The following is a 72089-nucleotide window of genomic DNA, read 5'->3' on the forward strand; positions in this document are numbered from 1 at the left end:
TCTTGTTCGTCTTTGGCTCTACCAAAGCAGAACAACTCGCTTTTATGAAAATTAATCTTCAATCCAGTCAATTGTTCAAATAAGCATAACACCAACTTCATATTTCTCGCTTTTGCCAAATCGTGTTCCATAAAGATGATTGTATCATCAGCGTATTGCAGGATGGACACACCACCATCAACTAGATGAGGCACCAAGCCACCCACCTGACCGGCCTCCTTTGCCCTCCCTATCAGGATTGCCAACATATCAACCACAATATTGAACAAGATGGGAGACATAGGATCACCTTGTCTCAGGCCCTTGTGTGTCTGGAAATAATGACCTATATCGTCATTCACTTTAATTCCAACACTCCCTTTTTGCATGAACGATTCCACCTAGCGTCTCCAAGCTTCATCAAAGCCCTTCAAGCGTAAGGCCTGTTGAAGGAACGACCATTTGACTTTATCATACGTCTTCTCGAAATCCACCTTGAAAATAACTCCATCAAGTTTTTTCGTGTGAATCTCATGGAGCGTTTCATGAAGGACCACAACCCCTTCCAGGATGTTCCTGTTCGGCATGAAAGCAGTTTGAGTAGGCTGCACCACAGCATGCGTAATCTGTGTGAGCCTAATCGTCCCGACCTTGGTAAAAATTTTGAAACTGACATTCAGAAGACAGATAGGCCTGAATTGCTCGATTCTCACGGCCTCTGTTTTCTTAGGAAGCAGGGTTATTGTTCCAAAATTTAGCTGAAAAAGCTGCAATTGTCCCGAGAACAAATCATGGAACATCGGCAATAGGTCCCCTTTAATAATATGCCAGCACTTCTTATAAAACTCAGCCGGGAAACCATCCGGGCAGGGGGCCTTATTATTTTTCATCTGTGAGATAGCCTCGAACACCTCCTTTTCCGAAAAAGGAGCGGTTAAAATATCGTTCTCGACAGTAGTAAGTTGTGGTACATCTTCAACCCTAGACTCATCCAGAGACACATAGTTCTCCTCTGGTGGTCCAAACAATTGTTTATAGTACTCAGTAATGTATAGCTTTAGGTTCTCCTGGCCGATAATCGTGCCCTCATCTTGTTCAAGCTGAAAGATTCTCTTCTTCCTGTGTTTGCCATTGGCTAGCATGTGGAAGAATTGAGTGTTCGCGTCCCCCTAGACCACTCTTCGTACCTTGGCCCGCAGTGCCCACTTTAATTCTTCTTCACGAAGGAGTTCTTTCAGCCTCATCTCAGCGTCAAGCTGGGTATGAAGCTCGGCGGCTGGCAGAACCGTGGTTTCTACTTTTACATCTAAGGACTGAATAAGGGCAAGGAGCCGTTCCTTTTCAACCTTATAAATCCCACTAAGATGTTTAGCCCACCCACGTAGGAAAATTCTCAGGTGCCTAATCTTATTCTGCCAGCGCTCAAGCGCATTCCTATCGCCTGCATCCTTAGCCCACTCTCTGGCTACGAGATCCAAGAAGCCTTCTCTTTCGAACCACGCAAGCTCGAACGAGAACAAATTCTTGTTGCCCGGGTATGTAGCCCCACCAGAGTCAAGAAATAGAGGCGTGTGATCAGAAATACCACGAGAGAGAGCCTGAACTGTTACAAAGGGAAACTGCTGTTCCCATTCGACACTTGCGAGTACACGATCCAACTTTTCAAACTTTGGATTTGGCATGGCGTTAGCCCATGTGAACTTCCTGCCTGAAAGCTCAATCTCTCTCAGATCCAAGCTTTCGATAATAGTGTTGAACATGAACGACCATCTCCCGTCAAAGTTATCATTATTCTTCTCATCATGCCTCCTAATAATGTTAAAGTCTCCCCCAACCAGGATTGGGAGCTGCTCAGACCCGCAAACTCTAACAAGGTCAGCCAAGAAATCCGGTTTGAATTCTGACTGTGCGGCACCATACACCGCCACCAGAGCCCAGTCAAATCCATCAACCTTGGACTGCACCCAGAACTTAACAGCAAAATCTCCCATGACCACACTTCGAACTTCGAGTTACTCGCATCTAACACCGAGTAAGATCCCACCCGATCTTCCTCGCGGCGGTAGATAGTGCCAGTCAAACTCAATACCACCTGATAAAGTATTGAGAAATTGTGGTGAGAAATTTTCTCTGCCAGTTTCAGACAACGCAATAAAGTCCAATCTATGCTCGATGGATGCTTCTGCAAGAAACCTTCTTTTAGCCAAGTCCTTAAGACCTCTGCTATTCCAAAAGATTCCTCTCATAGCTCGTCATGGATTTTTTTAGCCATGCGAATACTAGCACTCCTACGAACTGCGGACATCGGGTAAATCTTGCGCTTCCATTTGCGCTTAGGGCTGGTCCTCCTGTCCACCCGGTCCTCACTCCCAGGTTCTGGAGGTCTTACTACATCAATCTCGACACTCTCATCCTTCTCTTCCGGCTCTGGGAGGGGATTAGAGAGATCGGCACAAAAATTATCCAACACCCGGACCCCCAAAGCATCAATCTCGGAGTCATTCATGGGTTTGACGGCAGCTAAGTTACGAATCATATCTAAAGCCCCGTCGGCCTCTAAATCCAGTAAATCATTAATGGAATTAGAAATTTCACCATTATTACTACCTAGTGAAATCCCTGATTGGTTTGCATTATCAACAATCTCATCTTTTGAAAAATGCAAGATGGATTTTGAAGTATTAACCGACATACCAGTAGTGACCTGGACGTCATGAAGCTTGGCCGCCCTCATGGCGCACCACTGCTGCATGTCATCCACCTCCGGCCGGTCCTGAAGACGGCAGCTCAACCATCGGCCCTCAGACGCCTGGTCCGGAATCCCGCCGAACGCTATCACCTCCTCCCGAGTGAAGTTTCCCGGGGAGTAACCTCCTGTCACCCCCCGAACACTCAACCGGTCTCCACGGCCGGGAGAAGGCGCCGAGTCAGTTGATAGGGTACCATGGGCCGCCTGCCCACGCTCCCCATCCACCCCAGCCCGCTGGCCAAAGGTGCTTGCCGGCACCAACGGTGGGGGGCCACCCTAGGCGCAGAAGGTGAAGAGGGCTCCGAGGCCACCCGCCTCGAGCCCCCTCCATAGACCGGACCTGCCACCTGCAGTCCCGGCCTAGCGAGAGGTGAAGAGGGCGCCGAGGCCACCTGCCCCGGACCCCCTCCCGAAGGTAAAGCCTCCATCACGGTAACCCCGACCGGTGCGAAAGGAGAAGGGGGCACCGAGGCCACCTGCCTCGAACCCCCTTCAGAGCTCGGAACCACCACCTGCAGTTCCGTCGTCGCAACAGAATCAGAGGGAGGTGAGGGAGTCCTGGATTAGGGGGTGTCCGGATAGACGGACTATAACCTTTGGCCGGACTCTTGGACTATGAGGATACAATATTGAAGACTTCGTCCCGTGTCCAGATGGGACTTTCCTTGGCGTGGAAGGCAAGCTTGGCAATACGGATATTAGATCTCCTCCCATTGTAACCGACTCTGTGTAACCCTAGCCCTCTCCGGTGTCTATATAAACCAGAGGGTTTTAGTCCATAGGACGAAGATACAATCATACCATAGGCTAGCTTCTAGGGTTTAGCCTCTCCGATCTCGTGGTAGATCTACTCTTGTACTACCCATATCATCAATATTAATCAAGCAGGACATAGGTTTTTACCTCCATCAAGAGGGCCCGAACCTGGGTAAAACATTGTGTCCCCTGCCTCCTGTTACCATCCGGCCTAGACGCATAGTTCGGGACCCCCTACCCGAGATCCGCCGGTTTTGACACCGACATTGGTGCTTTCATTGAGAGTTCCTCTGTGTCGTCGCCATTAGGCTTGATGGCTCCTACTATCATCGATAGCGATGCAGTCCAGGGTGAGACCTTTCTCCCCGAACAAATCTTCGTATTCGGCGACTTTGCACTGCGGGCTAATTCACTTGGCCATCTGGAGCAGATCGAAAGCTACGCCCCTGGCCATTAGGTCAGATTTGGAAGTTTGAATTACACGGCTGACATCCGCGGAGACTTGATCTTTGACGGATTCAAGCCACAGCCGAGCGCGCCGCACTGTCACGATGGGTATGACCTAGCTCTGCCGCCAAACATTGCCCTGGAAGCCACGCCCAGATCGGCTCCGACCCTTAGCTCAGAGCCAACTGCATCGATCGAGGACGGGTGGCTAGACCCCGCCTCGGGGGCTGCAGTCTCAACGGCGATCGAGCCGAACACCAACCTTACCCTCTGCGAAGCCCGTGATTCCAGGGTGCCAGACTCTTCTCCGGACTCTAAACCCTCCACGCCCCCGCCCATCGAGTCCGATGGGGCGCCGATCATGGAATTCACCGCCGCGGATATCTTTCAGCACTCGCCCTTCGGCGACGTTCTGAACTCACTAAGGTCTCTCTCTTTATCAGAAGAGTCCTGGCCGGATTATGACCGGCAGGATTGGGATGCGGATGACGAAGAAATTCGACACCCACCCACCACCCACTTCGTAGCAACTGTCGATGATCTAACCAACACACTAGACTTCGGCTCCGAAGACATCGACGGTATGGACGATGATGTAGGAGACGAACAGAAACCAGTGCCCATAGGGCACTGGACATCCACCCCATCCTATGACGTATACATGGTGGACACACCAAAAGAAGACGGCGACGAGGAACGGAAGAACGCAGCGAAGGCTTGTCCCCTCGAGAAGCAGTCAAAGCGGCGGCGTAAGCGCCACCCCAAATCCCGCCTCGGTAGAAATAACGATCATACAGACCCAGCGTTGGAGCAGGGCGAACCACTGCCGGACCACGGCAATACGGAGAATCAAACCGAACAAACCGATTCTGTCAAAGATAATAGTCCGGATGACATAACGTCGGACAGGCACCCGGAGCAACAGAATGCCCATCAAAGGCTTGTTGCCACCGCGAGGAGTCTGAAAAAGCAGAAGCAAAGGCTCAAGGCTGCGCAGGACACACTCCAAATCAGATGGAGTAAAGTACTCAACACAGCAGTGAAGTACGGTGGTAATCGCCCCACCAAGAGCTACATGAAGCGGAAGTTGCTACCCAAATTCGATGAGGAGGCCCTAGATCCCCCACAACCAAAAATCAAAACGGCCACCTGGCCGGATAGACGACCTCACGACCAACATAGAGCAGCAAACAACGCCACTCACAAGCCAATACGGGATCCACGTGAGGGCTCGCACCAAAAGGACGACGCAACCAGATCCATCTATGGACCAGCAAGCGCGCCCCAGCATACGATGTAACACAACAAACATCCGAACAATGCGGTACACCCAGATACAGGGGTGCCGCACACCCCCTATGTTTCACCGATGAGGTGCTGGACCATGAATTTCCAGAGGGATTCAAACTCGTAAACATAGAGGCATACGACGGAACAACAGACCCTGGGGTCTGGATTGAGGACTATATCCTCCATATCCATATGGCTCGAGGAGATGATCTCCACGCCATCAAGTACTTACCCCTCAAGCTCAAAGGGCCAGCTCGGCAGTGGCTTAAAAGCCTCCCTGAAAACTCCATTGGATGCTGGGAAGAGCTCGAAGACGCTTTTCGGGCAAATTTTCAAGGGACTTATGTCCGACCCCCGGATGCGGACGCTTTGAGTCATATAACTCAATAGCCCGGAGAGTCAGCCCGAAAGCTTTGGAACAGGTTTCTTACTAAGAAGAACCAAATAGTTGACTGTCCAGACGCTGAAGCCTTGGTAGCTTTTAAGCATAGCGTCCGCGACGAATGGCTTGCCAAACACCTCGGCCAAGAAAAGCCGAGAACAATGGCATCATTAACAAGCCTCATGACCCGCTTTTGCGTAGGTGAGGACAGCTGGCTAGCCAAATGCAGCACCAGTGACCCAAGCACATCCGAAGTTAGAGATGAAAACGGGAAATCACGACGTAGCAAAAATAATAAGCGTCGGAATAAAGAAGACAGCCCGAAGAGCATGGCGGTAAACGCTGGATTCCGAAGCTCTCGGCCAGGTCAGCAAAAGCCGCCCTCTAAAGGCGCCAGAGATGAACTGTCCAGCCTGAACAAAATTCTGGACCAAGTATGTCAGATCCATAGCATCCCTGGTAAACCCGCTAATCATACCCACCGAGAATGTTGGGTTTTCAAGCAGTCCGGCAAGCTCAACGCCGTACACAAGGGGGAGGATACACCAAGCGAAGATGAGGATGAGCCTCTCAAGCAAGACACTGGGGAACAAAAGAAGTTTCCATCATAAGTCGAAACAGTCAACGTATTACACGTGATCAAGGGAAGCAAAGCGGCCCTCCCAGATAAATATGCCCAAGGGCCTATCACCGTGAAATCCTGCCACTGGTCGTCTCAACCGATCACTTTCGACCATCGTGATTACCCAGCAAGTATCCGGCGGGCGGGATGGGCTGCCCTGGTATTAGACCCAATAATTGACGGATACCACTTTACACGAGTCCTGATGGACGGTGGCAGCAGTTTAAACCTGATATACTAGGATACAATCCGCGAAATGGGGATAGACCCAACGAAAGCCATAGCAACACTACCTTTAAAGGAGTAACGCCAGGCCCAGGGGCTCACTGCACAGGCTCCCTGCTACAAAAGGTTATATTCGGCTTCCCCGATAACTCCCGTAGCGAACATTTAACCTTCCACATTGCTCCGTTCCAAAGCGGTTATCAAGCACTACTTGGACGCGAAGCTTTTGCTCGCTTTAATGCAATACCGCATTACGCTTCCCTCATGCTCAAGATGCCCAGTCCACGTGGCATCATTACAGTGAACGGAAATATTAAGCGATCTTTGCGCGCCGAAGAGAATGCGACTGCCTTGGCAGCCGCACACTAAAAACGGCCTCACCAACTAAAGCATTTGATAGGTCGTTAAGACCACGGACGCGGTTAGACAAGTCCGGCGCTGCTATATGTAATTTGTACCGGATTGATGACCACACCCCTATTACAAATACAAGGGGCTCAACGCGCGCAGACAAGTGGCATTTTCTACTCATTTTTAGTTATACATGGTTTCTTTAAAAACTATCTTTTTGCACGACAAATTTTTCACCTAAGTTCCTCTCTTTTACAGATGATCATCGTGCTACACCGTCCAGAATACGGCACAACGGAGACACAGGCGCAGACGTGCAGCAGGGACCCGCTCCAAGGATTCTTTTTAGATTAAGACCCTACGTAAACCTTTTTTACTGTCTCTTGTTGATACACATCCCTCGAATTCTCAGTACAATTGAGAAGGATGCTGACGTCTTGGCATGTGGCCACGTCAGAATAATGCACGTACCTAGACACAAGGGGCTTCTTACAAAGGGCACTATTTAGGCCTGGTTTATAGCATAAAGACCGAATACCTTAGGGAGTGTTCGGCGTCGCGAGTTTGGCTTTATATGCATCAGCTCCGAATCATTGTCTTTGGTCAAATGTTGGGTTTGCCTGGCTCCTGTGTTTTGGTGCCTTACGTTCCGCTTTATCGGCTAAGGCAGCACCAGGAGAACTACTGCGATTGTGCCCTGGTTCATCCGGACAAGCACCTCAGTAGAGAAAGCGGAAAACTGACTGTCATGATATAGCGTGAGACTGGTCAACCACTCGATGACCTATCGGAATGGTAGAATTCCTCCGCCTTAACGAAGGGCCGTTTTCCGGCCAGGCATGTACGCACCCCGAGATCGGGAGAGTGCGGAGCCACCAGGGGCTATCTAGTAGCCCCATTGTCAAACTCCTATGGCTAAGTGAAAGTGTTAAAGCATTATAGTCCGGTTGCCTCGTTCGCTGCGCTATCACCTCCTTAATAGGACCAAGACGTTGGGTTAAGTGTGAACACGCGTTTTTTGCGAGCACCTCCGCATTATATGCGTGGGGGTTGAAGCCGACGACTGCAATCTTTCAGGTTATATACATACATACACAAACGGCTGCACATGAGGCATCACATTACTTTCCGGCAAAAGTATAAATACAGCCTTACTATATTTCATAAAAACATTGTGTTTACAATAGGAATACATGTCATTCAAACATAATATTCTTCGAGCACTGGGACTCTATCAAACGAGCACCCTCAAGAACCTCTTCAAAATAGTGCTCGACAGCTACTCGGCCTATGGCCGAACCTTGCGCCACAATAGTGGTAGCATCCATCTCCGTGCAGTATGCCTTCACATGGGCAAAGGCCATCCGCGAGCCTTCTATACACGCCGACCTCTTCATCGCGTTGATGCACGGCACCACACCAAGGAACTGCTGCACTAAGCTGAAATAGCTGTTCGGCTTCGGCTTCTCCAGCCACAAATGATCTACAACAGACCTCATGGCGAGTCCGGACAACCTATTAAGTTCGGCCCATTCGGCTAGCTGATCAGTCAAGGGAAGCGGACGCTCTGGAACGTTGAATTGCAACCAGAATAGCTTGTCCACTTCACGATCTGATTGATCTTGGAAGTATTCGACCGCATCAACAGCGCTCGCCGCCAAGTCCATATATGCGTCTACCGAACTCCACAGCCGATCCAGAGGGGCATACCGCGGATCTCCGAACTTCATCCGCAGCAGAAAGGGCTTCCCAGCCGCAATATCCTCGGCTTCGCGCAGCTCCTCCTTCTTCGCCCTCATAGCAGAGCGACTGTCTTTGGTTGCCATAGTGGCCCTCTCAAGGTCCGCTGCCTTCACTCGGTTCTCTTCTTCAAGGAACTGGCAACGGTCGGCAGTGCCTTTTAATTCTACGACCATCTTGGCCATCTTTTCTTTGCTTTCTCAATGGGCGGCCTTCTCGGCTCTTAACTCTTCGGCCGCCTTCAAAGCAGCCGCATTACTAACCCTCGCTTGTTCCTTGGCTCGGGCGAGTTCTGCCTGAAGGATCTCCACGGTGGCAGCTCCGTCTGCAGTCACAACATATTAAAGATACTGGCATCATGCTGCTCTTATTGTGTGACATTCACTAGAAAACATTACTTACCCTATGATTCATCAAGCCGCTTGTTAACAAGCTCGATGTCGGCGTCTGCCGCATCCAGTTGCCATTTTAATTCGGCAAACTCACTAGTCCGGCTAGCCACCGGAGCTTCCACCACCTGCACATAAAGGCAGTCTGGTTATTGCCTGGGACTATGATCCTCTGTTCACCGCCGTTCTCGATGACAACCAGAGTCTCAGGGGCTACTATCTACACAGGGCACACCTAACATGTGCGGTACTATCACATATTATTTCACGTACCTCAAAGCCTGTCAGTAGACTCATAAAGGTTTCGTGTGATCCGCTTTCGGCGGACGAAATTCTTTCCATCACCATACCCATCAGCTTACGGTGTTCTTCTGAGATGGCCGCTTGCCCCAACAGCTCCCTCAGAACGTCCGACCGCATACCAGACGGTGCTGGACTCTTTTGTTTTCTCTCTTCGAGAGCAGGATGCTGGGGACTTCGGGGGTCTACGGGATTATCTTCTGGCCTCACCGGATCCGGAGAGGCCCTCCGTGACGACGCTTCGGGGTCGCCCGCTTCTTGAGCGGAGGAGTACGGGGGAGGCGTTTCGCTCTCCATCATCTCCGGAAGAAGATCCCTCGAAGACGAGCTCAGCTGAGAAGGGCTAAGACCCGAACTGCAAGATATACGCGGCGGTTATTTTCTCAGAAGAAAGATAGTATACCTTCACTATTAAAGTATTTTTGGATCACTTACGACTCATTGGAGGGCTGATCCCCCCACGGACTTTGTGCGGCAAGAGCACCCCCCGAGGCAGGACCCTCTGTTGGAGACTTCTTCTCTCGTTTGGAGGCCTTGGCTTCCGAATCCTCGGAAGCAGTCCTCTTCCTCCCCCAGTTATCCTCCTTTATGGAGGCGCTCATTCCCTCGGTTGGAACTGGCAGCAATGGGGGCCCGCTTCTGCCCATATTATTCCCCCTGTATCTTCCTTCGAGGGCTCAAGGAGGAACTGGCAAGGTGTGAGCTCGAGCATCTTTTCTAATACCGGATTTTCCAAACCCTCAAGGAGGGGGGCCGAACACCGAATCATCTTCGCCTTTGTTAGCCAGTCCTGGTCAAAGAGCGATCTCTCAGAAATAACTTCATGATGAATAAAAGACGGTGTGTTTGGCTAGAGGATTTCTTACTTGTTCGGCGGCGCGGTTACTGCTCAGGCCCACGTCCTCGATAGTATCCGGACACTCTATTTGAGTTCCGAAGAATGACTTGTACATCTCCTCGTGCGTCAGACCGAGGAAACTTTGAATGGCACGCGGTCCTTCTAGGTTGAACTCCCACAAGCGAAGGGGCCGGTGTTTGCAAGGCTGGACTCGATGAACCAGCATAACTTGCATTACCACAACCAAATTAAAATCTCCCTCGAAGAGATCTTGAATGCGGCTTTGCAGTATAGGCACGTCCTTGGCTGGACCCCAGCTCAGACCTCTGCTAATCCATGACATCAGTTGTGGTGGGGGGCCCTAGTGGAAAGCGGGGGCAGCCGCCCACTTGGCACTTCTGGGAGCCGTGATGTAAAACCACTCCCGTTGCCATAATCCGGACACCTCTGGAAAGGAACCTTTCGGCCACGGAGCTCCTGCCATCTTGCCTATTGACGCGCCTCCGCACGCAGCATGTTGCCCCTCGACCATCTTCGGCTTCACTTCAAAGGTCTTGAGTCACAGGCCGAAGTGAGGGGTAATGCGGAGGAAGGCCTCACACACGACAATAAATGTCGATATGTGGAGAAAGGAGTCCGGAGCTAGATCGTGGAAATCTAGCCCGTAATAGAACATCAAACCCCTGACGAAGGGATCTAGAGTGAAGCCTAGGCCTCGGAGGAAGTGGGAGACAAACACGACGTTCTCGTTGGGTTCGGGAGTGGGGACGACCTGCCCTCGAGCAGGCAGCCGATGTGAAACCTCGGCGGTCAGGTATCTGGCCTCCCTCAACTTCTTGATATCCTCTTCGTGACGGAGGAGGGCATCCACCGGCCTTGAAGGCTGGATCCAGACATGATTGAAGATCCGGAGCACCTGACCTGGGCTTTGGGTGTTAGAACTCGAGGCGGGGGAGGGGTTCGATTGAGCACGAGAGGGAAAAAGCGAAAACCTTGTCCCTTTATAAAGAGGGTGAATATCAAGCGTCCTCTCCGTAGCCGTTTGGGACTTGCCTATAATCTAGGAGTCCTAGACACGGTTGGGTTACCCATGACCGTATTAATGAGAATCCGGTAATTGGGGGAACACGATCTCTGCTTTGACAAGACGTGTCAAGAAACCGCCTCGCGTTATGTGTGGAGCTGGTTGAAGAAAAACGGTTCGAATAAGCACTGGGCCATGGCATAATGTCATGTTGCCAAAACGTGTCAGCAGATTAAGATCTGTGTAAATGTTATTCTCTCTACGACAGTATGTGGAACTTATTTTGCAGAACCGGACACTATCCTTGTGTTCAAAATCTTCTATGAAGTATTCGGAGGAGGAACCCGCCTTGCAATGCCGAAGACAATCTGCGCGCCGGACTCGTCGTCATTGAAGCCTGGTTCAGGGGCTACTGAGGGAGTCCTGGATTAGGGGGTGTCCCGATAGCCGGACTATAACCTTTGGCCGGACTCTTGGACTATGAAGATACAAGATTGAAGACTTCGTCCCGTGTCCGGATGGGACTTTCCTTGGCATGGAAGGCAAGCTTGGCAATACGGATATTAGATCTCCTCCCATTGTAACCGACTCTGTGTAACCCTAGCCCTCTCCGGTGTCTATATAAACCAGAGGGTTTTAGTCCATAGGACGAAGATACAATCATACCATAGGCTAGCTTCTAGGGTTTAGCCTCTCCGATCTCGTGGTAGATCTACTCTTGTACTACCCATATCATCAATATTAATCAAGCAGGATGTAGGGTTTTACCTCCATCAAGAGGGCCCGAACCTGGGTAAAACATTGTGTCCCCTGCCTCCTGTTACCATCCGGCCTAGACGCATAGTTCGGGACCCCCTACCCGAGATCCGCCGGTTTTGACACCGACAGGAGGCGAGAACACCAGCTCCGGACCCCCCCCTCCGCGCACAAACCCTCCATGCCCGAACCCTCAAAGTCCAACGCTGGTAAAGAGTGCTCAAAAGCCTCAGAAGACTCCACCCGCTCACTCCACAGTCTCGGAGGTGCAGTAGCAGGCTCGATAGACCCAAATCTCAGAGTGGTCGAAGGCACCGAAGAAGGTGGAGCCGTCCCATCCCCGGTCGTTTGAGCAACAGACCCCGGTCCCTCGGACATCTCTCGTCCAGGATCAGCGACCGGATTCTCCTTAATTCCCGCACCGTCATCACCCTCGTGCATATCAACGTCAGTCATGGTAGCTGCCTCAGCAAACAGTCTCTCATCCTCAAACTCAATCTCAAGGTTGTAGATCTGACCTCGATATGCCCACTTGACCACATCAGGCACAAACTCAATGTCCAAAATACTAACCAGTAAACGAGCAACCCCATGAGCTCTAGTAAAGGCCATATCCACTCGCTCAGGCTTTCCCACCATGATGCCCAAGCTACCAATGACCCTAGCATCCTGCATAGGCTTCGAAGGATCTCCCGAAAAACGTAACCATGCCTGGGTAAGAGGTTTACCCTGAGGCTCCACCAACTTCCACTCTTGGAACTCAAGGATGCCCTCAGTGCCTAGCACTTTGCACATCTCAAAACTCAGCAGCCTCTACAAATCCTCCACTGACAGGAACTCAACCCGAAACAAATTTGCCTCAAGACTGACAAGCTCCCAGTGGAAGTCCCTGGAGCAAGCTCCCGGAGCCGCTGCACAATCTGGGTCTCAGAGACTTCTCCTCTGGTCACTTTGACAACCCCAGTGGTCACACTCTGAGCCTCATCAGGAACCTCCCTCTCGGTCGGAGACTCAAAAAATGTGAGCTCAGCACAATACACTCCATACATCATAAGAGTCGGTGCCTGATCCCTCAAAAGCGGACAAGCCCCTGAGTCATGGGCTGGTTTGCCACACGTATCGCATAAAACTGCCACACACTCAGCAGTGAAATGGTCCTTTTCGCCACTTGAAGCTTGTGCAATGTTTGTTAGTTCATATACATACAACTTTGCTATCTCTCCTCATTTATTACATGCCACATCATCAAAAAGTCATGTCACAAATTTACCAACAATCATCTTACAACAATTGGAGATACCTTCATGACCATAATACAACTTGGGCAGAAAAAAAATTTTACCACGTGTGCACAACACTGTGGCGTGACGGCAAAGATGTTTACTTTTATTTTGAAAGAAAAGGCAAATAATTTGTTGCAATTATTAATAAGAAGTAGTTGAAAAAGTGAACATGTCCCAGGGCAAAACAAAGCGAACAAAAGCAGGATATTACACGGACTAGATGGAAAGGTACACTCCGCTGTGCCGGACTACAACTACACGCGTACATGCTATTTTTGGTGGGCTTGGACCAAGTGGCGCTGGCGAAAAATACCAATGCGCAAGCCCATGCACAACAAATACCTGCATTACCGTCAGGACGTACTACAATACCGAGCGGCCTGCTTGCTAAGCTACCAACAAAAATTTACAATACGATACTACAATAGAAACAAAAACATAGCAGGATCAACTAGCCAAGATGGAAGAAACTCACGAGCACAGCCGCTTCACAACCACCAAGAAACTCACGTGACGTCCAAAGGTAGCGGGAGGCCCTCTTCATGTTGGAGGATGCCTCCCATTCGTTTGATTAGCACAACTCCATCAGACCCCGCAAAACGCTGGTCAGCAAAACGCGTTTACAGTTCGCGCAAAATCGTTTTTACGGACTGGCGCGGGCTAGCACAGATGCAGACTCCATAAACGGATCTGTAAAAAAGTATATTCGTGGAATATGTTTTTTTATGGATCGGCTATGCGGGTTTTGCTCGGGCAACAGTGCAACGACCTGTAAACAAAAAAACTGTAAATCTGAAATTTGTCATAGGGTTTCACAAACAAGTTCAAATTCAAATAACATAAACAGTTTGCGCGCAAATAAAAGTGAAGTTCATTACGCAAAAGAGGGCATGCAAAGGTATGCGCCCATGTCCGGCATTATCTTGGGGGTCGATCTTCACTCCGCGCCATGGAGTCCATCTTGAAGTTCATCGGCGCCACCGTAGCCACCTCCGTCGCTTGTTTCAACTCCCGCATCGAAATCATCCACATTGTCATCATATGGAGCAGAGAAAACATCACCGGAACTGGCAGACGGACCGGCGAGGCGACCATTCTCCTCTTCAAGATCTCTCTCCTTACCATATCATGCCATGTTTTGGTGACGTCGTCCATGTCATTGCGGTTCATTGACATGATCTTGTTCTCTTCGGCGAGCAACAATGACAGCGATTTGTTTTCAGAGGCGCGTGCTTTTCTCTCCTCAATGGCAGCTTTGCGCAGCCCCTCTTCCTTAAGCATTTGCCATTTTTCATGCTTCTCTTTTGCCTTCTTATCGACCAACTCTTTCTTGATCTCCAACGACTTCAACAACATCAACTCGTTTGATTGCACCATGGCATCAATCTTCTTCCTCAAGCTCGATGCTTCTTGCTCTCTCTTTATCTTCTCTCTAGTCTTCTTGTCGCCATCGGGCTTGTTCAAATTTCTTGGACCATCATCATCCTCATCTTCATCCATGTTTGTAAGTGAGCCTCTCTTTGATGGGGATTCTTTGTCGATCAACTTTCACTTGTCGCACTTTTGGAGCAACTCCCAACAATGCTCTAATTTGAAGAATGTGCCTTCCGAAGCTTCCATGTCCTTGTATCTATGTTGAGCAATCTTGTCCTACACAATGTGAACAAAGTGATGCAATCATTTCTCATGATATATTATGATGATGCACAACTTGAACAAAGGCAAAGCAAACTCACATAGTCGGACTCCACGGTGCCACTTGAAGGTGCATTGCATACTTGCTCCAAGCAAGCTGCCCAACGGCTGCACATAGGCTTGATGTTCTCCCAACAACCTTGAAGCGACCGAAATGTGCGTGGAGTTTTATTGGGGTAGTTTTTCATAATGCAGAAGTATTGATCTTCAATCCTTTGCCAATATCTCTTGGAGGTTTGATTAGTACCCGTGCATGCATCAAGAGACACCGCACTCCATGCTTTGATCAAAACTTGATCTTCCAAGATCGTATAGTTCTTCGATCTTTGGCTTTTCCCAGTTTTTGCTTGTGAATGCTAAAACACTTCCGCTTCGATCTCCTCCAACTCGTCCGCACAACCATGATCGTTCACGCCGCCCTCCGTTTCATTGTAGTTGAATGGTTCGAAAGGGGCTTGATCAATGTCAACTGCGTTCGTGTCCAAGAAGTTCACGAATTCGGTTGTTGCATTGTCCGAACCACCACTATAGCGAACGATAACAAGTCACGAGCTATCGAGAACAATGGCGAAAAATGAAAGAGAATAGCCAAAGACCGAAGAGATATACCTTCCGGCCATTTTGTCGAACACCTCGCTCGCGATGGGAGCGGAACCGTTGAACGCCATTGCCGGAGCACCTCCTTGCGGGGGGAGCCCCCCCGGGGGGGGGGGGGGGGGGGCGTGAGAGGTTGAAGAAGATGGCTTCCTTGAAGCCGGAACCTTCCTCCGCTTTGCGCCCGCGGCCTTGCCGACCTTCTCCGCCGCCGGCCGGGATCGCACTGCGGCGTTGGCGCCCGGAGCGCGGGCCATCGCGGCGGGGGCAGTTGGATTCCCGCCTTGCACAACCACGTTGCCCTGCCGCTTGCAGGCAGGCGCGACATGTGCTTGGGCGACGGCGGCGGGGCCAACATGGCTGGCGACGAGATCCGCCCGAGGAGGAGGGGCGTGCGCGACCTCGATGGTGACAGGGGACAGCATGGGGTCATCCATGGCGGCGAGGGAAGGCTGGCGAGGAGCTGTCGGAGCTTGCGGAGGGGGGCAATGGTGGTGGAGGCTGCGGGGAGCGGGAAAGGGCGCGCGGAAATGTCACTCCCGCCAAATCTCGCGCCGGATAGGGGTCGAGCTCGGGTCGGCCTCCCAGCCCGTAAAAATAGAGGTTGGGGGAGAAGATTTGCTGCGCCCCGCAAAAATTTTTGCGGGCTGGCGCGAGATGCGGGGTCTGAAAGGATCGATATGGTTGACTAGAGGGGGGTGAATAGGCAACTAACAATTTTTAGCTTTTCTTTAACAATTTAAACTTTGCATAAAAGTAGGTTGTCTAGATATGCAACTAGGTGAGCAACCTATATGATGCAACAAGGATAGGAACACAAGCAAGCAAGAGATATGAAACAACTAAGCTTGCTCAAATAAAGGCACGAGATAAACAAGAGTGGAGACGGTGGAGACGAGGATGTGTTGCCGAAATTCCTTCCCTTTGAGAGGAAGTACGTCTCCGTTGGAGCGGTGTGGAGGCACAATGCTCCCCAAGAAGCCACTAGGGCCACCGTATTCTCCTCACGCCCTCACACAATGTGAGATGCCGTGATTCCACTATTGGTGCCCTTGAAGGCGACGACCAAACCTTTACAAACAAGGTTGAGGCTCTCTCCACAACTTAATTGGAGGCTCCCAACAAAACCACGAAGCTTTACCACAATGGAATATGGCTCCGAGGTGACCTCAACCGTCTAGGGTTCTCAAACACCCAAGAGTAACAAAATCCACACAAGAAAGTATGGGGGAAGCAAATATCCTTTGGTGGAAGTGTAGATTTAGGTCTCCTCCTTCAATCCCTAGCAAATCAATAAGTTTGAGTGGCTAGAGAGAGAGATCGGGCAAGAGAGCTTGAAGTGCATTAATGGTGGAGTGAGAGAGGTCAAAGGTGAGAGTGGTAGGTGGGAGAAGCTCTCTTAAATACCAACCCTAAAAATCCAGCCGTTGCTGCGTTTTCAGCCCCGCAGCGGTACAACCGGTCCTTGTCCCGGTACAACCGGGACTCACGGTGTAGCTGTAGAACCCTATCAGGCGGTACAACCGGACCACTAGGCGGTGGCACCGGTTAAGAGAACGACCGGACCAACCGCCCAGCCACCGCACAACTACCGCTTCGAAACAGAGACGAGACCGGTACTTGAGCGGTGCAAGACCGGAACAACCGCATGGCCCTAAGCTCTTGGACGGCGAAGTTCTGAGTGGAAGAACCGCTCAGACCACCGGTGGTACCGGTCAACGAGGATCGACCGGATCAACCGGGCCACCACCGCCCGAGAACCGCATCAAAACATAATCTTGAGCGGTACTTGAGCGGTGCATGGTCGGAACCACCGTCCTAGCCTTTGTTGAGCAAGGTGGCGGTACCACCGCCCGGAGGCAGCGGTACAACCGCTCGGTCAAAACTGGAGAGCGTCAAGGTTCAGCGGCACAACCGCTCCAGGGAGCGGTACAACCGCTGGGAAGAGCAGAAACAAGAAGGAAGGACAGGGGGAACTCTCTCTCTCTCATAACCGAGGAAGACAAAGAGGGGGTGAGGAAAGTGTACGTGAACTGATTCCGCCAAAGCTTCCTAATGAGGATTCCCTCTTGATAATACGGGTACCCTACGTCCAAAGATAAAAAAACGTAAAGGACATGTTTTCGATCTTTTCCTACGAGAGGCAATAGCAATCCGATGTAAGCCTAAACATCGAGAACCTGAAACATATAGGACACGATTAGATCATAAAGGGTTATCATCATCATCCAAAACATAAAGTAGGGAAATGTTCTTTCAGGGTCTAACCGTGCAGATTTTCTGACCCCGGCCCGCAATTTAACGGTTATTTTATGAGTCGGGGTGTTTTGCGGGGTCTGCTAGAGTTGTTCTTAGGAATCCATTCAAAGCGTGGCGGAGGCAGCGATGTCGGGCATAAGCAGCACATGCGCGACGGCCATAACTCATATCACGTTCATTACAGTGGCAATGACCAGGAAGAGTGGCGATGGCACAATGTCGAGTACCTAGAGAAGGACGAAGCAATGTGTTGTAGCTGGAGGAGAATGGCAAGCTACTAACGCAAGGCACCAAGACAACTCAATGTGGCCAGCGATGCCCGTAGGGCAGCGGAAGTCCAGATGAAATAGAGAAAGTGAGAGTGTGGATTTCTTGCTCATAGGCTAGTTTTTTAAAATATCACGAATGGTTTTTTTGAAGTTTAATTTTTTTTTCTGAAAAATAAGCATGTTCATAGTGATGTGTACTACGTTCCTGCAAATTGTAATGATGAAATACATTTTGGTGATAGGTACACAGAAAACACATTTCATCATGTAAATTTACAGAAATCTAGCAAACATCCCTGAGGTATGTGGGTATTTTTAAGAATTTTTTTGATACTTCACAATATGGTTTCTGAATTTTTAAAAAATCTGGATCCAAAAGGTATTTCAGGTTTAATCAAGTAGAAATAGTAGTGAAATCTTGAATGTGTTGCATCATAAGTCAATTCGTGATGTTGATTAGGTATACCCAAGCATGATTCTGAGAGCATTTTTGTACGGACCAATTCTTCCGCTTTGTAATGGCAAAAAATTGAAGGCGCAAGTCCTTCAACCTATGCCCATTTGCCAAGCTGGTTTGCAAAAGCTTGCCTTGTTGCCGTCGCCCGGGGTAAATGCTGGTAAGGGCGTAAAAAAGGGGACGCGAATTTGGTGCTCCCGGTGTACGTGCACCCTATATATATGCAAAAAAGTTAGAAATTCAAAAAAAGGTCAAAACATTCCGAAATTATTTGGGAATCAACTGATCAAGTATTGCACTCGTATAAAAAGATCCATCGGGGTACAACTCTCATTGTATCCTGGATCAAATGATTCGAAAAAATGATTTTTTTTATTTTTGCCACTCTAGATTTTGCCAATTTTTCTTATGCCATTCTAGATTTTGACATTTCACTTTTGCCACTCTTAGCTTTTGACAATTATCACAATTGCCATTCCGTGGCAAAAGAAGAAGGATTTTATTTTATTTTTGCCACTCTTAGCTTTTGAAATGTATCATAATTGCCATTCTGAAAATTTTGCTTTTGCTATGGGAATGTCAATTGTGATAATTCTCAAAAACTAAGAGTGGCAAAAGTGAAATGTCAAAATCTAGAATGACATAAGGAAAATTGGCAAAATTTAGAGTGACAAAAACAAAAAATTTCCTCGAAAAACCCCGCTATATACAAGTACTATTCATTCTATATTGTCGTCATAGATTTTTTTGCCGTGATGTCAATGGGAATCATTCCGTGGCCAAACTTTTATTGCGGGTACAATACTTGATCGCATTTTTATTTCAAAAAAGTTTCGGACTTTTTGATTTCTTTTGAATTTACTAAATTATTTGGCGCAGCGCGAGTACCCAGGAGCACCAAGGTATTTCTTGGTAAAAAAAAAAGGCCCATATCCTACCTTATTTTCGTCGTCTAAAAAATATCCTACAACTTCGTACAAGGTGGTCACGACGAAGCTGTTTAACATGTCAACTCCCTACAAGAGGTAGGTTTTTCTAAGACCATTAACTTTCTTAATTATTCCCACACATAAAAAACGTAATGATGAAAGGTCGCCACAGAAATTTTCCCCTTCGTAGTGACATATAGGCTTGCACGAACGGAACCACGTCAACCAGCGCCACCACACATACATGCCGAGCTCTCTCTATATAAACAAGGGTGCACGTCAACCGGCTACAACTCGAAAGAGGTCGAGATTGGATCGAGAGCAGCGGCCATGAAAATGGATCGGCGGATGATCATCGTGTCGTCGATCATCGGTTCTCTCGGGGTGCTGAGCGCCATCCTCGGGTTCTCAGCCGAGGGCACGAAGCTCACTGTAAGCTAGTACCCACTACTTCCATCTCCTTGCTTAGTGCTGTACATGTCTCTGTGTGCTTTGTTCAACCGTGGTTTAGAACTACAGATTTTGGATTCTTGGATTGTTGGCGTGTGTCTGTATGTGCGCGCGTTTGTACATGCCGATGTGTGTGTTCTTCTTGCTCTCTGTTGATATACATCTCGCAGGCTTGGACCGTGTACCAGTATCGAGGTGTGTGCCTGTACCCGCATAACCCCGCGCTGGGGCTCGGGGTCTGCGCGGCCATCTTCCTCATCATAGGCCAGATCATCTTCGCGGTCGTCGGCGGCTGCTGCGGCTGCTGCAAGTCCCGCGCCATCCCCTCCGAGACCAACCGGGTCATTGGCATCGTCTGCGCCGTCTTCTCATGGTGAGTGATCGATCCATCGTCAACCAACAAGCGCGAGCTCGCCGGAGCAGAGCACGCCCGCGCGTGGGTGACGAACCGCTGTCTGCTGACTAAAACGTGCATGCAGGATCGCGGCGGTGGTCGCCTTCGGGCTGCTGGTGGAAGGCGCCAAGTGGAACGACACTGGGACGCGGTACTCGTCAGGGTACGGTGGGTGCTACGTCCTCAAGGACGGCATCTTCGCCGGCGGCGCCGTGCTCACGCTCGTCGCCACTGCCCTCGGCCTCACCTCCTACATCATGCTCAGCACGCAGCCAGCCGCTCCCGCTACTGCCAACGCCACCGCCGCGCCCCCAAAGGAAGGCGAGCAGATGCCGGCCGCCGCCGAGATCCCGACGGCACAGCCACAGTTCCCGCAGCAGGCTTCTCCCCAGGGGCAGGGGTACGGCCAAGCGCCGAACGCGAAGCTCCCCCATGTTCCTGTTCCTGTGGCTTCTCCGGCACAAGGCTATGGAACGCCGAACGGGCAGTTGCCCCCTCTTCCTGCACAAGGCTACCGTGCGCACGCGCCGGACACGCAGATGCCCGCCGCTTCTCCTCCTCCGGCTCAGGGCCATGGACCGCACACGCCGAACGAGCAGGCCCTGCCTGAGCTGCCTCCCAAAGGACATGAAATGCTCGCGCGCCCCGTCTGATCAACCGTGCATGACCGCGCATGCATTCGTGCTATACTTCGTGATTTCGACCGGTTCTGTATTCATATCTCTCTACCGGCCTCAACGGGATCATCAATGCTTGTTTACTGCTTTAATTTTGTTTGCACTTGAGATTTCTTGTGTAATATTGAAAGAGTCACCATTCACCAATGTGGCAATTAATGTTTTTCTTAGGACATTTAATTATTATTGTGGCTGATCCATCGAAAAATGAAAATTGTATGGTGGTTGATAAGGAGCTTTTTTTTTGAAACGCGGCAAAAGATTTGCCATTTTCATTGATTAAGAGAGAAGTTTAAGAGGTTAAGACCCATGACCGAATTACAACAATCACTCTCGCGACATTATGTTACTCAAGTGCCTCGTCCCTGCCATGCTCCAAAGCGACGCCTCCTCTTTAATCCTAGCAACAATGACTTCAACCAGGACAACAGTATTACGAAAGATCCGCGCATTCCTCTCATTCCACAACTCCCAAGAGACAAGAAGCATCAAGGAAGCAAGTGGTCTTCGCGATTGTGTCTTCTTGGTAGCATTTTGGCTCCAATCACTAGAATGCACATCATGGAGACCCAACCAATATTTGATCATGCGCCAAACTCTCATAGTGTATCTGCATTGGAATAGAAGGTGGGCCGCTGACTCCTGAGCCTGCTTACATAGGGGACAAAGGTTACAGTTTGGCCACCCCACCCAAGGGGTGAGCTGATCCGCATCTTGTCCTCGAGGGGCTGGTAGTGAATTCTCTTCAACCTCTTGACAGATAAAGGCAACCCAAGGTATTTCATCGGAAAGGATGAAAGCTTGGCCGGGAAGGATTGGAGGATGTCTGGAAGATCAACATTTTTCCAACGGATTGGGGCGACAAAACTTTTGGAACAATTTGTGACAAGGCCAGTGACATCCCCAAAGTGCTTGAGAGTGTCAGTGAAAAACTGGACGTCCTCCATAATAGGCGCAAGAAAAACCGCAGCGTCATGCGCGTAAAGCGAAGCTCGGATATGCATAGCATTTCCTCCAAGGGGATGTATATTTCCTTGAGCCGTGCTCTTTGCCAGTATGTCGTGCAACGGGTCGATGGCAAGCACAAATAACAGGGGGGATAGAGGGTCCCCCTGCCTCAACCCCGACCTAGTTTGATGGGATCGCCAGGCACGCCATTGAGCAGAACACGAGAGTAAGCCGAGGACAGCAGGGCCGAAACCCAACCTCTGAAGCGAGGCGGGAAACCAAGGTGTCGAAGTAGATCGAGGAGGAAGTCCCAACGCACCGAGTCAAAGGATTTTTTGATTTCAAGTTTGAAGAGCAACGCCGGGGTTTTCCTACTATGGAAGGGTCTCGCGAGATTGCGCACTTACATGAAGATGTCATGGATGCATATTTTTTTAATAAATGCACTTTGAGCATGTGAGAGCCTTTTTCTTATGCATTTCATGTGATCTAGGAAAGGCAATAGAAAATGTTCCACAATCTTAGCATTACATGCATTAACATCTTTTTTGGAATCTGATAAGGCCGAATGTAAGGCACGAGCAAATGGCAAATCGAACGTTTTTTATGGCAAGTTTAGTGACGCGAGGACGGCAACTTCGTGCTTTCAGTTTATTTTTTGACAGAAAAATGCCGTATGTGTCGACTAACTTGCCATCTTCGCGTCACTAGATTTTCCATTGAAAATGTTCGATTTGCCATGTACTCTTACCTGACGTCAGGTACTTATCATTTTCAGTTTTTTTACTTATTACATGTAGCATTTCATGCCATGAGATCCTTAAATTATGGGACTATTAAACTACAATACGTGTGAATAAGAAAAGGCACTGCATACAATGCAGGCAAATGTCATATCTTTCCCCCTAAGAGACCATCTCTTAGCCAAGAGAAGGCAATGCTCTTTCTTTTATTTTGTTTCTCTCTTTTGCAAGAAAACAAATTACACCCCTTTCCATTCCACCAGTTATCCTATGTCGCACTGTTAATAGAGAACCATGACACACGCCCTTATCCATTTCGCGTTTTCAGTTTATATGCCGAGTCAAGTTGTTTTTTTAGAATTGCTGCCATCGCTTTATTCAAGAAACAAAGCTCGGAATGCCATCCGATATTACATCTAAGATACAGCCTGTGGGAGCACCAAACTAGATATTACACAACTTAAACCCCAACTTTTGCTAATCTATGTGCAGCAACATTTTCAAATCTACTAACCCACGAAACTTTACAGCCCATTCTGGAGGCAAGCATCTGCTTAATCTCCCTGATCCATGGACCCGCCACAGACAGATCTTGATGCGTTTGGTTAATCCTCTATATGCCGAGTCAAGTTGAAAGGGCGATATGTGCTGCGGTTTCACGACCGGGTACTAGTGCATTATTTTTCTCGTGGCTTGAACTTCTTAAAAAGAGTCTTGATGACAATGCACTACTTGGTCCTCAGAAGGTGCACCAGGTGCCCCCCTCGGGTCCCTGGCTTGGTTATGTGTGCACATGGGTGCCCTTCTTCGTTCGGCACGACGGCCTTGGTGTTCTAAAAGCATTACTAGTAGAACTGTCAAACCTTCAAATCCTTAAAGCAGTTTTAAGGGTTGAGAAGTGTCATTTTTTAACACTTTTAAGGATTGAAAAACAGGGGCAAATAGTAGAACTCTCAAACCCCACCCTTAAACTGCTTTAAGGATTAGATTTAAGGGTTCTAGTTTTTGCCTCAACCCCAACCTTTAAATCTATCATTTGACATCTCACAATTTATGACAACAAGAACACAATCAACTTTCAAACAAACTACCAAATGACAATCATTGATGCATGGTTTAATAGTTTACATCACAAAATCATCATCTTCCTCCTCTCATCGGCACCATCATCAAAAAGTTGCACCTCGGCGCTATCTCCTAGACCACAAGCGGGCTCCATCAAGCATCTCCATCGGCACCGGTGGAGTCGTACACACCATCATCACCACAACTACTCATCGGAGTGTCACCTCGAAAAGTAGAGGACGCAACACGGAACATCCTCTTCCTCTCCGCGATGTCCTCCTTGTAGTCCTTCCACCATTGCAACTAGATCGGGATCGCGCCGTGGCGCGAGGGTGCCGGTCCAAACGTTTGCATGCACATAAGAAGAAGCTACTTAACAATGCATGAACATAGAAAGCATGTTTCACGATAGGTTAGCACCAAATATCTTAGGCACAGAAGATACGACAACACGTCGCTTAAAGACAATTTATAACTATGCATAGATAACTTTAAGTTTTAGGCATAACGTAGACGTTTAGGCATAGAAGATACGACAACACGTCGCTTACAGACGTTTTAGGCATAGAAGATACGGCAACACGTCGCTTACAGACAATTTACAACATGGGCCTTGCCGTCCTCATGAACAACGCGTTCATACTGAGCCAGTGATAGTCCAAGGTGTTTCAGGAGCATGCCAAGAACTGCCGTGTGTGGGATCCTAAACACTCGTTGGGTGTCCTGCAGTTCCCAATAACATAAAACATAAGGCCTTGGGGAATTGCCCAAAACAATTGCATTACAACATGGAGGAATCAGAGAAATCAGTTGCGGACAAAAGCAACCATAGTGATAAAAAAGATATGCCAAGCCTATCGTTTAATCAGGATTTTGTTTAGGATGTGCCAAGCATTTAAAAAAACAGACTGAATGAGGATTTTGTTACAAACAGACTGAATGATGGAATGAGAAGAGGAATATATTCATGAAATGAAGCAAGAGAGATAAAGCTGAAAGGAAAGAAGTGCAGAGCTTGCAGGTGAAAAACATCATATAAAATGTATAATCACCAATCAGGCAATTTCAAGATATCATGACTTATTGCTGTGATTAAAACAAAGCTAGTTGATGAGTGATTGGAATCAGCTATTTCACTGAATAAATATATTCATGGCGTAGTTTCAGTTTTGTGCCATGAAGAGAGGTCGTCGAGTGTGATATCCAGAACAGAGATGGTCATATATATGAAGAAAACAAACTCTCTAGGGAACACATGCAGGTAGGTATTTTTTTCCTGGATTCTATTGCTTCTACCTGAATCTCAAGGTATACAGTGACAACCACGATTAACAGAATTAAGAAACAATGACATGCTCTCTGATTTCAATGTAACATGTTTCAATTCCTCTATAACCCCTGTGTTTTATCAAAACAAGCGCACAAACAAGATAATCATCGAAACAATATTATGTTCTCAGCAAGGCTATGTGCATTCTTCTCAAGTCTGAGATATGCACGTACAGTGGTCTTAGATCAATTGATAATCACCAGAACTAACTACAATACATAGTCTGTGAATCAAAAGTGAGAAAATACCAGGAAGATGATTTGTGTAGTTGCAGGAGCTCACGGGAAAGGAGAGTAGGCGGACCTGCTTGCTGGAGCTCCTTGACTGGCGAGTTTAATGTGCAGCCACAGCCGAGAGAGTGCTATACTACCCTACATGAGAGCATGTTAAATGAAAAAAACTCAAATCCCTAACAAGAACTTTTTTTGAAAGATCCATAAAATCCAGATCGGGATAGGGGGACTAACACGAACTCATCCTTCACGCGAGTACCGCCACTCGATGGAGATGGTTGGTACCCCACGCCACTCCATGCATCATCATATTCCTCCTTCACGCGAGCACCGCCGCTCGGCAGCCTCCACATCCGCCGGCTCAGCTCCCTCGGCGGCCGCTGTGCCCCATGCCGACATGAGCGCCCATCCAAAGGGAGATAAAGAAGTAGACAACAAAACAAAGAGCGATGTTAATATAACCACATCATTCAATTCACATGTCAAGATACAATAGGAAGTCTTTCCACCAAGCGGCTTGATATATACAATTAAACTCAGGAAAATAATTTTCACCACTTATAGATAATAAGAAGCTGTAAGGGGGCACGTAGACAACCGGATGCCAGTATACATGCAAATAACTTCCAAAATAAACGTATGCCACAGGAAAAGTAAACTCTAACATATTACCAAAGAGACAATAAAAGCTTTGAACCAAAAAATCTAAGAAATGCTCAATTCAGTTTACTTAATAGTTACAAAATTAATTATTCTCGGCCAGGTGGTTCTGGTATACTTAAGAAAACACTTGTAGAGTTCAAGTACAGATAAATACTCAAGCTACATGGAACTATAGTCAACAACATAGTTCTATAATAACAAGTGATTCCAATTAAACACAAGTGCTCAGAACCATGGAACTGGAGCTTTATAAAATCATGCTACTAATTATCTTAGACACCAATTAAACTCATATGCGGACCATGGTCAACTGTGGGTTTATACACTCGTCAGAAATATTGGCCACTAAAAACATAACAGCATTAATACAGTCAGCACATACCTCAAGTACTGAAGGACTGAGGCACTGATCATCTGTTTGACTCGTTTACACTTCTGCATACGCTATTTTTATTAAGTGATCGAGTAGGGGTGCAGCATCGTCGAGCAGGGGTGGCGGCGACAGCCAGACCACCTTGAGCACCATGGTCCGGAAGCCAAGAGTATGAGCAGACCAAAATCAGAATGGACTAACCAGGAAATCCTAGACAAATCCCTAAAAAACAACAAAGCCCTTGATGAGCACGTACACATCACAAAGGAAAAGACAAACAAGGGAGCAAATAATCACCTCAGCCATCTTAGAAGCCCACTCGGTGTGCTCCCTCTCCAGCCGGCCCGAAAGACAGCCCCAACGCCACGCCACTGTCCCAACCGTGAAACAGCCAGAGAAGCAAGGAAGATGGTAAGAAACAAGCGAAATAAAAGGTAGTGGGCTCCAATACAAACATTAACCAGCCTAAAGATGTTGTTATTAGAAACATGACACTGTGGTTTCTGCTGGTTTATCAACAAATTAAAACAAGCCATTGAACTGACAACTTTCTTACTCTTAACCAGATGAAATCAAGGACCAACAACAAACAATAAAAGTCAAGAACAACTTATATGCAATAAAGGTATGAGAGAGAAGAAATATTCACATAAGACGGCTATAAACACTGGAGCATAAATAAGCAACACCTTTAAATACAAATAAAAAGGGTTCAGGGTTCAATGCATAGTGGGATCAGATTTGCCTTTCCTCGATCATATAATCTACCCCTGCCATCTCTTGTCACCAGATTAATCTGTTTATACAGTGGAGCTGCCCTGGTTATCACTCAACAAGAATGACCATCCAAGGACAGAACAATAAGTATCACATGATCAAAAAGGATTCTAGAGACAAGAGGGAGGACCCAACTTGATACCCACGGCTAATCATCATCGCCCTAGCAAGAATGGCTTCCGACCGATGTGGCACGTGATTCAAACGCGGTGGCACGAGATATCTCATTTTGGGAGTAACTATTCATTCCAGCAATAACTTTTTTTTATCCGACGGACGAGGTCGTTACAGGGGTTGATCTGACGGCCCAAGATCCATCAAGCAACCAGATCCGACGGCCAGGAATCCCAAATCGCCAAGGAGCGGCCTGAGGAGCTTATATTCTTATTTCTGGATGGACTTATTTCTGGATTTCTGGATGGATCACCGGATCAATATGTTCTTACGAGGGTTTAACTGCCCTGGTTATCACTCATTAGAAATGACCATCCAAGGACAGAGCCACTAAAATAAGAACGTGATCAAAATAGCTCAAAGAAACGAGGGAGGATCCAAATTAATACCCATAAGTGCCTCGACTGCTTGAGAGCATGCCTATATCAGCCATAACTGATCATCATAGCCTTGGCTATGTCCCATATAGTAGCCGAAGCAGAGCAGGGGAAGATGGAGCTCACAGAGGGAGGTTGTAGCTGAGGCAGCACTCAGAGGGCACCGGGGTTGCGCCTGAACGCCATCCAACCAGTGAGGAACCACGTCGGAGTTGCGCCTTGCACCGTCCCGTCGACGAGCACGAAAGCCATGGGCACCGAAGTGGCCAAGGAGGTGAGGAGGTGATGTATAGCACATCTAGGAGCACCATCAGAGACGACCGGGGCAACGAGCAGGCAGGGAGAGAGGCGAGGCGGCAGGGAGAGGAAAAGGCGTGACGCGAGTGCAGGCCTGTAGGGAGCGGAACATCAGCTATTTTTTTTGGAGTATATAGGAACTATCAAACATATCATATAAGTGCAATCATCTTTGATAATATAAGAGAGCATACAAATCACAGAGCTTGTTTAAGATATTTTGTCACATCAAGTAGTTTAGATAAGAAAAGCCTAACCCAGAATTACAAATAATTAGAGCGAGTGATAGATTTATTATTCTGATAATCTGGCAGTAACTATACATAAATAATTCATTTGCCAACAGTAAAAAATATGCGATGCAGCTGTCCTATAATATAAGACGTTTTATAGTTCACAATATTTTACATAGAAAAATTATATTTCAAAGAGCAACTGCTTAAACCGTTGAGTACAAAAGTCATTCATGCCAACCACAAAAAGGAAATAATCTGCAATGCAAGGCTAATATGATTTATCTATTGCCAATCACTGTATCCATTTAAATTATAATTTGAACATATATACTTTCCAGTCACATGGCATCATCTTTTTAACTAAACTAAACCTCCAAAGTTATGTCAATGATTAAATATGGCATTAGTGTAAAATATGGTAATGGGGTGGTTTATTTGGGTCAAAAAAAGGAAAACAACACAACACAGAGTATCCAATTAAGCATAGCAATTAACAATGAGGGATACTAATGAGGGAACTCTGAAAATGGATAGATCACCTCACATAATGATTATCTCAGCATACCTAGGCTAGGCAAGTGAAACCGACAATAAGGGTAAATAGAGCAGCCGTTCCCTTGGCAGTGGCCGCTCCATGTCCTCCTCCCCCTGCGTATCCTGCCATGGAACAACCGATAGAGCGACCCCAGATCAAAAGCCCACGCGCGACGAAACGAACTTGCGAGACAGGGGTGACGTGGGCCCACCATGTTACCTGGGTGAAGAGGAGGGAGCCAAAGAAGCCCGCGAGGAAGAAGAGGCGACATGAGAGGAGCACCACAGCGAGCCACAGCCGCGTCTGCACGAACCAAACGCAGTCGCTCCTGATGGCTGGCTAGCACAAGGGAGGGCCGGCATGATCCCGCAACAACAACATGACTTTGCAGCAAACCATCCATGCTCTTATCATGTTTTCTGCAAAACACACACAAAAATCTGATCATGTTAATAGAGCAACCAGAACCTTCTATGTCATATGGAGATTAAAAGGAAAAAGAATTAAGGATATATGAAACGAGTAGTTCAAGTCTACACACATGATCAAGAAAATGGTAGTGTGGGCAGCATATATATGCAGCAATCCATCTCCATGCTCTTATCATGTTTTCTGCAATCCAGAGTGACACCTACCATCAGCAACATAACCTGCATAAAAACACACCTATGATTAGTAATACTGGACTAAATCTCGCTATAAATTAGAGCACGTTGATACTCTTTATGGGAATAAATTAGAACAAAAACTGAAAACAAATTATGGATACATACTATCGGATCTAGCGCGAGCATTTGAAAATATGTGCCAAAAACATACAAGGTTGTGTTCTGTGAGAAAAGGAGAAGTGTCTGACACACAAATAGATGCATTACAGACAAACATTTTCAGGTTCTCAACTTCTCAAGTAATCAATTTTCAACCACAAATGTTATTCTTTAAAAGGCGTGAGTTCAAATGTGTAAACTGAACCAAGGCATATTACTTTTTTATGGTACAAATAACCCCCTATGCACTATTGGCCTTCTTCTGGCCATATAAACTCTCAAGCTCTTCCAGATCTCTCAAACCCTGCCTTTCTCCGACAACATGTCCATTATCCAACTGATTCAAGCGATTAAGTCTGTGTTGGAAATATGCCCTAGAGGCAATAATAAAAGCATTATTATTATATTTCCTTATTCATGATAACTGTCTTTATTCATGCTATAATTGTGTTATCCGGAAATCGTAATACATGTGTGAATAATAGACACCAACATGTCCCTAGTAAGCCTCTAGTTGACTAGCTCATTGATCAACAGATAGTCATGGTTTCCTGACTATGGACATTGGATGTCATTGATAACGAGATCACATCATTAGGAGAATGATGTGATGGACAAGACCCAATCCTAAACATAGCACAAGATCGTATAGTTCATTTGCTAGAGTTTTCCAATGTCAAAGTATCTTTTCCTTAGACCATGAGATCCTGTAACTCCCGGATACCGTAGGAGTGCTTTGGGAATGCCAAACGTCACAACGTAACTGGGTGACTATAAAGGTAGACTACGGGTATCTCCGAAAGTGTCTGTTGGGTGACATGGATCAAGACTGGGATTTGTCACTCCGTATGACGGAGAGGTATCACTGGGCCCACTCGGTAATGCATCATCATAATGAGCTCAAAGTGACCAAGTGTCTGGTCACGGGATCATGCATTACGGCACGAGTAAAGTGACTTGCCGTAACGAGATTGAACGAGGTATTGGGATACCGACGATCGAATCTCGGGCAAGTAACATATCGATTGACAAAGGGAATTGCATACGGGGTTAATTGAATCCTCGACATCGTGGTTCATCCGATGAGATCATTGTGGAGCATGTGGGAGCCAACATGGGTATCCAGATCCCGCTGTTGGTTATTGACCGGAGAGTCGTCTCGGTCATGTCTGCTTGTCTCCCGAACCCGTAGGGTCTACACACTTAAGGTTCGGTGACGCTAGGGTTGTGAAGATATGTATATGCAGTAACCCGAATATTATTCGGGGTCCCGGATGAGATCCCGGATGTCACGAGGAGTTCCGGAATGGTCCGGAGGTAAAGAATTATATATAGGAAGTGCTGTTTCGGCCATCGGGACAAGTTTCGGGGTCACCGGTATTGTACCGGGACCACCGGAAGGGTCCCGGGGGTCCACCGGGTGGGGCCACCTATCCCGGGGGGGCCCATGGGCTGAAGTGGGAGGGAACCCAGCCCAAAGTGGGCTGGGGCGCCACCCCCCCAAGGGCCCATGCGGCTAGGGTTGGGGGAAACCCTAGAGGGGGCGCCCCCTTGCTTGGGGGGCAAGCCCCCCACCCTAGGCCGCCGCCCCCCCCTAGTAGATCTCATCTACTAGGGCCGGCGCCCCCCCCCCCCATGGCACCCCTATATATAGTGGGGGAGAGGAGGGACTTCATACCCAGCCCCTGGCGCCTCCCTCTCTCCCCGTTACGTCTCCTTTTCGTAGTATAGGCGAAGCCCTGCTACTGTGACGCCCTGCATCCACCACCACGCCGTCGTGCTGCTGGATCTTCATCAACCTCTCCTTCTCCCTTGATGGATCAAGAAGGAGGAGACGTCTCCCGTCCCGTACGTGTGTTGAACGCGGAGGTGCCGTCCGTTCGGCGCTGGTCATCGGTGATTTGGATCACGTCGAGTACGACTACATCATCACCGTTCTTTTGAACGCTTCCGTGCGCGATCTACAAAGGTATGTAGATGCATCCGATAGCTCGTTGCTAGTTGAACTCCTAGATGATCTTGGTGAAACGAGTAGGAAAATTTTTGTTTTCTGCAACGTTCCCCAACAGTGGCATCATGAGCTAGGTCTATGCGTAGTTCTTCTTGCGCGAGTAGAACACAATTAGTTGTGGGCGTAGATTTGTCAACTTTCTTGCCGTTACTAGTCTTTTCTTGCTTCAGCGGCATTGTGGGATGAAGCGGCCCGGACCAACCTTACACGTACGCTTACGTGAGACCGGTTCCACCGACTAACATGCACTAGTTGCATAAGGTGGCTGGCGGGTGTCTGTCTCTCCCACTTTAGTTGGAGTGGAATTGATGAACAGGGTCCTTATGAAGGGTAAATAGAAGTTGAAAAATCACGTTGTGGCTTAAACGTAGGTAAGAAGACGTTCTTGCTAGAACCCTAATTCAGCCACGTAAAACTTGCAACAACAATTAGAGGACGTCTAACTTGTTTTTGCAGCAAGTGGTTTGTGATATGATATGGCCAAAGTTGTGATGAATGATGAATGATCTATATGTGATGTATGAGATGTTCATGCTATTGTAATAGGAATCACGACTTGCATGTCGATGAGTATGACAACCGGAAGGAGCCATAGGAGTTGTCTTTATTCTTTTATATGACCTGCGTGTCATTGAGAAACGCCATGTAAATTACTTTACTTTATTGCTAAACGCGTTAGCCATAGTAGTAGAAGTAATAGTTGGCGAGCAACTTCATGGAGACACGATGATGGAGATCATGATGATGGAGATCATGGTGTCAAGCCGGTGACAAGATGATCATGGAGCCCCAAGATGGAGATCAAAGGAGCTATGTGATATTGGCCATATCATGTCACATTTATTAGTTGATTGCATGTGATGTTTATCATGTTTTGCATCTTGTTTACTTAGAACGACGGTAGTAAATAAGATGATCCCTCATACAATTTCAAGAAGTGTTCTCCCCTAACTGTGCACCGTTGCTACAGTTCGTCGTTTCTAAGCACGCCGTGATGATCGGGTGTGATGGATCCTTACGTTCACATACAACGGGTGTTGACGAGCATAGCATGTACAGACATGGCCTCGGAACACATGCAAAATACTTAGGGTTAACTTGACGAGCCTAGCATGTACAGACATGGCCTCGGAACACAGAAGACCGAAAGGTCGAGCATGAGTCGTATAGAAGATACGATCAACATGAAGATGTTCACCGACGTTGACTAGTCCGTCTCACGTGATGATCGGACACGGTCTAGTTAACTCGGATCATGTAATACTTAGATGACTAGAGGGATGTCTAATCTAAGTGGGAGTTCATTAATAATTTGATTAGATGAACTTAATTATCATGAACTTAGTCTAAAATATTTTACAATATGTCTTGTAGATCAAATGGCCAACGTAGTCCTCAACTTCAACGCGTTCCTAGAGAAAACCAAGCTAAAAGACGATGGCAGCAACTATATGGACTGGGTCCGGAACCTGAGGATCATCCTCATAGCTGCCAAGAAAGATTATGTCCTACAAGCACCGCTAGGTGAAGCACCCGTCCCACAGAACCAAGACGTTATGAATGCTTGGCAGACACGTGTTGACGACTACTCCCTCGTTCAGTGCGGCATGCTTTACAGCTTAGAGCCGGGGCTCCAAAATCGTTTTGAGAGACATGGAGCATATGAGATGTTCGAAGAGCTGAAAATGGTTTTTCAAGATCATGCCCGGATCGAGAGATATGAAGTCTCCGATAAGTTCTTTAGCTGTAAGATGGAGGAAAATAGTTCTGTCAGTGAGCACATACTCACTATGTCTGGGTTACATAACCGCTTGTCTCAGCTGGGAGTTAATCTCCCGGATGATGCGGTCATTGACAGAATCTTCCAGTCGCTTCCACCAAGCTACAAGAGCTTCATGATGAACTTCAACATGCAGGGGATGCAAAAGACCATTCCTGAGTTGTTCTCAATGCTGAAATCAGCGGAGGTAGAAGTCAAGAAGGAACATCAAGTGTTGATGGTCAATAAAACCACTAAGTTCAAGAAAGGCAAGGGTAAAAAGAACTTCAAGAAGGACGGCAAGGAGGTTGCCGCGCCCGGCAAGCAAGCTGCCGGGAAGAAGCCAAAGAATGGACCCAAGCCCGAGACTGAGTGCTTTTATTGCAAGGGAAGCGGTCACTGGAAGCGGAACTGCCCTAAATACTTAGCGGACAAGAAGGCCGGCAAAACAAAAGGTATATGTGATATACATGTAATTGATGTGTACCTAACCAGTACTCGTAGTGACTCCTGGGTATTTGATACCGGTGCCGTTGCTCATATTTGTAACTCACAGCAGGAGCTGCGGAATAAACGGAGACTGGCGAAGGACGAGGTGACGATGCGCGTCGGGAATGGTTCCAAGGTTGATGTGATCGCCGTCGGCACGCTGCCTCTACATTTACCTACGGGATTAGTTTTAAACCTCAATAACTGTTATTTAGTGCCAGCTTTGAGCATGAACATTGTATCGGGATCTCGTTTAATTCGAGATGGCTACTCATTTAAATCTGAGAATAATGGTTGTTCCATTTATATGAGAGATATGTTTTATGGTCATGCTCCTATGGTGAATGGTTTATTCTTAATGAATCTCGAGCGCATTGCTACACATATTCATAGTGTGAGTACCAAAATATGTAAAGTTGATAATGATAGTACCACATACTTGTGGCACTGCCGCCTTGGTCACATAGGTGTCAAACGCATGAAGAAGCTCCATACAGATGGACTTTTAGAGTCTCTTGATTATGAATCATTTGACACGTGCGAACCATGCCTCATGGGTAAGATGACCAAGACTCCATTCTCAGGAACAATGGAGCGAGCAACCAACTTATTGGAAATCATACATACTGATGTATGCGGTCCAATGAGTGTTGAGGCTCGCGGTGGCTATCGTTATGTTCTCACCCTCACTGATGACTTGAGTAGATATGGATATATCTACTTAATGAAACACAAGTCTGAAACCTTTGAAAAGTTCAAGGAATTTCAGAGTGAGGTTGAAAATCAATGTGACAGGAAAATCAAGTTTCTACGATCAGATCGTGGAGGAGAATACTTGAGTCACGAATTTGGCACACACTTAAGAAAATGTGGAATAGTTTCACAACTCACGCCGCCTGGAACACCTCAGCGTAATGGTGTGTCCGAACGTCGTAATCGCACTCTATTAGATATGGTGCGATCTATGATGTCTCTTACCGATTTACCGCTATCCTTTTGGGGCTATGCTTTAGAGACTGCCGCATTCACTTTAAATAGGGCTCCGTCGAAATCCGTTGAGACGACACCGTATGAATTATGGTTTGGGAAGAAACCTAAGCTGTCGTTTCTAAAAGTTTGGGGATGCGATGCTTATGTCAAGAAACTTCAACCTGAAAAGCTCGAACCCAAGTCGGAAAAATGCGTCTTCATAGGATACCCAAAAGAAACTATTGGGTACACCTTCTACCTCAGATCCGAAGGCAAGATCTTTGTTGCTAAGAATGGGTTCTTTCTGGAGAAAGAGTTTCTCGCGAAAGAAGTAAGTGGGAGGAAAGTAGAGCTTGATGAAGTGTTACCTCTTGAACCGAAAAATGGCGCAACTCAAGAAAATGTTCCTGAGGTGCCAGCACCGACTAGAGAGGAAGTTAATGATAATGATCAAGATACTTCTGATCAAGCTCCTACTGAAATTCGAAGGTCTACAAGGACACGTTCCGCACCAGAGTGGTACGGCAACCCTGTCTTGGAAATCATGTTGTTAGACAACGGTGAACCTTCGAACTATGAAGAAGCGATGGCGGGCCCGGATTCCGACAAATGGCTAGAAGCCATGAAATCCGAGATAGGATCCATGTATGAAAACGAAGTATGGACTTTGACTAACTTGCCCATTGAACGGCGAGCCATAGAAAATAAATGGATGTTTAAGAAGAAGACAGACGCGGATGGTAATGTGACCATCTATAAAGCTCGGCAAGTTCAAGGGTTATCGACAAGTTCAAGGGGTTGACTATGATGAGACTTTCTCACCGGTAGCGAAGCTGAAGTCCGTCTGAATCATGTTAGCAATTGCCGCATTCTACGATTATGAGATATGGCAAATGGACGTCAAAACGGCATTCCTTAATGGTTTCCTTAAGGAAGAATTGTATGATGCAGCCGGAAGATTTTGTCGATCCTAAGAATGCTGACAAGGTGTGCAAGCTCCAACGCTTGATTTATGGGCTGGTGCAAGCATCTCAGAGTTGGAACATTCGCTTTGATGAGATGATCAAAGCGTTTGGGTTTACGCAGACTTATGGAGAAGCCTGCGTTTACAAGAAAGTGAGTGGGAGCTCTGTAGCATTTCTCATATTATATGTAGATGACATACTATTGATGGGAAATGATGTAGAACTCTTGGACAGCATCAAGGCCTACTTGAATAAGAGTTTTTCAATGAAGGACCTTGGAGAAGCTGCTTATATATTAGGCATCAAAATCTATAGAGATAGATCGAGACGCCTCATAGGTCTTTCACAAAGCACATACCTTGATAAGATATTGAAGAAGTTCAATATGGATCAATCTAAGAAGGGGTTCTTGCCTGTGTTACAAGGTATGAAATTGAGCTCAGCTCAATGTCCGACCACGGCAGAAGATATAGAAGAGATGAGTGTCATCCCCTATGCCTCGGCCATAGGGTCTATTATGTATGCCATGCTGTGTACCAGACCTGATGTAAACCTTGCCGTAAGTTTGGTAGGAAGGTACCAAAGTAATCCCGGCAAGGAACACTGGACAGCGGTCAAGAATATCCTGAAGTACCTAAAAAGGACTAAGGAAATGTTTCTCGTTTATGGAGGTGACGAAGAGCTCGTCGTAAAGGGTTACGTCGACGCTAGCTTCGACACAGATCTGGATGACTCTAAGTCACAGACCGGATACGTGTATATTTTGAATGGTGGGGCAGTAAGCTGGTGCAGTTGCAAGCAGAGCGTCGTGGCGGGATCTACATGTGAAGCGGAGTACATGGCAGCCTCGGAGGCAACACATGAAGCAATATGGGTGAAGGAGTTCATCACCGACCTAGGAGTCATACCCAATGCGTCGGGGCCAATCAAACTTTTCTGTGACAACACTGGAGCTATTGCACTTGCCAAGGAGCCCAGGTTTCACAAGAAGACAAGGCACATCAAGCGTCGCTTCAACTCCATTCGTGAAAATGTTCAAGATGGAGACATAGAGATTTGTAAAGTACATACGGACCTGAATGTAGCAGATCCGTTGACTAAACCTCTCCCTAGAGCAAACATGATCAACACCAGAATTCCACGGGTGTTCGATTCATCACAATGTAACTAGATTATTGACTCTAGTGCAAGTGGGAGACTGTTGGAAATATGCCCTAGAGGCAATAATAAAAGCATTATTATTATATTTCCTTATTCATGATAATTGTCTTTATTCATGCTATAATTGTGTTATCCGGAAATCGTAATACATGTGTGAATAATAGACACCAACATGTCCCTAGTAAGCCTCTAGTTGACTAGCTCGTTGATCAACAGATAGTCATGGTTTCCTGACTATGGACATTGGATGTCATTGATAACGAGATCACATCATTAGGAGAATGATGTGATGGACAAGACCCAATCCCAATCCTAAACATAGCACAAGATCGTATAGTTCGTTTGCTAGAGTTTTTCCAATGTCAAGTATCTTTTCCTTAGACCATGAGATCGTGTAACTCCCGGATACCGTAGGAGTGCTTTGGGTATACCAAACGTCACAACGTAACTGGGTGACTATAAAGGTAGACTACGGGTATCTCCGGTGTCTGTTGGTACGAGTAAAGTGACTTGCGTAACGAGATTGAACGAGGTATTGGGATACCGACGATCGAATCTCGGGCAAGTAACATATCGATTGACAAAGGGAATTGCATACGGGATACGGGGTTAATTGAATCCTCGACATCGTGGTTCATCCGATGAGATCATCGTGGAGCATGTGGGAGCCAACATGGGTATCCAGATCCCGCTGTTGGTTATTGACCGGAGAGTCGTCTCGGTCATGTCTGCTTGTCTCCCGAACCCGTAGGGTCTACACACTTAAGGTTCGGTGACGCTAGGGTTGTGAAGATATGTATATGCAGTAACCCGAATATTGTTCGGGGTCCCGGATGAGATCTCGGACGTCACGAGGAGTTCCGGAATGGTCCGGAGGTAAAGAATTATATATAGGAAGTGTTGTTTCGGCCATCGGGACAAGTTTCGGGGTCACCGGTATTGTACCGGGACCACCGGAAGGGTCCCGGGGGTCCACCGGGTGGGGCCACCTATCCCGGGGGGGCCCCATGGGCTGAAGTGGGAGGGAACCCAGCCCAAAGTGGGCTGGGGCGCCACCCCCCCAAGGGCCCATGCGGCTAGGGTTGGGGGAAACCCTAGAGGGGGCACCCCCTTGCTTGGGGGGCAAGCCCCCCACCCTAGGCTGCCGCCCCCCCCTAGTAGATCTCATCTACTAGGGCCGGCGCCCCCCCCATGGCACCCCTATATATAGTGGGGGAGAGTAGGGACTTCATACCCAGCCCCTGGCGCCTCCCTCTCTCCCCGTTACGTCTCCTTTTCGTAGTATAGGCGAAGCCCTGCTACTGTGACGCCCTGCATCCACCACCACGCGGTCGTGCTGCTGGATCTTCATCAACCTCTCCTTCTCCCTTGCTGGATCAAGAAGGAGGAGACGTCTCCCGTCCCGTACGTGTGTTGAACGCGGAGGTGCCGTCCGTTCGGCGCTGGTCATCGGTGATTTGGATCACGTCGAGTACGACTACATCATCACCGTTCTTTTGAACGCTTCCGTGCGCGATCTACAAAGGTATGTAGATGCATCCGATAGCTCGTTGCTAGTTGAACTCCTAGATGATCTTGGTGAAACGAGTAGGAAATTTTTTGTTTTCTGCAACGTTCCCCAACAGTCTGAACATGGCAACTGAGAGCCATTGTCTTCCTCAACAGAAAGGAAGCAAGTTACATTCAAGCAAACTAAGCACAAGCTTGACCTATAAATACAAGATATAAATGAAAGAATAAGGTAGGAATAGGGCTGCCAGAAATGCTTAAAACCCACTAAACACCAATGCTGACTATTGGATATTTTGCCAAACGCACCATCTATTCTTCTCTTAATTCATCGATGATGGCGTAACAAGTGTATTGTTCAATCTATCTATCCAACTAATGTATAGCCTTCAACCATCTATGTCGATGCATATCACCTCTAACTGAACTGTTACCACCCAAAACATAAATACACTGCATATGTACCAAGAAAAGTAATCCTTGATTTCTCTTTGCATAGCAATAATGAAATTAAACAAAGGAGAACATAATGCTTACATAGACATGAAAAGCAACAGAATTAGATATTTTGTCAGAAGCATAGCACGCACATGATAAAGTAAAAACCCAGGAAAAGAAACAAATTGTGAGAGGAATGGAATATGGAGAGAAACAACCTTGGAATCAAAGTGAGAGGGGGGATCACATGTACGTGCTGCTTCCAAGGATTGCCTCATTCTTCAGGCCATTGCAGATCTGAAAATAAAAGGCAACCGAGGTTGACATCAGAGAGAGAGAGAGAGATGGCTGGGGTGCTTTGCTCCTTGATAAACCGTGGCGAGCCAGCGTGCTACACGGGAGCAAATGGATGGAATCGAGGCCTTGGCACAAGGCGCTTGTAGGATTGGATGTAGAGGAAGAGGAGCACGTCGTGGAGGTCGGCCTCCCACACAAAACATTTGCTCAGATCAGTTTAGTACAAAATATCTAGTAATGATGCATAGACAACAGATAATCATAACTGAGATATGATTCAGACAATCTATCTAAAAAGGCATAGCACATTATTTAAATGCAGATCACATAGTACAACATGAACCAATGGTGACACGTGTGCATATCATGTATTGCAGGCTAGCACATAGTAGAAGAATAAATTTCATTTCACATATGCAACAACAGTAAAAACAATTCAAGTTGGTCACATGACGATACATCTGGCTCGCACATATTATCCAGTTGCAACACACACAATTCTTTCCTCAAGGTTTAATGACTTCTATGTTCTAGCTGAAATTCCTGGTACAAATTAATTAGGACAAGACAATTAATTTCATGTTAGTGGAAAGGAACATAACATATAAACATCTCATGAAAGAGACATGCCAGTTCTACTGGTGTTCGTTCTCGTACATGAAAAGAAAAATTGCATCTTCATACGTAAACTACAGCTGCTTGATTACAACCATACTCAACCATGTATTCAATCATCTGTTGTTTACTCTCATGAAATTAAGAGAAACTCACTTCTTGTAGGCATGATGTGAGATGAAGACATAAATGCTCTAAATAAGTACACCTCTAAAACGAAATTAAGAGAAATCCCACCTCGAAGTTTATGGGTGATTGGATAGCTGAGAATCCCGAAGTAAAATTATTTGGGCCTATAAAATCATAATTTCATCCAAAGCAGAAGAAACCAGAATATACTCATAATCAAATTATTTGGGTTGTCCATGCCTAACATTTGCAGATATACAATGGAAGTGAAAGGTAAGTGAGCACTTTGCCGTGAATAGAGGATGGCCTTGACCAGGTTTCATTATGGTCAAACATATTGCATGTGTCTTCTAAAAAAGACATAAAAAGGATTAAGATACAAACATTAAACATTGCTGAAAAGGAAAATGGGGATGCATTTTTCGTGGTATATAGTAGTATCAACTATCAAGTGATAGTGCAAAGTGAAGTATGGAATACCAACGAAATAAGCATCTAAATGCCACAATAATAAATGCGTAGACCAAGAAGATGAAGATATCCATGACTTTTTGATTTTTCAATTGTCCGCATCATTTTTTAGTTCTATAGATAGTTTTGCCGTGATGAATAAGCCATGGGTTGCTTAAAACCTAAAGAGATATTAGTATTGTCAATATTCCCTCTACAAACCTTTGCCAAATGCTGCAGTTTGACAGTTTCTACGTACCAGAAGATCAAAGGGTTGATGACTAACCATTACACCTCACCCTTATATGACCAGAAGATCAAAGGGATGACCTTCCAGATACATTTCAAAACCCAATACTAATCATATCCCTGAGTCTTCTTAACACCACCGCACACCACTGATTTTACAAAATAACAAGGGATAACGCCACTTTAACAACGTTGTCCCGCGAGCAGAAGCACACGCCGGCTTGACGCAGCACCAGCGCCGTTGGGGGTCAGCCTCGACCCGCAGGATCGTCGTCACCGACGCACCGATGGGGGCCGTGCCGCTCCCGTCCGGCCCTGCAGACTGCTGGCTCGGAGGAATCGATCCCGTGAGGGGCGAATCCACTGGCCACGGGAGAGAAGGGTGAGGGGATTGGGAGAAGGTGGGGCCCTGCAGCGATGGGGATAGGGTGGGGGCGCGGTGGCGGTGGTTGTGGTTGTGGACGACGGCGACGACGCCGGGGAAGTGAGCGTCGGGGGTCGGGCGGGCAGGACGAAGGAGATGGAGGCGGCGCAAGCGCCCACCACCGTCTGCTGCTCCTCCAGACTCGAGCACTCCGCGGGGTTGGAGCAGGAGAGCTTGGGAGCCGCCGTCGTGCCCGGGGACCAGCTCGCGGACGGAGAGGGCGGGCGCCCACTCGCCGCCGCCTTGCCCTGCTGCTGCTCCTCCCCGCTGCCGCCGCTGTCGTGCTCCTCGTCCTCCCTCCGGGGGGGCTTTACTGCGGTGGATCTGGCCGCCGACGGCGCGGGGAGGTGGGTGGCGGCGGCGGCGGTGATGTGGGCGAGAGGAGAGGAGGCGTGCGGGAGGGGAGGCGAGGGGAGGGGAGGGGAACGAGAGAGAGGGAGAGGAGGCGCGCGGGAGGGGGGGAGCCGGCTAGGGTTGCCTCCACAGGAGCCGGCCCATTTATACCCCGTGTGAGTGAAATGATGAAAATGCCCCTGGCGGGGCAGGCTATTTACGCGCGGTGGCACGGTCGAGGTGAAACTGTTCATTGCAGCAGTAACTATTTTTTATCCGACAGACGAGGTCATTCCAGGGCTTGATCCGACGACCCAGATCGCATCAAGCGCTTCGATCCAACGGCCAGGAAGCCCAAATCGCTGAGGAGGCTGGAGGATGATTGGAGTCCTTATTTCACGATTGGTCTTCATCCATGTCCTTCTTGGACATCATCATGTGCTCTTTCTTTTCCACCATGAGTTCTTTCCATACCTTTGCCTCTTTGAGCTTGATCATCCTCTCCTCCAACTCGGCCTTGCGCTTTGCTTCTTCACGCTTTGCTTCAACTTGTGCAAGCTTGACCTCTTTCTTCTTCTTGGTGATAAGAAGCTTCGTCTCCAATGTCTTTGTTGTCAATTCCTCTCTTGCCTTCATCATGTGGTCCATCTTCTCCCTTAGGCTTGACGCCTCTTCTTCCATCTTCATCGTTAGCTTGCCCTTCTTGGTTCCCTCGGGCTTGCCCAAGTTCCTGTCCTCCTCATCTTCACTATCATCCATCCTTAGCATTGCCGACTTCTTGAGTGCGGTCTCTTGATCCCTCAACTTCCACTTGTCAAAGGTTTGAAGAATTGACCAAACATGCTTAAATGAGAATGGCTTGCCCTTGGAAGCGGCCATCTCCTTGTACCTCATGCCGGCAATTGTCTCCTATCAACCACACATAAATCACATAAGAACCCACCAATAGCATAGTGCACACACATAATCAAAATAGTGAAGAAATATGTACTCACATAGTCACTCTCCACGGTTCCACTAGGTGGTGCATCTATCACTTGGTCCATGGACGCACTCCAACGAGAACAAGCGGGCTTGATCAACTCCCACCGGCCTTGAAGCGACCGGAAAGTGCGATGGATGAACCCACTATTCTTCGGCTTGATCCTACAATAGACGTCCTCAATCCTTTGCCAATACCGTTTACCGGTTTGATCGGTGCCGGTGGTTGCATCCATTCCCACAGCTGCCCAAGCACGAACCAAGATGACATCTTCCGCCTCGGTGTAGTTTGTCGACCGCGCGTGTGGGCGGGAAGCGGCGGTGAATGCCTCCTCCCCTATCTCGGCCACCTCCTCCTCGTCATCCCCTTCATCCTCCTCATCTTCCTCCTTTTCCTCCAAGTCGCCACCAACCCTAAAGGGGTCTAGAGGCGGAGCTCCGAGGTCCACCTCCGCGTTTTGGAGGAGGTCCATGAACGAGGATGGGGTTGCCATTTCCTCGAACACCTCATGCACGGGAGGAGGTTCGGCGACGGCGGCCGCCGCGGGCTTCTTCCGCGGCTTGGTCACGGCCGGGGACGAGCCGACGACCTTGGAGGCCACCCCTCGCGGCCCATGAGAGGCCGCCTTCGGCCGGCTCTTCTTGGTGGTCGGGGCGGGCGGCGGGGAGGCGGCGAGGGCGGGCGCCGGGGCGGTGACGGTGGTCGGGGCGGCAGGAGGAGGTGCGAGGCCCGCCCGCCGCCGCTTGGCCCCTACGTGGGTCGTCGCCACCACGTCGGCCACGGTCGGGTGGGCGGGGGCGGGGGCGGGCGAGGCGGGCGGGACGGGCGAGGCGGGCGCGGCGGGCGGGGGCGCGGCGGCGGCGGGGCCCTCCATGGCCGGCGCGGCAGGAGGCGGCGGGAGGAGGAGGCCGGGAGGAGGAGGCGGTTTGCTCCCGCGCGAGCGAGGAGGAGGAGTGCGGGTTGGGGGGCGATTTTCCCCTCAACCCCTACTTCTACAGATTGCAAAGTGGTTTGAGGGTTGGACCTCTAATTTTTTTTACGGGTTTGAGGGTTTAGAGGTTCTAGTCTACGGTGTTTTTTTGACGAAAACCGTAAAAAACGATTATTTTTAGAGGTTTGAGGATTTGAAGACTCTACTAGTAATGCTCTAAACCTGCAGCGAGTCTCACCTGCAGCTTTTAAACCAAACGTTGCGCATCCCTTGGCGGTGGTTCGAGAAGACGGTTTTAGACAAACCTTGGGCCGGGCTCCAAATCCCCGTTAGTACCGCTTGTCATTTTTTCACGAGTTTCTTGAATGTTCAAACTTCACAAAATTTTGGATCGAGTTCACGCACAGAAACATCTTACACCATAGAAAATTTTAGAATTTTTTAAACTATTTTTCCTTTTTAAATTGTGGTACTGTTTACTTGGCTCATCCGAGCCCGGGCTCTGGGTTGAATTATCAGGTAAAAACATATTTCATTTCCAATCATCCCTCTCTTTCTAATTAATTAGCTGTAGAGTTGTTTCCCTTGCTTCTAGTTTTGGGCATAATGCCCTTTGACTGTGTACCCTTGATTCTTGGACCCCTTAACTAGCTAACGTTTGCTGGGGCGGATGTACGACATTTGTGAACGATTTTCATGGCAATTTGGTCATAGGGAGCAGCAATTTCTTCAGACTAGCATGCCAATTTCTTTTGAGAGAAGACATTTTTTTTGAGAAAAATGTCATCGTTTGATCTCGATCAAATGGCTACGGGCGTTTGCCGACAGTTTATTCCCAACGATTGTTCGCCAGTTAGCATTATCCTGATTCATTCATTGGGTCAAGAGTCGTCGGCAAATGTTGCGGGGTAAAACAAAAGGGTCCTAGTGACCATACGGGGGATAAAAAATCGTCGGGACCTAAGAGCATCTCCAATAGAGCGCTGAATAAAAACAACCCAATAAACATTTTTTGGCTTCTTTAAAAAAACATTTTTTGGCCGTACCAATAATTTAGGGAGGGTTTGCAAGTGAGGTGATTTTTCACAGCCCAATAATTTATTTCCCGATACTAAATCCGACTTTGAGGGCCCGCCTGTCAATGCGATGTCGTTGTTTCTCCGATGGTGGCTCAACACACTCCGGCGGCGGTCTGGCGTCATAGTGGTCTACAACAGCAGGCTACGAGGTGTTGTGGTGGGTGGCGGCAGCGCAGCAGTGAGCGAGGGAGCGGTGACGGCGGTCGGCAAGCGGCAGCAGCGATGGCTATGCGTCGGTCTTCGGCTGCCGAAGACATCGGGGATGGTGAGCAGGTGGGTGGCGACAGGTCTCTGGCAATGACGCAGTGGTCTCACACGGCTATGCACTCATGTGGCAATTATTGGGAGTGGGGAGGGGGTGAAATTGCGGATTCTATTGGGAGTGGAGGGGCTGATTATTGGGACGTCTCAATAATTTATTAGAGAATGGAAATCTATTGGAGCATTTTCTTGCCTCAACTATCTCAATACATGAAATTGATTAGGAAAAGGGAGTGTGTTGGTGTTGCGAAACGTAATAGAAAACAAAAAAAATCGTCCTACTATCAACCAGGAACACTATGAAGATGTTGTTTGGATCGGATCGTTATCAACTCCGAGTTGCAGTGGAAGAAGAGTCAGTGTAGATCATACTTGAAGTCCCTCGAACCGTCGAGGAATGATCCCTCGAACCATCCACGAACAATCCCTTGAATGAAAGACCGTAAGCACAACCTCTCTACATTTTGCAAGTGTACGGTCTTCACCACCCGGTAGTGCTTCGTCGTCAGAACGAATCGGTGCCGGAGAATTAGAGGGAGAAGACTAGAACCACAATGGGCTTCTAATTATGAGGACCAGAGATGATTAGATCTTGCTCTAATTGGATCAACTAGAACTAAAGAACTAGAGGAAGCTCCAAAACTTGTGTCTACAAAGGGACAAATCCTCAAGTATATATAGGTTGCAGGAGAGGGGAGGGGCGCCACAAGGGGGGAAGGTTTCCCTTCCCCATTGCATTGGCCAAGGACGGGGAGTCCCCCTCAAATTCGCCCCCTTCCTTCTTGAAGAAGAAAAGGGGGCGCCACCTCCTATTAGGCCCATGTGGCCCAATTGCCTTTCCACCACTTGGCCTTTTAACATCCGTTGATATTTAATTGAATATAAAAGCCTTCTAGCTATTATTGGAGACTTTTATTATTAATTTAACATCTCTAGAAATATTTTCCACATATATATTACTTATCGGTATTACCCGATAAACCCCGAAATCCTTGTGGTGACTCCGAAACGCTTTCGGTTCTTCTCAAACCTATTTCGAATATTAATAAAACTATTTCACAAATATTTCCTCATTACTCATGTCCTACTAACACTCAGCAGATCGTGATTACCTTAAGCTTGTGACCCTGTAGGTTCGGTAAAATATAGACCTGAACAAATTCAATGACCGATAGTGGAACCATGGACGTCCATATCGATCCCTATGAGTACACGAATGAGATTCAAGTGAACCTTGGTTATCATGTGATATTTCCTTTACTTCGCGGTACTTTACAACACCGAGATGAGATATATCAGTATCCCCTTGAATAATTCTCATGCTCACTATACCGGTCTCCTCACTACCAGTTTTGTTCTTGTTTTTCGTTGACATGTTCCGGCATCTCGTGACCTAGTCACCTGTGTATAGCTAGACTACGATGGATGCCGTCACACCGAAAGGGCCCTAAGAATATCTCTCCATCGTCGGAGGAGAAAATCCCACTCTTGAACTATCTAGTTCTTTGTCAGACTTTTTGTTGAACCTGTAAGTTGTCGTTATGACCATCGTGTTACAAATACTCTCATGGTCTGAGGAATTAAAGCATGTGTGAACTCTCCGTGTTATGATGATTGACTTGTGACGATAGCATCCCAAAGTATAAAAATCAAGTTGGGTCAATTCAATATGATCGTTCTTCTAACGTCATATTCTCAATGTCGTTTTGAGACTATCGTTACACTTAACAATATCTCAAGATCCGAAAAACATGACCACAAACAACACTTGAGCTAGTCATAGAAGCGAGACTAGGAATCATATTTTGTCGTTTATCATTCCACACGTGCATACGAGTTTTTCACTGAATCGCATATTCCAGGATCATAGCAGTTATAGCATAGAATATAAACTCTTAATTATAAACATGGAAATATAATAATACAATGTTTTGCTTCTAGGACATATTTCCAACAGTCGGAGATGCTCTAAGAGCATCTATTGCCGGGCGCCCAAACCTCCCAATACGCCCGATGGACGGTCCGGTCATTGACTAGTCAAAACAAACCGCCAGACGGGCTTCTCATACCGACCCTATATGCCCGGGCTGACCGATACCTCTCATATTTAGCCTAAATTTGGGACGAATGTGGGCAGGTCTAGATGCGTCCAGGGGGCATCTGCCATGTCGTACCCGGCCCATGCTAACCCACCCCAACCTCATATATATTCGTTCACATCCGCATCCTAGACTAAAGCCTAGCCACTTTGCTCCACTTGACTTCACTCCGTCCCAAGTTCCCTTCTGATGATCCCAGCCTTCTCCGACACGGCGGGCAGTGGATCCAACTCCAATCAGTCCCAATCCATCGACTAGGGCGTATGCGCACGATCAAGTTCGGATTCGATCCGGCAGGACTCCGTTGTGGCGGCCCAATGGGTGCTCGGATCTGCCAAAGCTGGAAGCTCGAGGCCTGTCTATCGGACCATCTCCGACGTGGAGGAGTATGAGTGCTAGAGGGATCTGTGTGCCCACTGTAAGAAGCTGAGGGCGCGGGAGGGCGAGGCCTGCCTCGCTGCCGACATGGCGGAGGCGGAGGGGCGTCGCGCCGCCTTGTACGAGGAAGCTGCTCGTGCCTGCATCGTCCAGTAGCGACAGAGGAGGGAAACATGCGCCCGTGCCAAGCAAGTCCGGTGGTCCGTGATATGGTCAGACTGCCCTCCAAGAGAAGAAGGACAATAACGGGCCGAACAGCTCCGGCAATAAGCAGATCCGGCTTAATCCATTTTGCATGTTTGAGCGTTACTTTCACAACAAAGACGCTAAGAGCGCTTGGAAAGGCAAGGACAGCCATGGATTATCTTTGTGCATAGCTTATTATGTATATAGATCATGCCGATTTTTGGTAATCCGAAGACATGTATTGTTGTAGTATCTGTGGATGATCGTAGAGGCAGTATGATGTACGTGATTGTATTTGATTAGAGTTTGCTAAATGAGATATCTATTGTGGAATAAAAATTTATTGCGTCGGTGAACATTTGTGGGGCGCGTTAGCTATATCCGACCGTAGATGCTCTTAGCCCCATCAGTCCTAATGCCTGCTGGACGATAAAACCAAGAGACAATTATGCCGTATACACGATGCTGGCTGCACCGAAATTACCATGCTACAGATCGATCGTCGCCGACGACAGTGTGAAACAAATCGAGTGCAATACTCCGTACAGATACCTCTCTTGACTACATTACAACTTGGGGAGAAAAAGAATTGTACTTACCGCGCCGGCAGAACCATATGGATATATGCCGTGACGGCAAAGCTGTCTACCATGTCAACTTCCTAGTACAAGGCATTAGCTTTCTTATATAATTATGTCCCAGCATTAAAAAAACGTAATGGTGATATGAGTTACGCGGAACATGGCCAGACCATAGTGATGGTGGTCGCCGCAAAAGTCTTCCGCTTGGCAGTGACATAGGCTTGCCAGGCAGAATCACGTCAGGCGGCCACTCCCTCTATATAAACGCGGGTGCACGCCAGTCGACCACAACCCGATAAAGGTTAAGATTCGATCGAGAGTAATGGCCATGAAAATGGATCTGAAGATGATCATCGTGTGCTCGGTCGTCGGCTCTCTCGGGGTGCTGAGTGCCATCCTGGGGTTCTCTGCCGAGGGCACCAAGCTCACTGTAAGCTAGCCCCCCATTACTTTCATCTCCCTGCGTACTGTACATATGTACATATATGTGTTTGCTTGGATTCTTGGTCATGGTCTGTATATGTGTGCGTGTGTTTTCTTCTTGTTCTGTGCTGAAACTGCGGATATATGTCTCGCAGATTTTGGACGTGTACGAGGGTATCGGGGTGTGCCTGAAACCGCAGAACCCCGCGTTCGGGCTCGGGGTGTGCGCGGCCATCTTCCTGGCCATAGCCCAGATCATCTTCGCGGCCATCGGCGGCTGCTGCGGCTGCTGCAAGCCCCGCGCCATCCCCTCCCAGAGCAAACGGGTCATCGGCGTCATCTGCGCCGTCTTCTCATGGTGAGTGGCCGATCGCTCGCTACCCGGAGCACGCGGGTCGCGCGTGGGTGACCAACCACTAGTGCTCACTTAAACGTGCATGCATGCATGCAGGATTGTGGCGGCGGTCGCCTTTGGGATGCTGGTGGCAGAAGCGGCCGCGAACGCCCCCGGGACGCGTGAAACGTCAGCGTCCGGCTATTGCTACATCCCCCTAGACGGCATCTTCGCCGGCGGCGCCGCGCTCACGCTCGTCGCCACGGCCCTCGGGATCACCTCCTACGTCATGCTCCGCACGCAGCCTGCCACTGTTGCCGAGACCGCCGCGCCCAAGGAAGGCGAGCAGGTGCCGGCGGGCGCCGCCGAGATCTCGACGGGGCAGCCGCAGTTCCCGCCGCAGCCTCCCCAGGGGCAGGCGCCGCCCGCGCCGCCGAGCTACCCGCAGTACTCTGCACCGCCCCAGGGGCAGCCGTACGACCAAGCGCCCTACCCGCCTCCTCCGGCACAGGGCTATGGAGCGCACGCACCCAACCAGCAGCAACAGTTTCCCCCTCCTCCCGCAGAAGGCTACGGAGCGCACGCGCCAAACCAGCAGCAACCCCCTCCTCCTAAAGGACACGAACAGCAATCATGCTAGAGTTACGGACGATCATGGGCGTTTTACGCCCCCTGATTTTCAGAAGGGTGTGAGGCCTTCCCCTCCTAATCTGTAATTCTACTGGTCCACCTCATCTAGCCCGTGAACCCCGTATTAAAACACCCCGTTGATGTAACACGCGCCGTCTGATCAACCATGCACCGTGTGAATCGTGCGTCCGTGTTATATCCCTTTCGATCGTTTTTTTTTTGCATGTAACATCCGTCTTACTCTCTATCTCTATGTATACCTTGTATTGTTTTTTTTTTCCTTTTGAGTTGGTCGCCTTTGTATTGTCTTGTTATTTGGATAGGGATGGCAACGGGATCCCATGCCCGTCAAACTCATGGGGATTTCATCTATAATCTATTAAGGGTTGGAATGGCCTAAAAACATTTTTATGGAAATTGTTACCGAACTAATTTATTCCTCGTAGGGTACAACAGGGATGGAAATGATATTTTATTCCCCATACCCAATACTCACCGGGAACCCAGTTTTTAATTGCGGCGTTGCGGTCAACCTTAAAATATCCACAAACAATCTTGTGGAAAAAAGCCCCGAAAAAATCTTAAACCTATCTCATATTCTCACCTTAGTTGCCAACATGACCAAGAAGTCAATACGACTTGGATGGGCATTAGCGGGCCAAGGACAACATCATGTATATATGTTATAGAGTATCATATTATGTATATGAGTATTTTTTTATGGGAATAGGGACACTAATGAGCAACGTTCCCTGGTGGGGCATGGGCATAGTGAAATTTTACACCCAGTCATGTAAACGGGGATGGAATGGGATGATGGGAAATATATGATAATGTGGATGTTCTAGGCATCTCCATAGCGGATTGTCCCCACTACCACCCTACTTTTGGATTAGAGGATCGGCAATGCTTGTTTGCTATTTATGTTGGGACAGACTATATACCAGTCGACTGAAAATCGAAATAGGGCCGGCCGAATCGGTTTTCAGCCTTTCGATGTAGATTCAATGGCTTACACACCTTCTTCTACCTCCTAACTCTTTTCCTGTTCATCTTCTACCCCTGCTTCTACACCCGATCAAGCCGCCTGCTGCCACCGGCCGGGCCGCCTTCTCCCGCTGCCCGCGACCGCCTCCCCGCACCGTCCACCCCTGAACCTCCCCCAATCGTCAGTCTTGCCTCCGCCCCAGTCATCCCTCTAGCCTTGGGCCTTGCCAAATTTTCTCCAATCAACTTGCACCACCGCTGCCCCCCCCCCTAAGATAGATCATGGGGAAGCTTCTTCAGCGAGCCCCCTGCTGCGGGTGTTTCTTCCTTCCACCCGGCGCCTCCTTTCTTCTAGTGAAAATCGACTGACTCAAATCGGATTTTCAGGCAACCGACGTTTAGCTATTGTTGTTTATGTTTGCATTGAGATTTCTTGTGTAATCTTTAGATAGTCGGGAATACGTCCATTAATGCTTGGTTAGGGCGTTCAAGCTGTAGGTGACTGACTCGTGAGAGTCTACGCCTCAACTCTCCATGAAATTGTGCAGCGACCATGATTCATGACATGATACTACGTGATACGTCTCCAGCGTATCTATAATTTTTGATTGCTCCATGCTATATTATCTACTGTTTTGGACAATATTGGCTTTATTTTCCACTTTTATATTATTTTTTGGACTAACCTATTAACCGGAGGCCCAGCCCAGAATTGCTGTTTTTTGCCTATTTCAGTGTTTCAGAGAAACGAAATATCAAATGGAGTCCAAACGGAATGAAACCTTCGGAAACGTGATTTTCTCATCAGATAAGATCCAGGAGACTTGGACCTTCCGTCAAGAAAGCCACGAGGCGGTCACGAGGGTGGAGGGCGCGCCCCCTGCCTCGTGGGCCCCTCGAAGCTCCACCGACGTACTCCTTCCTCCTATATATACCTACGTACCCCCAAACGATCAGGGACGGAGGCAAAAACCTAATTCCACCGCCGCAACTTTCTGTACCCACGAGATCCCATCTTGGGGCCTATTCCGGAGCTCCGCCGGAGGGGGCATCGATCACGGAGGGCTTCTACATCATCATCCAAGCCCCTCCGATGAAGTTGAGTAGTTTACTTCAGACCTACGGGTCCATAGTTAGTAGCTAGATGGCTTCTTCTCTCTTTTTAGATCTCAATACAATGTTCTCCCCCTCTCTTGTGGACATCTATTCGATGTAATCTTCTTTTTGCGGTGTGTTTGTTGAGACCGATGAATTGTGGGTTTATGATCAAGTCTATCTATGAATAATATTTGAATCTTCTCTGAATTATTTTATGTATGATTGGTTATCTTTGCAAGTCTCTTTGAATTATCAGTTTGGTTTGGCCTACTAGATTGGTTTTTCTTGCCATGGGAGAAGTGCTTAGCTTTGGGTTCGATCTTGCGGTGTCCTTTCCCAGTGACAGAAGGGGCAGCAAGGCACGTATTGTATTGTTGCCATCGAGGATAACAAGATGGGTTTTTTATCATATTGCATGAAACTATCCCTCTACATCATGTCATCTTGCTTAAGGTGTTACTCTGTTTTTAACTTAATACTCTAGATGCATGCTGGATAGCGGTCGATGAGTGGAGTAATAGTAGTAGATGCAGGCAAGAGACGGTCTACTTGTCTCGGACGTGATGCCTATATACATGATCATACCTAGATATTCTCATAACTATGCTTAATTCTGTCAATTGCTCAACAGTAATTTGTTCACCCACCGTATGTAGAATACTTATGCTCTTGAGAGAAGCCACTAGTGAAACCTATGGCCCCCGGGTCTCTTTCTCATCATATTAATCTCCATCATTTTATTATTGCTTTGCTTTTACTTTGACTTTTACTTTTTACTTTGCATCTCTATACCAAAAATACCAAAAATATTATTTATCATCTCTATCAGATCTCACTTTCATAAGTGACCGTGAAGGCATTGACAACCCCTAAGTGCGTTGGTTGCGTTGAGCTATTGTTTTTGTGTAGGTACGAGGGACTCGAGCGTAGCCTCCTACTGGATTGATACCTTGGTTCTCAAAAACCAAGGGAAATACTTACGCTACTTTGCTGCATCATCCTCTCCTCTTCGGGGAAATCCAACGCAGTGCTCAAGAGGTAGCAAGAAGAATTTCTGGCGCCGTTGCCGGGGAGTCTGCGCAAAAGTCAACATACCAAGTACCCATCACATTCACTATCTCCCACATTACATTATTTGCCATTTGCCTCTCGTTTTCCTCTCCCCCCAATTCACCCTTGCCGTTTTATTCGCCCTCTCTCTCTCTATCCTCCCTCTCCCTCTCTATTTGCCTCTTTTTGCCCATTTGATTTTTGTTTGCTTGTGTGCTTGTCGTCATGCCTAGTCTCGTATCTTCTCCGTTGTCTCTCGAGAATGAAGTTCTAAATTTGAAACAAAGGGAGGGAGAAATCTAAAAGATGCTTGGTATAGAATTTGTAATGCTCAAAATAGATCTACCAGGAAGCAATCTACTTCAGTTCTTCTCCGCAATTTTTATGTAGGTGCTAGTCCTTGGTATAGATATATCCTTGATACCATTACTGGAGGGAATTTCTTGGGTAGCCATTGTTGGGGAACGTAGCAATAATTCAAAATTTTCTACGTATCACCAAGATCAATCTATGGAGTCATCTAGCAACGAGGGAGGAGTGGATCTACATACCCTTGTAGATCGCGCGCGGAAGCGTTCAAGAGAACGGGGTTGATGGAGTCGTACTCGTCGTGATCCAAATCACCAATGATCCTAGCGCCGAACAGACGGCACCTCCGTGTTCAACACACGTACGGAGCAGCGACGTCTCCTCCTTCTTGATCCAGCAAGGGGGGAGGAGAGGTTGATGGAGATCCAGCAGCACGACGGCGTGGTGGTGGAAGTAGCGAGATTCCAACAGGGCTTCGCCAAGCGCTGCGGGAGGAGGGAGATGTGTCATGGGAGCGAGAGGGAGGCGCCAGGGCTTAGGTGTTGCTGCCCTCCCTTCCCCCCACTATATATAGGGCCAAGGGAGAGGGGGGCGCAGCCTTGGCCCTTCCTCCAAGGAAGGGTGCGGCCAAGGGAGGAGTCCATCCTCCCCAAGGCACCTAGGAGGTGCCTTCCCCTTTTAGGACTCTTCCTTTCCCTCATCTCTTGGCGCATGGGCCTCTTGGGGCTGGTGCCCTTGGACCATATAGGCCAAGGCGCACCCCCTACAGCCCATGTGGCCCCCCGGGGCAGGTGGCCCCACCCGGTGGACCCCGGGACCCTTCCGGTGGTCCCGGTACAATACCGGTGACCCCGAAACTTGTCCCGATGGCCGAAATAGCACTTCCTATATATAATTCTTTACCTCCGGACCATTCCGGAACTCCTCGTGACGTCCGGGATCTCATCCGGGACTCCGAACAACTTTCGGGTTACCGCATACTAATATCTCTATAACCCTAGCGTCACCGAACCTTAAGTGTGTAGACCCTACGGGTTCGGGAACCATGCAGACATGACCGAGACGTTCTTTGGCCAATAACCAATAGCGGGATCTGGATACCCATGTTGGCTCCCACATGCTCCATGATGATCTCATCGGATGAACCACGATGTCAAGGACTTAATCAATCCCGTATACAATTCCCTTTCTCTATCGGTACGATACTTGCCCGAGATTCGATCGTCGGTATCCCGATACCTTGTTCAATCTCGTTACCGGCAAGTCTCTTTACTCGTTTCGTAACACATCATCCCGTGATCAACTCCTTGGTCACATTGTGCACATTATGATGATGTCCTACCGAGTGGGCCCAGAGATACCTCTCCGTCACACGGAGTGACAAATCCCAGTCTCGATTCGTGCCAACCCAACAGACACTTTCGGAGATACCTGTAGTGTACCTTTATAGCCACCCAGTTACGTTGTGACGTTTGGCACACCCAAAGCACTCCTACGGTATCCGGGAGTTGCACAATCTCATGGTCTAAGGAAATGATACTTGACATTAGAAAAGCTTTAGCATACGAACTACATGATCTTGTGCTAGGCTTAGGATTGGGTCTTTGTCCATCACATCATTCTGCTAATGATGTGATCCCGTTATCAATGACATCCAATGTCCATGGTCAGGAAACCGTAACCATCTATTGATCAACGAGCTAGTCAACTAGAGGCTTACTAGGGACATGGTGTTGTCTATGTATCCACACATGTATCTGAGTTTCCTATCAATACAATTCTAGCATGGATAATAAACGATTATCATGAACAAGGAAATATAATAATAACTAATTTATTATTGCCTCTAGGGCATATTTCCAACAGTCTCCCACTTGCACTAGAGTCAATAATCCAGTTCACATCGCTATGTGATTAACACTCATGGTCACATCCCCATGTGACTAACACCCAAAGAGTTTAGTAGAGTCAATAATCTAGTTCACATTACCATGTGATTAACACTCGATGAGTTCTGGGTTTGATCATGTTATGCTTGTGAGAGATGTTATAGTCAACGGGTCTGAATCTTTCAGATCCGTATGTACTTCGCAAATTTCTATGTCATATTGTAGATGCAACTACTACGCTACATTTGGAGCTATTCCAAATAACTGTTCTACTATACGAATCTAGTTTACTACTCAGAATAATCTGGATTAGTGTCAAAGTTTGCATCGGCGTAACCCTTTACGACGAACTCTTTTACCACCTCCATAATCGAGAAAATTCCTTAGTCCACTAGTTACTAAGGATAACTTTGACCGTTGTCCTGTGATCCATTCTTGGATCACTCTTGTACCCCTTGACTGACTCATGGCAAGGCACACTTCAGGTGCGGTACACAGCATAGCATACTGTAGAGAGCCTATGATAAAAAGCATAGGGGACGACCTTCGTCCTTCCTCTTTCTTCTGCCGTGGTCGAGCTTTAAGTCTTAACTTCATACCTTACAACTCAGGCAAGAACTCCTTCTTTGACTGATCCATCTTGAACACCTTCAAGATCATGTCAAGGTATGTGCTCATTTGAAAGTACCATTAAGCGTTTTGATCTATCCTTATAGATCTTGATGCTCAATGTTCAAGTAGCTTAATCCAGGCTTTCCATTGAAAAATACTTTCCAAATAACCCTATATGCTTTCCAGAAATTCTACGTCATTTCTGATCAACAATATGTCAACATATATATATATATATATATATCAGAAATTCTATAGTGCTCCCACTCACTTCTTTGGAAATACAAGTTTCTCATAAACTTTGTATACACCCAAAACTTTGATCATCTTATCAAAGCATACATTCCAACTCCGAGATGCTTACTCCAGTCCTTAGAAGGATTGCTGGAGCTTTGCATACTTATTAGCATCTTTCAGGATTAACAAAACCTTCTGGTTGTATCACATACAACCTTTCCTCAAGAAAATCGTCGAGGAAATAATGGTTTTTGGCATCCTATCTCCAAGATTTCACAAATAATGCAGTAATTGCTAATATAATTCCAACAGACTCTTAGCATCGCTACGAGTGAGAAAGTCTCATCGCAGTCAACTCCTTGAACTTGTCGGAAAACATCTTAACGACAAGTCGAGCTTTCTTAATGGTGATACCTACCATCATTGTCCGTCTTCCTTTTAAAATCCATCTGTACTTAATAGCATTACGACCATCGAGCCATTCTGCCAAAGTCTACACTTTGTTTTCATACATGGATCCTCTCTCGGATTTTATGGCCTCAAGCCATTTATCGGAATCCGGGCCCACCATCGCTTCTCCATAGCTCGTAGGTTCATTGTTGTCTAGCAACATGACTTCCAAGACAGGACTACGTACCACTCTGAAGTAGTATGCATCCTTGTCATCCCACGAGGTTTGGTAGTGACTTGATCTGAAGTTTCATGTTCACTATCATAAGCTTCCACTTCAATTGGTGTAGGTGCCACAGGAACAACTCCCTGTGCTCTGCCACACACTAGTTGAAGAGACGGTTCAATAACCTCATCAAGTCTCCACCATCCTCCCACTCAATTCTTTCAAGAGAAACTTTTTCTTGAGAAAGGACCCGATTCTAGAAACAATCCCTTATTGCTTTCGAATCTGGGACAGGAGGTATACCCAACTGTTTTGGGTGTCCTATGAAGATGCATTTATCCGCTTTGGGTTCGAGCTTATCAGCCTGAAACTTTTTCACATAAGCGTCGCAGCCCCAAACTTTTAAGAAATGACAGCTTAGGTTTCTCTAAACCATAGTTCATATGGTGTCATCTCATTAGAATTACATGGTGCCCTATTTAAAGTGAATGTGGTTGTCTCTAATGCCTAACCCATAAACTATCATGGTAATTCGATAAGAGACATCATGGTATGCATCATATCCAATAGGGTGCAGTTATGATGTTCGGACACACCATCACACTACGGTGTTCCAGGCTGTATTAGTTGTGAAACAATTTCCACAATGTCTTAATTCTGTGCCAAACTCGTAATTCAGATATTCATCTCTATGATCATATCATAGATATGTTATCCTCTTGTCACGACGATCTTTCGACTTCACCCTGAAATTACTTGAACCTTTCAATAATTCAGACTCGTGATTCATCAAGTAAATATACTCAACATCTACTCAAATCATATGTGAAGTAAGAACATAACGATATCCACTACATGCCTCAGCACTTTATTGGATTGCACACATCAAAATGTATTACTTCCAACAAGTTGCCTTCCAGTTCCATTTTACTGAAAACGAGGCTTTTAGTCATCTTGCCCATGTGGTATGATTTGCATGTCTCAAGTGATTCAAAATCAAGTGAGTCCAAACAGTCCATTTGCATGGAGTTTCTTCATGCATATACACTAATAGACATGGTTCGCATGTCTCAAACCTTTCAAAACAAGTGAGCCCAAAGATCCATCAACATGGAGCTTCTTCATGCGTTTTATACCGATATGACTTACGTGGCAGTGCCACAAGTAGGTGGTACTATCATTACTATCTTTTGGCATGAACATGTGTATCACTATGGTCGAGATTCAATGAACCATTCATTTTAGGTGTAAGACCATTGAAGGTATTATTCAAATAAACAGAGTAACCATTATTCTCTTTAAATGAATAACCGTATTGCGATAGACATAATCCAATCATGTCTATGCTCAACACAAACACCAATCTCGATGGTAGAGGGAGCGTACGATATTTGATCAACCTTGGAAAAAACTTCCAACACATATCGTCATCTCACCTTTTAGCTAGTCTCCGTTTACTCCGCAGCCTTTTATTTCGAGTTTACTAACACTTAGCAACCAAACCGGTATCTAATACCCTGGTGCTACTAGGAGTACTAGTAAAGTACACATCAACACAATGTATATCCAATATACTTCTATCGACCTTGCCAGCCTTCTCATCTACCAAGTATCCAGGGTAATTCTGCTCCAGTGGCTGTTCCCCTTATTACAGAAGCACTTAGTCTCGGGTTTGGGTTCAACCTTGGGTTTCTTCACTAGAGCAGCAGCTGAATTGCCGTTTCATGAAGTATCCCTTCGTGCCCTTGCCCTTCTTGAAACTAGTGGTTTCACCAACCATCAACAATTGATGCTCCTTCTTGATTTCTACTTTTGTGGTGTCAAACATCGCGAATATCTCAAGGATCATCATATATGTCCCTGATATATTATAGTTCATCACGAAGCTCTAGCAGCTTGGTGGTAATGACTTCGGAGAAACATCACTTTCTCATCTGGAAGATCAACTCCCACTTGATTCAAATGATTGTTGTACTCAGACAATCTGAGCACAAGCTCAACAATTGAGCTTTTCTCCCTTAGTTTGCAGGCTAAGAAAAACGTCGGAGGTCTTATACCTCTTGACGTGGGCACGAGCCTGAAATCCCAATTTAAGCCCTCGAAACATCTCATATGTTTCGCGACGTTTCAAAACGTCTTCGGTGCCTCAACTCTAAACCGTTTAACTGAACTATCACGTAGTTATCAAAATGTGTATGTCAGATGTTCACAACATCCACAGACAACGTTCGAGGTTCAGCACACTGAGCGGTGCATTAAGGACATAAGCCTTCTATGAAGCAATGAGGACAATCCTCAGTTTACGGACCTAGTCCGCATAATTACTACTATCAACTTTCAACTAAATTTTGTCTAGGAACATATCTAAATAGTAGAATTGAAGCGCGAGCTATGACATAATTTGCGAAGACCTTTTGACTATGTTCAGGATAATTAAGTTCATCTTGTGAACTCTCACTCAGATAGACATCCCTCTAGTCATCTAAGTGATTACATGATCCGAGTCAACTAGGCCGTGTCCGATCATCACGTGAGACGGACTAGTCATCATCGGTGAACATCTTCATGTTGATCGTATCTACCATACGACTCATGCTCGACCTTTCGGTCTCTTGTGTTCCGAGGCCATGTCTGTACATGCTAGACTCGTCAAGTCAACCTAAGTGTTTTGCATGTGTTCCGAGGCCATGTCTGTACATGCTAGGCGCGCTAACACCCGTTGTATTCGAACGTAAGAATCTATACACCCGATCATCACGTGGTGCTTCGAAACGAGGAACTTTCACAACGGTGCACAGTTAGGGGGAACACTTTCTTGAAATTTTAATGAGGGATCATCTTATTTACTACCGTCGTTCTAAGCAAATAAGATGTATAAACATGATAAACATCACATGCAATCAAATAGTGACATGATATGGCCAATATCATTTTGCTCCTTTTGATCTCCATCTTCGGGGCTCCATGATCATCATCGTCACCGGCATGACACCATGATCTCCATCATCATGATCTCTATCATCGTGTCTTCATGAAGTTGTCTCGTCAATTATTACTTCTACTACTACAGCTAACGGTTAGCAATAAAGTAAAGTAATTACATGACGTTTATGTTGACACGCAGGTCATAAATAAATTAAGACAACTCCTATGGCTCCTGCCGGTTGTCATACTCATCGACATGCAAGTCGTGATTCCTATTACAAGAACATGATCAATCTCATACATCACATATATCATTCATCACATCCTTTTGGCCATATCACATCACATAGCATACCCTGCAAAAACAAGTTAGACGTCCTCTAATTGTTGTTTGCATGTTTTACGTGGCTGCTCTGGGTTTCTAGCAAGAACGTTTCTTACCTACGCAAAACCACAACGTGATATGCCAATTGCTATTTACCCTTCATAAGGACCCTTTTCATCGAATCCGATCTGAGTAAAGTGGGAGAGACAGACACCCGCTAGCCACCTTATGCAACTAGTGCATGTCAGTCGGTGGAACCAGTCTCACGTAAGAGTACGTGTAAGGTCGGTCCAGGCCGCTTCATCCCACAATGCCACCGAATCAAGATTGGACTAGTAACGGTAAGCATATTGAACAAAATCAACGCCCACAACTACTTTGTGTTCTACTCGTGCATAGAAACTACGCATAAACCTAGCTCATGATGCCACTGTTGGGGAACGTAGCAATAATTCAAAATTTTCTACGTATCACCAAGATCAATCTATGGAGTCATCTAGCAACGAGGGAGGAGTGGATCTACATACCCTTGTAGATCGCGCGCGGAAGCGTTCAAGAGAACGGGGTTGATGGAGTCATACTCGTCATGATCCAAATCACCGATGATCCTAGCGCCAAACTGACGGCACCTCCGCGTTCAACACACGTACGGAGCAGCGACGTCTCCTCCTTCTTGATCCAGCAAGGGGGGAGGAGAGGTTGATGGAGATCCAGTAGCACGACGGCGTGGTGGTGGAAGTAGCGGGATTCCAACAGGGCTTCACCAAGCGCTGCGGGGGGAGGGAGATGTGTCATGGGAGAGAGAGGGAGGCGCCAGGGCTTAGGTGTTGCTGCCCTCCCTTCCCCCCACTATATATAGGGCCAAGGGAGAGGGGGGCGCAGCCTTGGCCCTTCCTCCAAGGAAGGGTGCGGCCAAGGGAGGAGTCCATCCTCCCCAAGGCACCTATGAGGTGCCTTCCCCTTTTAGGACTCTTCCTTTCCCTCATCTCTTGGCGCATGGGCCTCTTGGGGCTGGTGCCCTTGGACCATATAGGCCAAGGCGCACCCCCTACAGACCATGTGCCCCCCCGGGGCAGGTGGCCCCACCCGGTGGACCCCCGGGACCCTTCCGGTGGTCCCGGTACAATACCGGTGACCCCGAAACTTGTCCCGATGGCCGAAATAGCACTTCCTATATATAATTCTTTACCTCCGGACCATTCCGGAACTCCTTGTGACGTCCGGGATCTCATCCGGGACTCCGAACAACTTTCGGGTTACCGCATACTAATATCTCTATAACCCTAGCGTCACCGAACCTTAAGTGTGTAGACCCTACGGGTTCGGGAACAATGCAGACATGACCGAGACGTTCTCTGGCCAATAACCAATAGCGGGATCTGGATACCCATGTTGGCTCCCACATGCTCCACGATGATCTTATCGGATGAACCACGATGTCAAGGACTTAATCAATCCCGTATACAATTCCCTTTGTCTATCGGTATGATACTTGCCCGAGATTCGATCGTCGGTATCCCGATACCTTGTTCAATCTCGTTACCGGCAAGTCTCTTTACTCGTTCCGTAACACATCATCCCGTGATCAACTCCTTGATCACATTGTGCACATTATGATGATGTCCTACCGAGTGGGCCCAGAGATACCTCTCCGTCACACGGAGTGACAAATCCCAGTCTCGATTCGTGCCAACCCAACAGACACTTTTGGAGATACCTGTAGTGTACCTTTATAGCCACCCAGTTACGTTGTGACATTTGGCACACCCAAAGCACTCCTACGGTATCCGGGAGTTGCACAATCTCATGGTCTAAGGAAATGATACTTGACATTAGAAAAGCTTTAGCATACGAACTACATGATCTTGTGCTAGGCTTAGGATTGGGTATTTGTCCATCACATCATTCTCCTAATGATGTGATCCCGTTATCAATGACATCCAATGTCCATGATCAGGAAACCGTAACCATCTATTGATCAACGAGCTAGTCAACTAGAGGCTTACTAGGGACATGGTGTTGTCTATGTATCCACACATGTATCTGAGTTTCCTATCAATACAATTCTAGCATGGATAATAAACGATTATCATGAACAAGGAAATATAATAATAACTAATTTATTATTTCCTCTAGGGCATATTTCCAACAGCCATACTTTTGATTCTTATAATGCTATGTTAGATTTATTTGGCTCACCGCCTCTTTTGGTTAATGGAACTATGTTAACTTTGGAGCATGTTATGCAAAGACTTGAAATTATTGAAAAAAAAATTGCTACCATTGAATTAATTGAAAATCTAGATAAAAAGATCCACAATCAAATTACCCAATATGGATCTAGGGTAGGAATGACTTTGAAAAATATGAAGGAAAAGATACCCATAGTTAATGAGAAAATAAATCTAGATTCCACTAGAATCGATAAACTTGAGGGTATCATTACAAACTTGGGAACCGCTTTTTCTTCCGTAAAGAATACTCCAAGTCCTGCTACTAAAATTGCCAAGCTTATGTATGTTCCTAAAAATAAGGGTGAGTCATCTAGTAAGGAAACTGTGAGTCTTAAATCTATAAGTATTCATCCCAATCTTTTTGCTATCATTAAGGAACCAATTGCTACAAATGAATTTTTTGATCTTGTGCCTAAGAGTTTGATAATCACTAGAAATAAATAAATTCCTAAGGGAGATAGATGCCTCATTGAAGAATTGCCTACCAAAGATGGCAATACCTAGATCTATTCTTGCTTGTTATGCCTAGCTAGGGCGTTAAACGATAGCGCTTGTTGGGAGGCAACCCAATTTTATTTTTATTCCTTACTTTTTGCTCCTGTTTAGTAATAAATAAATTATTTAACCTCTGTTTTGGTTGTGTTTTTTGTGTTTAATTAGTGTTTGTGCCAAGTAGAACCGTTGGGAAGACTTGGGGAAAGTCTTGTTGAACTTGCTGTAAAAAACAGAAACTTTAGCGCTCACGAGAACTGCTGTCATTTTTATTTGGAAAGTGCTATTTAGTTAATTATTTTTGAAGATTATTAATAGATAAATTCCTCACGTCCAGAAATTTATTTTAGAATTTTTGGGGTTCCAGATCTTGCGCTAGCTACAGATTACTACAGTCTGTTCTGTTTTTGATAGATTCTGTTTTTCGTGTGTTGTTTGCTTATTTTGATGAATCTATGGCTAGTAAAATAGTTTATAATCCATAGAGAAGTTGGAATACAGTAGGTTTAACACCCATATAAATAAAGAATGAGTTCATTACAGTACCTTGAAGTGGTCTTTTGTTTTCTTTCGCTAACGGAGCTCACGAGATTTTCTATTTTAAGTTTTGTGTTGTGAAGTTTTTCAAGTTTTGGGTAAAGATTTGATGGATTATGGAACAAGGAGTGGCAAGAGCCTAAGATTGGGGATGCCCATGGCACCCCCAAGATAATCTAAGGACACCTAAAAGCCAAAGCTTGGGGATGCCTCGGAAGGCAACCCCTCTTTCGTCTACTTCTATCGGTAACTTTACTTGGAGCTATATTTTTATTCACCACATGATATGTGTTTTGCTTGGAGCGTCTTTTATGATTTGAGTCTTTGCGTGTTAGTCTACCACAATCATCATTTCTGTACACACCTTTTGAGAGAGCCATACATAATTTGGAATTTAATAGAATACTCTATGTGCTTCACTTATATCTTTTAGAGCACGGTGGTGGATTTGTTTTATAGAAACTATTGATCACTCATGCTTCACTTAGATTATTTTGAGAGTCTTAATAGCATGGTAATTTGCTTAAAATCCTAATATGCTTGGTATGCAAGATTAATAATAAAACTTTCTTATGAGTGTGTTGAATACTAAGAAAAGTTTGATGCTTGATGATTATTTTGAGATATGGAGGTAATAATATCAAAGTCATGCTAGTTGAGTAGTTGTGAAATTGAGAAATACTTGTGTTGAGGTTTGCAAGTCCCGTAGCATGCACGTATGGTAAACGTTATGCAACAAATTTGAAAGATGAGGTGTTATTTGATTGTCTTCCTTATGAGTGGCGGTCGGGGACGAGCGATGGTCTTTTCCTACCAATCTATCCCCCTAGGAGCATGCGCGTAGTCCCGAGGTTTTTGATGACTTGTAGATTTTTGCAATAAGTATGTGAGTTCTTTATGACTAATGTTGAGTCCATGGATTATACGCACTCTCACCCTTCCATCTTTGCTAGCCTCTTCGGTACCGTGCATTGCCCTTTCTCACATTGAGAGTTGGCGCAAACTTCGCCGGTGCATCCAAACCCCGTGATATGATACGCTCTTTCACACATAAACCTCCTTATATCTTCCTCAAAACAGCCACCATACCTACCTATTATGGCATTTCCATAGCCATTCCGAGATATATTGCCATGCAACTTTTCATCATTCCGTTCATCATGACACATTCATTATTATCATATTGCTTAGCATGATCATGTAGTTGACATAGTATTTGTGGCAAAGCCACCATTCATAATTCTTTCATACATGTCACTCTTGGTTCATTGCATATTCCGGTACACCGCCGGAGGCATTCATATAGAGTCATCTTTGTTCTAGTATCGAGTTGTAATCATTGAGTTGTAAATAAATAGAAGTGTGATGATCATCATTATTAGAGCATTGTCCCAAGTGAGGAATCAAAAAAGGCCATAAAAAGAGAAGGCCCAAAAAAGAAAGGCCATAAAAAAAGAAAAGGCCCAAAAAATGATGAGAGAAAAAGAGAGAAGGGACAATGTTACTATCCTTTTACCACACTTGTGCTTCAAAGTAGCACCATGATCTTCATAGTAGAGAGTCCCTCATGTTATCACTTTCATATACTAGTGGGAATTTTTCATTATAGAACTTGTCTTGTATATTCCAACAATGGGCCTCCTCAAGTGCCCTAGGTCTTCGTGAGCAAGCAAGTTGGATGCACACCCACTAGTTTTTGAGCTTTCATACATTTATAGCTCTAGTGCATCCGTTGCATGGCAATCCCTACTCCTTGCATTAACATCAATCGATGGGCATCTCCATAGCCCATTGATTAGCCTCGTTGATGTGAGACTTTCTCCTTTTTTGTCTTCTCCACATAACCCCCCTAATTATATTCTATTCCACCCATAGTGCTATGTCCATTGCTCGCGCTCATATATTGCGTGAAAGTTTATAGGTTTGAGATTATTAAAGTATGAGAACATTGCTTGGCTTGTCATCGGGGTTGTGCATGAAGAGAGCATTCTTGTGTGACGAAAATGAAACATGACTAAACTATATGATTTTGTAGGGATGAACTTTCTTTGGCCATGTTATTTTGAGAAGACATAATTGCTTAGTTAGTATGCTTGAAGTATTATCATTTTTATGTCAATATGAACTTTTGTCTTGAATCTTTCGGATCTGAATATTCATACCACAATTAAGAAAATTACATTAAAATTATGCCAAGTAGCACTCCGCATCAAAAATTCTCTTTTTGTTATTTACCTACTTGAGGACGAGCAGGAATTAAGCTTGGGGATGCTTGATACGTATCCAACATATCTATAATTTTTGATTGCTCCATGCTATATTATCTACTGTTTTGGACAATATTGGGCTTTATTTTCCACTTTTATATTATTTTTGGGACTAACCTATTCACCGGAGGCCCAACCCAGAATTGCTGTTTTTTTGCCTATTTCAGTGTTTCGGAGAAATAGAATATCAAACGGAGTCCAAACGGAATGAAACCTTCGGAAATGTGATTTTCTTATCAGTTAAGATCCAGGAGACTTGGACCCTCCGTCAAGAAAGCCACGAGGCGGTCACGAGGGTTGAGGGCGCCCCCCTAGGGCGCGCCCCCTGCCTCGTGGGCCCCTCGAAGCTCCACCGACGTACTCCTTCCTCCTATATATACCTACGTACCCCCAAACGATCGGGGACGGAGCCAAAAACCTAATTCCACCACCGCAACTTTCTGTATCCACGAGATCCCATCTTGGGGCCTGTTTAGGAGCTCCGCTGGAGGGGGCATCGATCACGGAGGGCTCTTACATCATCATCCAAGCCCCTCCGATGAAGTGTGAGTAGTTCACTTCAGACCTACGGGTCCATAGTTAGTAGCTATATGGCTTCTTCTCTCTTTTTGGATCTCAATACAATGTTCTCCCCCTCTCTTGGAGATCTATTCGATGTAATCTTCTTTTTGCGGTGTGTTTGTTGAGACCGATGAATTGTGGGTTTATGATCAAGTCTATCTATGAATAATTTTGAATCTTCTCTGAATTCTTTTATGTATGATTGGTTATCTTTGCAAGTCTCTTCGAATTATCAGTTTGGTTTGGCCTACTAGATTGGTTGTTCTTGCCATGGGAGAAGTGCTTAGCTTTGGGTTCAATCTTGGCGGTGTCCTTTCCCAGTGATAGAAGGGGCAGCAAGGCACGTATGTATTGTTGCCATCGAGGATAACAAGATGGGGTTTTTATCATATTGCATGAAACTATCCCTCTACATCATGGTCATCTTGCTTAAGGCGTTACTCTGTTTTTAACTTGAATACTCTAGATGCATGCTGGATAGCGGTCGATGAGTGGGAGTAATAGTAGTAGATGCAGGCAGGTCAGTCTACTTGTCTCGGACGTGATGCCTATATACATGATCATACCTAGATATTCTCATAACTATGCTCAATTCTGTCAATTGCTCAACAGTAATTTGTTCACTCACCGTAGAATACTTATGCTCTTGAGAGAAGCCACTAGTGAAACCTATGGCCCCGGGTCTCTTTCTCATCATATTAATCTCCATCACTTTATTATTGCTTTGCTTTTACTTTGACTTTTACTTTTTACTTTGCATCTCTATACCAAAAATACCAAAAATATTATTTATCATCTCTATTAGATCTCACTTTCGTAAGTGACTGTGAAGGGATTGACAACCCCTAAGTGCGTTGGTTGCGTTGAGCTATTGTTTTTGTGTAGGTACGAGGGACTCGAGCGTAGCCTCCTACTAGATTGATACCTTGGTTCTCAAAAACTGAGGGAAATACTTACGCTACTTTGCTACATCATCCTCTCCTCTTCGGGGAAATCCAACGCAGTGCTCAATAGGTAGCACTACGCAGCAAAGTGAAGAAAACGAATGCACGAACCGCAGATGGGCTAACTTGCGATAGCTAACGTGTATGTGACCTCTCTTTAGGGCTAGTGCACGTTCTTTTCACCCCGATCATGCAGATTTTGGCTCTATAGAATCTGAAGCACAAAATAACACAATTTTGCCATAGGAATCCCCAAGAATCTGGTCACAAACCTTGTGTAATTCAATCTGAAATGAAACCCCCGATTCTGGCCACCCACTCAAAAGAAAATGGTTCATTTTGTGGCAATCCCCCTATTTGAACAAGTAATTACAGGGGAAATGCCACACAGGCCGAAAACCAGACAACCATAGTAAACGAGTTAGCCGACTGCTTGCTTGTCTCCTCTATCCCCACCCTCCTCCCCCTAGACCCATTTTTTTAGGGTTCAAGCACAGGTGGCACCGTGCCAGATAGGAATTTTCCCTCGACTAACTAGCCTCCCTCCCCGCCTGCCGCCAATGCCGTCTCTCACCCCGCTCTCACGAACTCGACGCCGTACGCTGCCCTGCCCCCGACCCCGAGTGTCGCTTGTAACACGCCTCCCCTGTCGTTCCAAGTCTAAGGATACCATCACCGACGTCTGACCCACCCGGCATCACCATCAAAAGGTAGCGCCACCTTGCTCGACTCCACAAGATCCCTTGACGCATGTGAGCTCTTCCCTCTTCTTCCTCTCTTCTTCTGTCTCAATTTGTTGTTGTTGCTACTTGCTAATGTCAATGGTGGTTGTGTGAATGTACTAGTTATGGTGGTTGCTAAACCTGCTAGTGTCAATTTACCGGTTGTGTAAATCTTCTACCAGTTTCAATGGTGGTACTAATTTGGTACTTGTCAAAAATGATATTGTCGGTATTGTCAATGAAGTGTTACTTATTTGGTGGTTGTCAAACATGGTACCGCTGCAACAATTTACTGGTACTGTTAATGATGGTGCCACTAATGATATATAAATTATATATGGTATAAATTAAAAATTGTATACATGTGTTGTGAATGGAGAAAGTCAAGGGAGTCAAAGCAAATTGGGATAGTGCAGCTCATACCATTTCTTTATGGATGTGTGCATAGAGAAATGCAAGCAAATAACCGTCCTTGACTCGTGTTTGTCTGAACGTGGATATGGAAAGTTCAATGAACGCACAAGCAGAAACTATTCATGGCAGCAATTAAAAAACAAGTTGGGTGCATCTGGAACTAATTATAGTATATGGAAGACATTGCTTCAAAAAAGACATTTGGCGTACGAAGGTATCACTTTACGAAGACCATTGATGCTACCGATGATTGGTGGCCATTGAGTTAAAGATATCATTGTTGTCATGTCATAATTACAAATAGTGTGTAATGTTGCTGGTATCATTGCATTTTACGTATAGTTGTGCTATTTGATTGCAGGCACGTCCACAAGCTGCAATGTTTTGGTTTGCTCGAATCATGGAGAAGGATCAAATGTGAGAGGTGTTTGATGCTTGTTGCACAAATGATCATGCGAGGGTGCCAATTCCCACATATCAAGGTGATCCCTCTAAAGTCAATTTGGAAGATTTCATCTGTAAAGGTGAGATGCCCAATTTACACCTTTCCTAACTCGTGCAAAGGGTGCGAAGAAGAGGGCATATCCTTATTCGCCAACTCCTAAGATGAATGAAGAAGATGGCAAGTGAGAGTGCTAAAATTGAGGCATTTGTGTGTACGGTGGAAATCTTTAATGCAAGGAAAAAGATAGTGGCAACTCAAAGTGCACATCAAGTGAAAATGTCATGGCCGTGTGTGATTTCGATGTGAGATTCACTCGTGTTGTTCCTGGATGACCTAGTTTGTTCATACCTCACGTGTATATATGGAGCAATGCTATATTTCAGTATGATCATCTTTCACAACCCCAATAGGTAATCTTGTATGTACGCATATCCTTATATACATGATGCTACGTTGTAAATTTCTCATGTCCATTCATGTTTTATTGTTGATAAATATTACCTTTTGGCCTCCCGATATCCAAACAGAGTTGGATATCTAGCACGATACAAAGGGCAACGGTATCATGTACTAGAGTTGCAACAACACCCTCCGAAGGGAAGACACGAGACATGCAACCATTGCCATTCTTCTTTGTGAAACGTCGCCGAAAGATCATTTGGTGTTCTCAAGATGAAATGGCAAGTTCCCCTAGGCATACCACGGTACAAACAGGAGACCCAAAGGATAATCGTCACTGCATGCATGTGTCCCCACAACTGCATTCGTGATAACAGGTTATGTGGTGTGTATTTTGACAAGTTTGACAATGATGTGTATGTGTGACCTCCCATGCCTTTTACACGTGCAAACACTCAAACATCCCAAGATGATGGTACCATGGCCTCAACATGTGAGGTTGTTGTTGTTAGTCTCGTATCTTGATATTAGTCCTTCTATTTTGTAGTTCATCATCTTTTGTTAGGAAGGAAACATTACTACCTTTTAATTGTAATATTTAGCACTTTATGATATTCGTAAATTGCTTTCGTGCTCATATTCGACGAGAAACTGTTCAAAAGAACCAAGTGTTAGCAATTCAGCACACAGTTTCAGTCTAATTGCATTACATGCATTTCAGCACACAACTCATAACACAATATCATACTATAATCTCTAGAAAGAACTTGAATTCCATGGGTAGTTTTCTAGAATCTGACTCTGAAGAATCTGAAAAGGAGCTGGCCCTTAGTCGTATCATATTATGTGCTCAAGTCAAATGCACGAAAATGCCCAGCTGTTTACCAGAGCCCTCAACGGGCCAGATTTTCTCTGGAGCTGATCATACAATACTTGCACTTTTGCAAGACCTGCTTTTTCTTCCCTTTCATCCGTGTGTCATTCAAGTTCAAGAAAGGCAACATAGATTATATGAGAGTAGTACAGAAATTTGCCACATAGTGCCGAGAAAAGTTGACTAGCTAGACTAATATGTAGGGTGGCGAACGGTTGTGATGTGAGACATTCTGGCCTAAATTGTGCATATTTTTTGACTCACTTGAATTTGAGCATTTTTAATGGTTTTAAGTGGCATTTAAAAACATTTTGAAGTTTTGGAGGTGTTGTGCTACTTTAAATTTCCCACATGTAGGTTTTTTTGCTTATACAATAACAGGCAGAGCCCACTTGTTCTTGTCACATATTTTAATCCCCTCTTCATGCAAGCACAAGGTCAAAACTCTTGCCGGCGTCCACCTGGTGGCTGATGTAATTTACGAAGGGATGACCGGTGAAGGTTGGAAAAGGGAGGAGGGGTTGCACGAGGGACTTTTTACCCTTCATCCGGCATGACAGGAGCAACATGCGTGTCAAACTTGCACCACAGCACCGCTCGGCACCGGTGTAGGGACGACAGCGTGGGGCGCAGGATGCGGTAGGGAGAGGAATTGTCTGTGGAAAGGGGGAAAGGGGTTGTCTTTGAGAGAGGGGGAGAAGTGAGGAGGGGCTACAGAAGTGTCGTGTTGATGTATGCCATCTCTGATGGTGGCATCGGCTGCTCAGGGAGCAGGTGCGGGTATAGGTAGGAATTGGTTATTGATGAGGAGCTAAACAGTTTGGAACGGTTTGGCGATAGCAGGAGCCCCAAATCGATGGGGTTGTTGGGTGGCGGCAGCGAGAGGAACCAATTCAAGGTATACTCCTACGATGTCTAAGAAAGGTTTTCAAAAGCCTTTTATATCGCCCCTTATTCCAGAAATATTAAAGCCCGATTGTTATTTTGAAGGGCTATAAAAATTCAAAAATAAAATTGAAGGGCTGTTTAAGAACTCCTACGTCGCCCAAAAAAGGTTTTAAAAAAAGCCTTTTATATTTCCCCTCCAATCTCAGAAATGTTAAACTAAACTGTTATTTTTTGGTGTGAGAAACTTCTAATCTATTCATCTTTAATCATAGTAGTACAAAGAACTCCTGAGGTAATAAAATTACAATCAGATTCATGGACCACATAGCAAGGACTACAAGCACTGGAGCCAGCCGAAGGCGCACCGCGGTCATTGCTCCTCTCTCGCCGGAGCCGGGCAAACCTTGTTGTAGTAGACAGTCAAGAAGTCCTCGTACTAAGGCTCCATAGGACTAGCGCACCATAGCCACCATCGTTGTTAAAGAAAATCGTAGATCAGAAGGATCAAACATGTAAACACTCAAACAAAGACAAACAAAGACCGGATTCAAAAAGATCCATCGAAGACCAGCACCAACCGAACCCCGCGAGATCCGACGAAGACACACCTCCACACGCTCTTCGATGACGCTTGACGCACTATTGGGACGGGATAGAACATGGGGACATCGCCATTGCCACACAACCCCAGTCAAGATACTAAACCTAATAAGAACGGGAACAGGATCCCTCCCATCAGCGAAGGGCCGAGGTCCTTCGCACCTCCATGGCCCAAAGGCCATTGAAGATGGGGCGAACCGGCGGCTACGCCGACATGGGGAGGAGGAAAGCTAGTGGTCTGTTCTTTTGGAGGAGGAAAGAGTTTTGGCCCTCTGCAAGGAATGCCAATTGTTGTTTTGAAGGGCCGGTTTGAAAAGATTCAAGATAGAGGGTTTACATAATCTGTCAAGAGTGTGTGTTTTGCCTTCCTGTTTCTGTGAGTGTACAGTACACAGCATATCGGCTTCCAGAACACTCGTAATCAGCGGTCAGCATCAATCACAAAGTTGGCAGATGCACACGCCTTGTGTTGCTAGATACTTCCTCCATTCCAAAATATAATGCGCCCGCATTTTTCGAGGTTCAACTTTGACCATAAATTTAACCAACAAGATCAACTGCGGCAGGAGAAAAAATTATATAATTGAAAACTTCTTTTGAATACGAATTCATTGATATAATTTTTGCTCCCGCCGCAATCGGTCTTGGTAGTTAAATTTACGATCAAAATTAAAACACGGGAATAGAAAAAGCACTACATTATAAAATGGAGGGAGTATCTACGTAACCAGGCTTGTCATGAGATGTTGTTTTTCGGATACGACTATGTACGATCGTCAGCCTTAACCTCGCAGTTCTCGCCAGCAGGTTCGAGACGCTGTTTGCGGACAAAATGAAACAATACGCGTGAAGAGGCACCTTCGTGGAAAACTAATAGCCTGACCGTGACCGACCTGACCAGCGTCCTCTATATAAGCATCAGAACATTTGATCATGGCTTTCATACCCATCCATCACCTCACGCAGTCACTATCTCGGACGACGGACCAAAAAAGGAAGTCGTGAGGTTGTTAGAGAAATGAAGATTACCGTGATCGTCTTGTGTGTCGTGGTAGCGTTGTTTGGGGTCGCAAGTGCCGTCCTGGGGTTCATCGCCGAGGGCACCAAGCTCACGGTAAGTAGTAGAATGGTAGTGGCTCCGTCCATCTCAAGCAAACTGAACTGATCCGCGCGCTTGCGATCCTTCGTGGCGCGCAGCGGAATGACATTGAGGTGTACAGCAACGAGTGCGTGTACCCTGACAACCCGGCATACGCACTGGCGCTGCTGGCGGCCCTCCTGCTGCTGTTGGCCCAGATCACCGCCTCGACCGTCGGCGGTTGCTGCGGCAGCTGCAAGCCCCGGGGCGCCGGCTTCTCCGGGTCCAAGCCCGTTGCCAAGTCCAAGCGGGCCACTGGCACCGCCCTCTGCGTCCTCTCATGGTGAGCTTCCGTTCTCATAAGAGGCATGTCGAGGATTCGATCGAGCTGACGCCAATTCAACGGCGATGGATATGTTGCGAATTGTGTGCAGGATAATGGCGTTGATCGCGGAGCGGTTCTTCTTGGTAGGTGCGGCGATGAACATCCCCATGACGCGCGAAACTAGCCAGGGCCGGGGGTGTCACGCC

At 46.6% G+C, this 72089-nt stretch overlaps 3 protein-coding genes across 3 annotated transcripts in view; all 3 read left to right on the forward strand.

The window, feature by feature from the left end:
• The first annotated feature begins 19638 nt into the window (after positions 1–19638).
• LOC125535583 lies at positions 19639–21103 on the forward strand. Its single transcript, XM_048698656.1, has 3 exons — positions 19639–19766; positions 19955–20157; positions 20264–21103. Exons 1-3 carry the CDS (start codon positions 19665–19667, stop codon positions 20829–20831), a joined length of 873 nt encoding a protein of 290 aa, XP_048554613.1. The 5' UTR covers positions 19639–19664; the 3' UTR covers positions 20832–21103.
• A 26861-nt stretch (positions 21104–47964) lies between these two features.
• LOC125532913 lies at positions 47965–49065 on the forward strand. Its single transcript, XM_048696774.1, has 3 exons — positions 47965–48098; positions 48247–48449; positions 48543–49065. Exons 1-3 carry the CDS (start codon positions 47991–47993, stop codon positions 49063–49065), a joined length of 834 nt encoding a protein of 277 aa, XP_048552731.1. The 5' UTR covers positions 47965–47990.
• Positions 49066–71442: 22377 nt separating this feature from the next.
• Positions 71443–72089, forward strand: part of LOC125535595 — a 1089-nt gene continuing 442 nt past the window's right edge. The window contains exons 1-3 of the mRNA XM_048698664.1: positions 71443–71594; positions 71678–71901; positions 71993–72089. The exon at positions 71993–72089 is cut by the window's right edge and continues 442 nt beyond it. Coding sequence (XP_048554621.1) covers positions 71499–71594; positions 71678–71901; positions 71993–72089 — 417 coding nt within the window. The 5' untranslated portion in view covers positions 71443–71498. The remainder of the gene's footprint in view (positions 71595–71677; positions 71902–71992) is intronic.

Source organism: Triticum urartu, chromosome 1 (assembly GCF_003073215.2).
Source record: "Triticum urartu cultivar G1812 chromosome 1, Tu2.1, whole genome shotgun sequence".
Classification (NCBI taxonomy): Eukaryota; Viridiplantae; Streptophyta; class Magnoliopsida; order Poales; family Poaceae; genus Triticum; species Triticum urartu.

What these genes read in the sequence shown, in the direction of transcription:
- LOC125535583 (XM_048698656.1), top strand. Translation starts at nt 19,665, where the DNA reads ATGAAAATGGATCGGCGGATGATCATCGTGTCGTCGATCATCGGTTCT. An exon ending in CCGAGGGCACGAAGCTCACT is followed by an intron (nt 19,767 to 19,954) that starts GTAAGCTAGTAC and finishes TACATCTCGCAG; the next exon opens with GCTTGGACCGTGTACCAGTA. An exon ending in GTCTGCGCCGTCTTCTCATG is followed by an intron (nt 20,158 to 20,263) that starts GTGAGTGATCGA and finishes ACGTGCATGCAG; the next exon opens with GATCGCGGCGGTGGTCGCCT.
- LOC125532913 (XM_048696774.1), top strand. Translation starts at nt 47,991, where the DNA reads ATGGCCATGAAAATGGATCTGAAGATGATCATCGTGTGCTCGGTCGTC. An exon ending in CCGAGGGCACCAAGCTCACT is followed by an intron (nt 48,099 to 48,246) that starts GTAAGCTAGCCC and finishes TATGTCTCGCAG; the next exon opens with ATTTTGGACGTGTACGAGGG. An exon ending in ATCTGCGCCGTCTTCTCATG is followed by an intron (nt 48,450 to 48,542) that starts GTGAGTGGCCGA and finishes GCATGCATGCAG; the next exon opens with GATTGTGGCGGCGGTCGCCT.